Below are 71,564 nucleotides of genomic sequence, written 5' to 3' on the forward strand. Positions count from 1 at the left end.
TTGCTCACCTTTGTGTGCACAATATTTATAAATGCCATATATTTATAACCTCTATTCATAATGGAGCTGTGCACACGCAAGTGACGGGATTTTGGGCGTGAGAACCGCTTGCACACCGTCACTTCGCAATTAGCTAGAGCTAACGGCGATTTGCGGCTTTCGTGTGTCTATGACTTGTGCTTTGCACGTCCTGTAAACTGTCTTTATGTCGAAGTAGGCTACTGCCGGCCCAATTTATCTGCGGCCCACCAGGAATTCTCCTGAATCTTCCAGGAGATTCTTACTATTATTTAACTTAAGTGTTTGCATTTGTAGAGGTTACGTGTTGATTATTTTTTTTTACATTGCAGAATGAAAAAAGAAAAGAAATCAGAAAACATGCTTGTACATGCTTTTAAATTAGTGCAAGTTTATTAATAAATCAATAAACAAAACCTCCAGTCTTTCACATGCACCTCAAAGATCGAGTTTAAGTGTAAAGTGGGGGCGGCACGACGGGGTTTTGCCTAGAGCGGCAGTTGACCTGGTCCCAGTTGATTTTTTTGTGTTATTTGCACACCCCACACAAATTAGCCTACTGGTGTTAGAGCATCTATAACGTTATCTTAAAAAACACCGTAGATTGACAGTAAACTTTTAGTACTTTCTAATGATATTGTTATCTTTATTAATATTTTAGATAGTATCTAAGATAGATATGCTAGGCGGGCGTGGTTTCAGCAACAAGTCGCATGGGCTCCAACTACATCCCGCCTCTTTGCCCATTTTCAGTTATCCGTGAGTGACGTGCGGTGACGCGCTGCTAAGGATGGCAGCGGCCACATTTTCGCTTCAAAACTGCTGTTCAGAACTCTAATGGGTGACGTCACGGACACTACGTCCATATTTTTTTTACAGTCTATGCTCAAAACCATGCGAATAGCATATCATAGTGCCCACACGATATAACTTCACATTCCTAATCCACTTATGTATAAAACATGCAACAGAACACTGTAAATAACCTCAGTGCCATTTAGTAAATGGCATTTACAATAAAATATTTAGTCGATTTATACACTTTGTAAACTTCGAAAAACGCTTACCCCTCCCCAGCGTAACCAATGTGAACTGGCGAGAGGCGCACGGTCACTTGAAAATGGCGTCAGCAGAGTGCCAGATGAAAATGTCAAAATAAAAGTCTCTAAATAGTGAACAGTAGAATCAACATATGAAGAGTTTGGTTCCAAAACGCAATAACTCCATTTTGATTAATTTGAGTAAAAAGGTGTTTTCTTTACCAAGAAAGTGGCAAGATGAAAACCACTATTTTCTTTTTCAAACTTTCACATAGCATCTTTTGGTTATAAAAACATAAAAAATTCAAATCTACATTTTGATTTTAAAAAGTTTATTATAAAAACGTATTATTTTTTCCCCCAAAATGCAATAAATCCATGACACTTTTTTTCAAAATGCAATTAATCCATCAATATAAAAGTTATTTTTCAAATTGAAAATACACAACAAAGTAAGTTGATTCATATACATGACAGAGTCTAAACTTTGCCAATATTTATCTTATATACAGGCATTTTACTAAAAATACATTCAGCCGTCGCTCCCAAAATGAATCTTGTTAATGTTATAAATTATTTGTCATTACCGATTAAAGAGTATCTGGCGCCACCGCACGGTTAAATAAACACATTTGCCGAGTACATTGGTATTAAAAACGGCTTTTAAAAAAGTCTTCAATGTTTACAGTGGGTGGAATGGAGCGCTGTGATCGGTTGAGCGGATATATCGCGTTCTGCAGAGAAGGGAGACTGGCGTTTGTCGCGTTTTGGAAAGAAAGGGAGAAAACATGACAGAATAACACGACGGATATCGCATTTTGCGCAAAATTAATAAATGACTTTTCAATACCGACCAGATACAATACTGATTTTGGTGGAAACTCAATTTTTTGAAAATGGCGTTTATCGCGTTTTGGAACCAAACTCTTAATATATTGCTTAAAGAAAAACGGGAATAAATAAATATAAAATATAATAGAAGGATTTTAGTGAAAAAGCAATGTGTTACATTCAAATTGTATTTACTTTAACTCGTTACACTAGGATGGCATAAATGTTTATTAGCATAAACATTTATGCTAATCGAAATAAACTTGAAAGAAAATATAAATTGTAGTTGAAAAACTTAAACTAAACCAAAATTAGTAATGTCGCGATCAACCGACGCGATCATTATCCTTTCATTAACTGACAAGATTCTATTAAATTAGAATTAAATGAAATTGGAATGGATAAGTGTCTGTGAAAATTATACTTAAAAAAATTATTTAAAAAAATCCCAGGGGTTTAGTTTTAGTCTATAACAAATAGCAGAATTAGAATAAACAACACAAGATGAGGATTCATCATCATCACGCACCAGCGCTTCTCAACGGAGAAAAACAGGATTAAATCATATAAATGAAATAAATAGCCTATGCCTATATGCAAAATATATTTGGCTTAAATAATTAATATTAAATAAACTGCGACAATAAGCCTAGACTAAGCTGAGTTTTGGGTCTTTTTTGAGAAGCAAATTCAAGGAAAGGAAACGGAGACGGCAGAAATTCTTTTTGTTTTCTTTATTTTACAAGCAATGTTTTGTTTTTATTGTGAGTGTATGAAAATAATAAGCCTAGTTAACCCTTCACAGATTCGAATGGTTTTACTCTTATGACCATAAATGTCTGTGTATTTTAAGTTGTTAAAGTTTGTTTTATAAGAAAATTCAAGTGATCGCGCCGGCGCCTCACGCGCACTACTGTTCTACTGTAACTAACGCCTCGTTCTATTTTGGATCTTTGAAATATGCGTAATATTTTAAGCATTTATCACATGTGGTGCATGTAAAAGCAGGACATGTGAATGTGAAGTGAATTTGTGGTCTCGTTTCAAATGGATTGATCATATGCTTGCATCGACTTCACTGTAGTGTAGCCTATATGTTCGCTGCTTCCTTTCTGTGTTCTGACCAGTGTCTGAGTCTTCACCCTCGCCTACTCCGAACTTGAATGCTATATCTGAGGTAAACCACGCCCTCCTCATTACCCTACGGACAAAGAAATGTAAAAATAAAGAAATGTGGAAATTAATAAATGTGGAAATGAACAAATATGGAAATAAATAAATAATTAATTAAATGTGGAAATAAATAAAAATCTAAATGAATAAATGTATAAATAAATAAAACAAAAAATAAATAAATGTGGAAAAAATAAATATATACATAAATAAGGAAAAAATGTATAAATAATTATTTACTTTTGTTTATTTGCTTTTCTATGTATATTTATTTATTTATTTACTTATTTTTGCTTTTTTTTTTTTACATTTCTTTGTATATTTCTTTATGTATTTGTTTATTTTTAATATTGGCAGACTTGTCCTTCCATACGTGACAGCATCATTTCAAGCAATGCTCCTGAACAGTGGTGCCTGCAGCCATACAGCTGTACACGCTGTGCGTACCATGGTGCTAATGCAGTTTTTATTTTATTTTATTTTATTTTTTACATTTTAAATTTATTATTAAAATCTATCTGCATAAACTCATATTGTTGAGAAAGCAAGAGAGAATGAGAATAAATAAAGGTGTGCGTTTGTGTGTATGTGCGAGCATGGGTGGGCGTGGGGGTTTTGGGTGAAAAGAAATCTGATTGGCTAGTTTAGTTTTGTCACTTTTTTCACACATAAAAAATTACATTAAAGATAGTTAATGTTTAAAAACAGACTCAAAATGTGTAAATGCTCTATAAAACAGATAATTTGATTGAAAAAAGGCCTAAAACTCTTGAGTAGGGATGGAGAAATGAAATGTTTCGTTTCAAAGCATCAAGAGTGTCGAACACAGCGCCATCTTGTGGTAGGTAAAATTTACATAAGTCACCTGAGTGCGCCAAGCACAAACAAAAGCCTGACAGCGTAAAATGTGTTTTGTTTTCTGATAATATAATTTACATATTAAAGTGTGGCAATAAATTAAATGTAACAACGAAAAATAATAATACTGTAATGACCCGGCATTCAACACCAGCAGCCGGTTGCATTATTGGTTTTTGTTTGTTTTGAGTAGATGTATGCATTATTTAAGCAAGATGGTTGGGTAAAAATAAAAAGTGTGGCTCACACCATCATGGTGAGAGATGTGTTTGGGAGGGACTTGGCGATCTGGCCTTGCCTGTTTAGGTCTTATACTATGTTCAGAATAAAAAGGAGAAAAGACAGTACTGCCTCCTGCTGTTTTGTTCTGGCTATAAAGACACTCATGGTCATGCGGTGTATGGGACACGAGACTCATTAGGACTGGCATTTACATACATTCTGAACTTTGTTGGTGTTAGACAACATGCGTCAGGACCCATTTATTGTCGTAATCATACTTTAGATCTAATATTGTCACATGGAATCGATATTGATGCTGTTGAAATTCTGCAGCAGAGTGACGACATCTCAGATCATCTAGTTTGGTGCATACTACATTTAGTCAAGGCTGCTAAACTGCCTCCCTGCCATAAATATGGTAGAACCATCACTTCTACCACTAAAGATCGCTTTATAAATAATCTTCCTGATCACTATCACCGCCTTTGCATACCAGACAGCTTAGAAGACCTCGATGTTGCAACAGAAACTATTGCCTCTGTCTTTTCCAGTACATTACACTCAGTTACTCCTTTGCATTTAAAAAAGATTAAGGAAATTAATCCAACGCCATGGTACAATGAGCACACTCAGGCCCTAAAGGCAGCAGCCAGAAAAATGGAGCGCAGCTGAAAGAAAACAAAACTAGAAGTTTTTTGCATTTCGTGGAGAGAGAGAATGATTGAGTACAGAAAGGCCTTAAAAACTGCTAGATCTGCCTATTTTTCAAAACCTTTAGAAGAAAATAAACACAACCCTAGGTATTTATTTGATACAGTGGCTAAATTAACAAGAAATAAAGCTTCAGCTTCTGATGTTTTCAAAGAGCAGAGCAGTAATGACTTTATGAACTTCTTCACTTGCAAGATTGACAATATTAGAGAGAAAATTATAACCATGCAACCGTCTACTACAGTATCGTGTCAGACAGTGCATTGTAGTGTCCCTGAGAAAAAAATTCAGTTCATTTACTGCTTTAGGAGAGGAAGAATCATCAAAATCAACAACATGTATGTTAGATCCTATACTGACTAAACTATTGAAAGAGATGCTTCCAGACGTCATAGATCCTCTTCTTAATATCATCAATTCATCTTTATCACTAGGATACATACCAAAAACTTTTAAGCTGGCTATTATTAAACCTCTTATTAAAAAAACACAACTTGATCCTAGAGAATTAGTAAATTACAGGCCGATCTCAAATCTCACTTTTCTGTCAAAAATACTAGAAAAGGCAGTATCATCACAACTATGTTCCTTTTTAGAAAGAAACAGTATCTGTGAGGATTTCCAGTCAGGATTTAGACCATACCATAGTACTGAGACTGCTCTCATTAGAGTTACTAATGATTAGCTCTTATCATCAGATCGTGGTTGTATATCTCTATTAGTGTTACTGGATCTTAGTGCTGCATTTGACACTATTGATCACAATATTCTTTTAAATAGACGCGGAAATTATGTTGGCATTAGTGGGATTGCATTGCCATGGTTCAAATCGTACTTATCTGACCGTTATCAGTTTGTAGTAGTAAATGAAGACATGTCATATTGATCACAAGTTCAATATGGAGTACCACAAGGCTCAGTACTAGGACTGTTGCTTTTCACTCTGTACATGCTACCCTTGGGAGATATCATTAGGAAGCATGGTGTTAGTTTTCATTGTTACGCTGATGATACTCAGCTTTATATTTCTTTGTGCCCTGACAAAACTTACCAATTCACAAAATTAACAGAATGCATAGCTGATATAAAAAATTGGATGACCAGTAATTTCCTACTACTAAAAACTTCTTCATGTAATAACCTAGAATACTGTCTAACACTTGATGGCTGCTCTGTTAAGTCTTCATCGTCACTTAGGAACTTGGGTGTGCTCTTTGATACCAATCTTTCATTTGAAGGGCATGTTTCTAGCATCTGTAAAACCGCATTCTTCCATCTTAAAAATATATCTAAACTATGACATATGCTCTCAATGAAAAATGCAGAACAGTTAGTTCATGCGTTCATGACCTCAAGGCTAGATTACTGTAACGCTCTACTGGGTGGTTGTTCTGCTCACCTGATAAATAAACTACAGCTCGTACAAAATGCAGCAGCTAGAGTTCTTACTAGAACTAGGAAGTATGACCATATTAGCCCAGTTCTGTCAACACTGCATTGGCTTCCTGTTAAACAGCGTATAGATTTTAAAATCTTGCTAATTACTTACAAAGCACTAAATGGTTTAGCTCACCAGTACCTGAGTGAGCTCTTAAAGCATTATAGTCATTCACGTCTATTGCGATCTCAGAATTCAGGGCAGCTGATAATACCTAGAATATCAAAATCAACCACAGGCAATAGATCCTTCTCCTATTTGGCACCTAAACTCTGGAACAATCTTCCTAGAATTGTTCGGGAAGCACACTCTGTCAGTTTAAATCTAGACTAAAAACGCATCTCTTTAAGCTGGTATACACATAACACATTATCAATTAATATTTTCAAATACATTAAAGGATTATTAGGCTGCATAAATTAGGTCAGCCGGAACCAGGAACACTTCCTATAACACCAGATGTACTCGTTACATCAGATGAAGAATGGCATCTACGCTAATATTAGTCTTTCTGTTTATCCCGAGGTTTACCATAGTCAACCGGATCCGGGCTGTATCCAGATGAGACCGAGGACCTGCGCCTTGACACGACCACAATGCAGCCCTGAGGTATCAGCAGAGTGTAAGTCAACTAGATCATCCATTGTGAAGGCCTCATTGACACGACAACCAGTGGCAAAGTTCCTCCTCAACAAACTGTCCATACCTGTGTGATGAATATGATCCTCAACTGGATGGAACTGGAATAAATACTTTGAATGTTGCGATCCTTTCGGACTTATGATAGCAACCTGAATCATAACAAAGCACTGTTCGCCAGAGGAGGACTGGCCCCCCGACTAAGGTTTCTCCCAAGGTTTTTTTCTCTATTTTAACACCTATTTGCCACCTGTTTGCCACCTGATGTCACCTGTTGGAGTTTCGGTTCGGACGGCATTAATGAGCCCTCAGACAGCCCCTGGGCCGCACCCATGGTCATGGTGCGAAAGAAAACGGGGGGGTGGTGCCCTTGTGTGGACTTTCTGACAACCATCCATAGCACTGGGTTGCGGTTGAACCCAGCCAAGTGTAACCTGTTCACCCACCAGACACAGTTTCTGGGGCACGTGGTTAGCAGGAGCAGGGTGGCTACCGATCCAACAAAAGTGGCCGTGGTGAGGGACTGGCCCCCACCAACCAACATCACTGAGCTGCGGAGCTTCTTGGGCCTGGCCTCCTATTACAGGAGATTCGTCAGAGACTTTGCAACCTTCGCCAGCCCCTTACGTCAGTTGATAAACAAGGGCCAGCGGTTTGAATGGTCTGAGGACTGTGCAGCAGCCTTCCGGCAGCTAAAAGCCACTCTCATTGATGCTCCTGTCCTGGCCTACCCTGACCCCAACCAACCATTCCTTGTGGACACTGATGCCAGTAACGTGGGGTTCTGGGTTGTACTCTTCCAGAAGAGGGAGAATGGAGAGCTTCAGTCGCCCAGAAAGAAAATACTGCATCATCTGGCGGGAGTTGCTAGCGGTGGTCCTGGCAGTCCGTCACTTCAGGCCCTACCTCCTGGGCACCACGTTCACACTGAGGACTGACCACGCTAGCCTCACCTGGATGCTGAACTTCCACTAGCCAGAGGGTCAGGTAGCAAGGTGGCTGGAGATCCTCCAGGAGTACTTTGAGGTTCAGCACTGACTGGGGCGCCAGCATGCTAATGCTGACGCCCTCTCCAGACATCCATGCTTAGCTGATGAATGTCGGTACTGCAGTCCCTAGGAAGAATGAAATATCAGTGGAGATGGGGACAGCAGTGGAGATGGGGAGCCATTTACCACTGAGCAATTGAGGCAACAACAGGTGAACGATCGAGTGCTGGCGAAGGTGAGGGGCTGGCTGGAGGCTCAAGCACGTCCAGACTGGCCAGCCATGTATTCCCAGGGTCCCGAGATCAAGGCGCTTTATTCTCAGTGGCTCAGCCTGGAGCTCCACTACGGCATGATCTACAGGCGGTGACAGGCCCTGAAATCCTGGTTCCCCATGCTTTGCGGCCGGAGGTCCTCCGTTGGGTTAATGGGGCAGCTGGAGCCAGCCACTTTGGAAACTCCAAGACAGTGCGGCGGCTGTGGCAGCAGTTCTACTGGCCTGGATGTCAGCAGGATGCAGAGCTGCACGTTCACTGCTGGATGTTTGCACACCGCAGAAGGGACCCAGCCAAAGCTCTCATGTGCCGTTGTAGCAGTACCTAGTCGGCGCGCCCATGGAGAGGATTGGGGTGGACATTTTGGGTCGGTTCCCCATCATGGAGGCCAGCAACCATTTTGTCCTGGTCACTATTTTACAAAGTGGCCAGACGCGTATGCGTGCCAGATCAGAGTGCTTCCACGTCAGCGCAGCGGCTAGTGGCTTTAATTTTTTATTTTTTTTTTAGGAACAGTAGGTCTTCAGATAAGAAATTGAATAATCAATTGTAAAAAAAAAAAAAAAAAAAAAAAAAAAACTGCATATTCCATGTATGAATTAAATATACTTTGATTCTTATTAAAGCTACAAAACTTATTCAGTCAAGAGCAGTGTGTGATTTTCTCTTTTTCTTTTGTTGTTTGATTCACATAGATACATAGATAGCATCAGATACTGTATATTAGGCTTTAAGATCAAATGTACAGATCCAATATACATGCAATTTATACGACTGACAGACCGCAACGGTTGAAGTTAAAAATCATCATTTGTGTTCTACTGAAGAAACAAAGTTTCTTATTTTACTAACTTATTTTTCATTAATATTATTTTAATCTTTTTTAATCACACTGCACATAATAAGAAAAAATATCAAAAATATATGTTTGATTCACATTGACAGACAGCATCAGGTACTGTATATTAGACTTTAAGATCAAATGTACAGATCCAATATACTTGCAATTTCTTTCCTAGCTGTTTATGTTCACTTAAGACATAACCGACAGTATTTATGTGAACCTTGTGTGTTTTTGACAGTTTAAGTGCAAAAAAAATCTTATAGACAAATAATAAACTTTTGTGATGATGAAGAACTGCAATGTCTCGTTAGCGTAACTGCAAAAGAGAACATCAAAAACAAAACAAACCCCTACATGTTAACATTAGAGTTTGTGCTTTATCAGTGGGGGAAAAATAATAAAATCAACCCCAACATTAAATTATTCATAATCTGTAAAAATATCCATGAGAGAGGAGGATGGCTCCAATATTTTAAGAGTTAAGATGTGTTTAACTGATATTTTAAACCAGCGATAAAATAAAGCATAGATAAGAGGATTTAGACTTGAGTTAACATACATAGTCCATATTAAAAATGTTATTGTGGCAGACGAGATTACCGTAGTCCCTGTTACAGACAATATAGTGAATGGAATATAGCAAAGCAGATAAGCTGTCACAATGATTCCTAAAGTCATTGCAGCCTTTCTCTCAGATTTCCTCCTCACTGAACCTTCCATTACACATTTACCACCCTTCATCAGGGAGTTTAAAAGTTTTATTTGCTGATGTGCAACATAAAATATCCTCAAATATAAAGTTATAATCAGGGTACAAGGTAACACAAATGAAAAGAACAGGTCTGTGAATGTCCATGAAAAACTTACTACTAAATAGCACTTTCCATAGCACATGTCTTTTCTTTGGGAACTTTCAAAATATCTGCCACTTATTAAATAGCCAATGTTGTAGGTAGAGGAGAAAAACCAGCAGAGACAGATGCTTATTAAGGTTTTAGTTGTGGTTATTTTCTGTGGGTACAGTAAAGGGTGACACACAGCCACATAACGATCAACAGCAACTAAAACTAAATTACAAATAGATGTTGAGATAAGCAGTCCCATGATTATCATAAACAGGTCACACAAAGTGTCTCCAAAGTACCAGCATGTCTCAATCAGTTTAATGGCTTCTGTGGGCATCACAATAAGTCCAACAAGCAGGTCAGCCACAGCCAGAGAGAGAATTATCAGGTTGGTTGGAGTGTGAAGCTTCTTGAAGTGAGAGATGGAGATGATCACCAGCAGGTTCACAAACACAGTCCATGCTGACAGCAATGAAAAAAACACATACATGAAATTGTATTCATATATGGAGCGTTTTCCCTTGATACATGATGAGTTGATGGCAGGAAAGCAGTATTGAGTCTCATGATCCTCTGTCTCATAGGCCATGAGTGAGTCTCGTCCTGTTAGGAGTTTGTTCTGCTCTCCTTACTGTCCTTTCATTTATACAGTGTCTGGATCAGACTGACCAACCCATCTACCGCCCACTCTGATGCTGCATAATGACATAATTATTCTGAACTTTGGCAGTACAATTGCTGATCATAAGAGACAAATGGGAGACATGAAATTGTTTTTACGTGATTCTATATCCACACCAATAGGTGTCAGTAGAAATATCATCACTATTTTTTTTTTTCCCAGACAGGATCACAATCAAAATTTTATCACAATTAGCACATTTTTAAGTTGGGTTTTAAAAGTATTCGCAACTTACTGAATAGTACAGCCAAACTAATATTTTATCCATTTAGTCCAAAGTGAGGATGGGCGATATGACCAATTTTACTTCACTTTATTTTATTTCATTATTTTATATATGTGATTAAAAATAAGAATAAAGATAAAAAATCAACAACAGCATGGCTTTACATTTTTCAGGCACATTAGGTCTTCAGGTAAGAAATTGAATAATCAAATGTAAAAAATAAATAAAGAAATAAATAAATAAAATAAAACTGCATATTCCATGTATGAATTAAATATACTTTAATTCTTATTAAAGCTACAAAACTTATTCTTTTGTTGTTTGATTCACATAGATACATAGATAGCATCAGATACTGTATATTAGGCTTTAAGATCAAATGTACAGATCCAATATACATGCAATTTATACGACTGACAGACCGCAACGGTTGAAGTTAAAAATCATAATTTGTGTTCTACTGAAGAAACAAAGTTTCTTATTTTCCTAACTTATTTTTCATTAATATTATTTTAATCCTTTTTAATCACACTGCACATAATAAGAAAAAATATCAAGCATTTTCCTTGACAATATTAAAATTTTAAGCACAATTCAAAGCATTTCCGAACTTTCAAAACTGTACAATCCTATACATCTGGGGTATGATGAAGGTGAGTAAAACAATGAAAGAAATGTTCATGTTTGGTTGAAGTACACCTTTAATTAATGGCTACAAAATAATCAATAAATACACTTGGCATACACACAAAGAAGGACTACAAACCCCCCTGAGAAAATAATGTCATCAGAGTGGGCGGTAGATGGATTGGTTGGTTTCATCCAGACACTGTATAAATGAAAGGACAGTAAGGAGAGCAGAACAAACTCCTAACAGGAGGAGACTCACTCATGGCCTATGAGACAGAGAAACATGAGACTCAATACTGCTTTCTTGCCATCAACTCATCATGTATCAAAGGAAAACGCTCCAGATATGAATACAATATCATTTATCTGTTCATATCATTGCTTTCAGCATGGACTATGTAAGAAATTGTAGTCTGCCTCGACCCAGATTCCACTCCAAAGTATATTTTAGAATGAGCTCATCCCCAAAATGGCTTAATTATCATAGAGAAGAAGAAAGTCAACTGGTATAGTGTTTATGTACCATTTGGTTGATCAAATCCTGAGCAAATGGTTATCAATTGTAGAATGGGAATGGGTGTGGGACACAGAGAACCATCTCAGACAATGAGGTGTCACAACTTCATTAACATACAGACCACAGCTGGTAAAACATGAGAAACTACATTTACATGAAGAGTGCTAAACTGTAACAGGATAAAAGGTTTGAGATTTGGATGTTCTGGGTTCATTCCGACTCCGTTGAACCCAAGGTGCTATGTGTACTTTGTCACAGCTACGCTGCAATAAACTTCTTCATAGGGATCTTCAACGTCCATATCATCTTTTCCTACAACTGTGTTTCTGAACCTGCTAGTGATGATCTCCATCTCTCACTTCAAGAAGCTTCACACTCCAACCAACCTGCTCATTCTCTCTCTGGCTGTGGCCGACCTGCTTTTTGGACTTATTGTGAATCCCATAGAGGGCATCAAACAAATTGAGATGTGTTGGTACTTTGGAGACACTTACTGTGGAATATTTGCAATTACAGTTAGGTTGCTTCTTTCTTCATCTCTCAGTAATTTGGTTTTAATTGCTGTTGATCATTATGTGGCTGTGTGTAACCCTTTACTGTACCCACAGAAAATATGTATTGTCATGAATAGTCTTGCTTGGACATTCACTGATTTGACCTTTTTATTCCTATTTCCTTGTGTAGTGATCATCTCTGTATATTTGAGGATATTTTATGTTGTACAATGGCAAGTGAAAGTTATAAACTCTCTGATGAAGGGTGGTAAATGTGTAATGGAAGGGTCAGCAAGAAGGAAATCTGAGAGTAAAGCTGCTCTGACATTAGGAATCATTGTGACAGTTTATCTGTTCTCTTACAGAAACCACTGCAGTCTCTTCTACTACAATGACTTTCTAATATGGACTATGTATGTTAGTTGTGGTCTGAATCCTCTTATCTATGCTTTATTTTACAGCTGGTTTAAAATATCAGTTAAACACATCCTAACTCTTAAAATATTTCAGCCAGCATCATCTCTGATGGAAATATTTACAGATTGTCATTCATGATTGTAGCAGTGGGATTGTGGTAGTGGGGGTTGATATTTTTTTTTTTTTTGCACTTAGAGGACGACCTCTAATTCCCGTCTCTTAAAGGTGCTAAAGAGGATGTTTTGTTTTATACATTTTTGCAATATTACTTGAAACTGTCTTTACTAACTGATAAAAGACTATTTATTAGGTGCACTGAAAGAAATAATATTAATATACATCATCTGTGCACAAGGTAGGGCCTTAAAAACATCAGCCAATCGTTTACGCGATCATCGCCTTCTGGCTTGTCAATCACTGCCATGACGATCCATGTGAGAGACGCACGGCTGCGCGCTCCAGTAACTTTCCACACTCTACAGGCACCACATGCAATGTTTTTGTCAGGAGACAGGAGTAACAACTGCAGATTATGAGTTACCTGCGATGAGTCCGACATAATGAATCCACTAACACGACACAGCGAATGCCGGTGGTAAACACTCGTGTTCCAATACTCGTGCACGAGTTTTGGGAGGCGTTCCCTCGAAATGAGCTGTGAAGGAGGGGGGTTGTTCTTACACATGTGCTTATTTAAAAAACTCACTAACAGTCTTTGGTTTCTCAGTCGACGAAAAGATCCTCTTTAGCACCGTTAAAATACACAAATACTGCTATTAGGGCATATGTGATATGTTTTCACATGTTCAGGTACAAGAATGAGCCATACGATTCAACAAACTACATTAACTCATTATTAAAGGCATAGTTCACACCCCCCCAAAAAAGTCTGTCATCATTTACTCACCCTCATGTCTGATGTTAGACAGAATGACCATTCACTTTCATTGTCCATAAAAAAAGATGCAATGAACATAAATGGTGACTAAGGTTGCCAATATCTCTTCTGTGAGATAAGAAAGCATCACATCTTTGACTTCAGCTTTTATTTATTTATATAGCATATATGCTTTATAGTAATAGTTAAAACATACTTATATAAAAAGGTTTACCATGCCTAGCAAATGAAGGCATGACGACACACTCTTAGACACACACCCTCACACAACTGTACAAATGAGATAAGTATAGAAGAAAAATTGAGAGCTCAGGCATGGCAGCCATCATAACTGAGGGCTCAGGCATGTCAGCCATTTTGACTGAGGGCTCAGATGTGGCAGCAATCTTGTGAAGAGACTCAGGCATGGCAGGCATGATGTGAAGAGACTCAGACTTGGCAGGCATGACATGAACAGTCTCTGACTGGGCAGGCATGACATGAACAGTCTTTGGCTGGGCAGACATGATGTGAACAGTCTCTGGCTGGGTAAGCATGACGTGAATAGTCCCTGGCTTGGTGGATACTGTGGAATTGCAGGGCCCCTCATCAACAAAACCCACAGTAAATAATGAGCCGCACAACAAAGCATTGTCTATATACTCTGCTAAGGAAAAACATTTTTTTTTCCCCCCAGGTAGCTGTGAACATATGGGTTCATTCAGACCCATATGAAAAATGTCCTTTAGGGCAATATCATTGAATTCTACCTGGCAGCACATTCCACAAAATTCCTCCACATAGTCCTTGATGGCGTAGCAGGCTGACTGCTTGGTTCATTGTGCAAAGTTAAGTATTCTGTAAGAGATCCACTGGAGGCAAGCTTGAAGAACTCAAATGTAGCTTTATTTATTTCCAACATGAATCAAAACATAACATAAACAAAGACTAGGCTTGACTTGGCTTGACTTGGCTTGGCTTTCCTTGGCTTAGCTTGGCTTGGCATGAAGCATATAACACAAAACTTACCAAAAGTGGTTACATGGACAACACTTGACAAAGAACAAGACAAACATGATGGCTTAAATACACACAGACTAGTGACTAACAAGTACCACCTGTGCACACTCAAACCAACTAAACAGGGGAGCACACAGCAGGATCACATGACTAGAACTTGACAAACAAGGGAAGCACATGGCAAACAGGAACATGAAACATGACAATGACTATATACAAAATAAGAGAAATGAAACTATATACATGAAACAAAACCCATCACCATCCACGACAGTAACATGCTGTACTGTCGCCAAATACAGTTCACGAGTTCACACTTGCAAATAAGTCAGATAAATAAATAGTATGCGTATTTGCCGTGCTGTCCGAGGAGAGGGCTCCGAGCTCGGTATTTGGCCCGAACCCAGAGTACTCCCCCCGTATTCTGGTTAAGGAAATAACCAGGCGCGTGTGAGATTGGTTAGGAAGATAACTATGCGAGAGTGAGGAGATGGGGTGGTGGAGGGATGCTGAAGAACTGTCGAGGAACATGGGTGAGTTGACTGTGTATTTATAATGGTCTCCACTTATGCTGATTGGGTAGACTTGTTGATTACTTATTGCTGACAGCTGGTCAGAATGACGTGATGATTGAGAGGATCATTTGAAAGTGCTCCTCCCGAATTTTGTTAATGAAACATTATTTCACGAGTTCACACTTGCAAATAAGTCAGATAAATAAATAGTATGCGTATTTGGCGTGCTGTCCAAGGAGAGGGCTCCGAGCTCGGTATTTGGCCCAAACCCAGAGTACTCCCCCCAAAAATTTGCCACTGACTCGGGACAGCAGCCAGAAAATGAAGTTGATAACCCCCAAAATTTGCAGAATGTGAACATGGTCGCCTATGGCAAGCTCCTGCCAGAGCGGTGGCTGTGGATCGAGACTTGGATGGAACAGAGCTCCTGCAGGAGCAGGGCAGGCGATGCTGCCATCCAATAAGCTGGTTGGATAGAGAATGAGCTCCTGCTGGGGAGGTGGCGATGAAACGCCTGTGATGGAGGAACTGAACTTCAGAATTGCTTTCCAATCATCCAGTGAATTGGTTGTACAGGGAATTGGATTCCTGTGGGAGCGGAAGAGATGATCCTGCTGAGACAATGTACGGTGTAGCGGAGCTCCTGTGGGAGCGAAGTAGATGACACTGCTGCGGCAGTGGAGCAAGTTGCATGGCGTGACGGAGCTCCTGCGGGAGCGAAGTGGATGACACTGCTGCGGCAGTGGAGCAAGTTGCATGGCGTGACGGAGCTCCTGCGGGAGCGAAGTGGATGACGCTGCTGCGGCAGTGGAGCAAGTTTGCATGACGTGACGGAGCTCCTGCGGGAGCGAAGTGGATGACGCTGCTGCGGCAGTGGAGCAAGTTTGCATGGCATGATGGAGCTCCTGCTGGAGCAAAGAAGATGACACTGCTGCGGCACTGGAGCGGGTTTGAACTGATAAAAGGAACTCCTGCAGAGTGGAGTAGATGGCCACTGCGACAGTGGACCAGACTTTCAACTTGCTTTCAACTATCCAATGAGCAAGTAGGACGGTGAGCCGAGCTCCTGTGAGCAGAGTAGATTACACTGCTGCGGCAGTTGAGCAAACTTGCTTTTCGACTTGCTTTCAACTGTCCTTAGGGTGAGTTTGGACAGAGAACTGACCTCCTGTGGGAACAGAGGAGGTCAGTGCACTGCTGCGGTGAAAGAATGAGGTGGGCTACTGGGTAGATGCTGCTACTGGGTAGATGCTGATGCGCAGAGGAGGTAAAATTGCTTCCATTGTTTAGTGGACTGGTGATGTTAATTGGAGAGGATGCGGTGAGCCAGTAGGTTTGGGCTTTAGCTGATGAGGGTTTGTTGAGCTTTTTTGATGTGGAAACGATTGGAGTGGATATAGCTCTTGTAGGCTTCTGACGACCAGCGACCTAGTGCTTGAATCTGGTGTTGGGAAAGGCCTTTCTGAGCAGCTGTAGTTGCTGCACCTATGCGAAATGAATGGCTAGAATAGTTGGCTGCTGGGATGCCAGATTGAATCAATACGGCCTTGAGGTGTTTCTGGAACCAGAAACGTGTGATGGGGTGGTTGGAGTCATCTGTGAAGAGTGGGTCAGATGGGAATTTGGCCTGCGAGCTCCTGAAATGGAGGTAAGCTAAAAGGGATTGGTATGGCTGGATTGGTGATGAGAGGTTGAAAATGTAGATAAAATGGCCTTTCCTTGTTTGATCTGTTTTGCTTTGTTTGATGAAATAAGAGATGGTATCATCATCTAGCACTGATAAATGTGAAATTGTCGGGTGGACCTTTGGATTAAAGTTGGATGTGATAGTGAGCTCTGAGCATCTGAGAAACCCGAAGAAAGCCAATATGAACATTGCATCCAGTGTGTGGGCAGTATTGATAGAGTGGTAGCCTCGGCGGAGAGTGGTGATACATTTGGTGAGTATGTCTAGTGTTATTGGTTGTCTGGCGTCTGGGCAGGTGGGTTGGGTTTTTTGGATGCCTTTAATCAACATAGATGTCTGTGAATTGGCTATTTCTGATGAGGGTGAACCAAAAATGAGTTTGTGAAAAAACTGAATTCCGCTTAGATAACCCTTGATGGAGCTGGCTTGGAGGTTCTTAATCCTGTTGAGATAGGATATGAATGAAGTGATGGTGAGCAGTGAAAAATCCGGAAATAGCAGGCTGTATGTGGAGTGGAAAGACATAAAACATTTCCAAGCAGTTAGGTAGGATTGGAGGGTTCTGGGGGAAACGGCTTGGATAATGGAATTAAGAGAGGCGTCCAGCAGGGGTTTCAATGGGTGGTTTAAGGGAACATCAATTCTGAATAGTGAGGTACTGGGGTTGGAAATGGGTCCGCCTCTGGTGCCAGCAATCTGAATTTCTGGAAAGCAAAACGGGAGAGAGCATCAGCTATTTGATTTTTTGCTCCAGGAACATGTTTTGCAGTTATGAAGAATTGATCACAAGCTGAAATCCAAATGAGGCGTCTTAGGAGAGGCATTAGTGCGGGGGAGTGAGAACGGCCTTTGTTAATGCAATGCACGGTTGCTTCGTTGTCACAGTGTACTAAGATGCTGTTAGTGGACCATTCTTTCCCCCACAGGAAGGCTGCTACAACTAGTGGATACAATTCGAACAGCGTTGAGGATGTTAATGACTGCGGTGAGTCTAATAGCAGGGGGGGCCACGTAGATGCGAACCAACGGCCTTGGTAGAATCCCCCGAAACTGACAGAGGGAGCTGCGTCAGTAAACAGTTGAATATCCGTGGGGAGAGAAATGAGAGTGTTATAGAAAAAGGAAAGACCGTTCCATTGCTTGAGGAAATTTATCCATAAACTGAGCTCGTTGCAACATGAATTAGTTAGGGAGATTTGGTCCTCTAGCGCGTGAACTGAAGATGCGAGGGTGAGGAGATGTGAGATGAAAGGGCGGCCTTGCGGGATGATGCGCATCGCGAAGTTTAAGTGGCCGAGCAAAGATAGTAGCTCGCGTTTAGAAAGATTTGGATTGTCTAGGAGGGTGGATGCGACCAGAATAATCCTGTCGATTTTTTCCTTGGGTAGTGAGGCCTGGAAATGAACTGTGTCCAAATTAATGCCCAGAAATTCGATGGATGTGGCTGGACCCCTGGTTTTATCCTGGGCGATTGGAATCCCGAGCTCGGAAAAAACCTTTTGGACTGTGAGAAGATGCGCGGCTGGGATGGAGTCGGGAGGCGAGATGATTAAGAAATCATCTAAAAGGTGAATGACATAAGGAATTGCATAGTTGTTAGAGAGAATCCAGCAAATAGCTTCTGAAAGCATGTTGAAAATCTTAGGGCTGCTTTTGCATCCAAAAGTTAGACGGACGGAAAAATAAAATTTTCCGTGCCAGCGTATGCCGAATAAATGCCAGTAATCTGGGTGGATGGGCATCACTTTGAAGGCAGAAGTGATGTCGACTTTGGCCAGCCAAGCGCCGCGACCTGCGTCTTTGATCAGTGTTATAGCTTGGTCGATGTTGTGGTAATGAAGAGAAAATTCTTCAAGTGGGATAAGGCTGTTTATGCTTGGAAACGGGGAGTTGTGTGGTGCTGAGAGATCGATTATTAATCGTTTTTTGCCTGAAAATTTCCTGGTAGCCACTCCAATTGGGCTTATTCGATAACATTCAAAAGGAGGAAAGTTAAACGGGCCGATCATAAAACCTGACTCGATTTCTTTTTTGATTAGAAGGTCGACTGTATCAGGCTCGGCGAGAGCAGACTGGAGATTGTTACAAATGATGATTTGGGATGGGAGGCTTTCAACGCCGGGTTTGAAACCGTGTACGAGACCAGACAGCAAATAGTCTGTAAAGTTAGTGTCGGGGTGGTGAGACAATTCAGTAGACAGACGAGAAATATTCACAGGAGTCGACAAATAATTTTTAGAATCTTTATTTAAAGACCTTTTTACAGGGCATATCATGCGGGCGTGAGCGCCGCCACAGAAGTTACAGATGTGCATGTAACGACAGCGCTGCCTTGCGCATCTTCCTGAATTGAAATTATTGCAGACTTGACTGTTTGTAGAAGTGGTACGACTTTTGAAATCTGTGGTTGAGTCGGAGTTGGTGTTTACTGGCCGCGGGACATAACTGGTTGACTTAACTTGAGATGAATCTGAGCAAGGGGGAATTGACGGGTTGATTAGGGGACAAGCTGTGGTGGAGTGAGCGACAGATCTGCAGACCGCGCAGGAGATGTTACGGCATCCTAAGAAAACTCTGTTGTGTAACTCAGTGTCTAAGGCACCCCAGTAAGGGCACTGGTTCCACTGAGCCACGCGGACGGCACATTTGGCTGAAAAAAGTTTATGGTAAGTGTAAAAGTGTGTTCCTCCGTATGATAATGCTAGCTCTGCGATTATCGCGAGGTAGTCATTTAGTTATCGTCTCCTGTGGGGAAGTGCTGCGCAAATGATTTCGCTATAATGGTTGAAAGCAATACAGAATTCAGAAAAAGAAAGAATGCGGGGAGAATTGTGCACAGGATTTTTAAGGGTAACAGAAAAATCGCCACAGTCGATTTGGCGATTTGAGACAGAGGGAGGAAGAAATGATAGCAATGATGATAAATCTATGTCCGCACCTGTGAGGATCTGTGCTCTGATGTTACTGGCGACGGGGGGTGGTTCCAATGCTGTAGCGTTTGGTGGAATGGGCATCGCCGTTGCTGAAAACAGTGTGTAAGGAGATCGAGCATGGGAGAAAGTGTTAGAACGAAGACAAGCCGGGGCCGAGGCCGCTTGCAGAGGCAACCTCACACTAGGGTCGGCCCCTGGAGCGAGGAGAGTGGAAAATGAAGGAAACTGGGGAGGAATATAGGGCGTCTGGGCCTGCACTGCTAGCGGAGGCAGCCTCGCGCTAGAAACCGATGGTGGGGCTGCAGGCCACTGACACGGGGTAGGGTTGAAAAAAGAGATTGGAAAAGGCTGGGGTTGCGCCTGTGCTGCTGGCGGAGGCATACTCACATTACCAGGGTGGTTTGTGTCTATGGAGGCTGGTATTGTTACGTGAGGCGCTGCTGTCTGTAGCTCTGCGGAGCGAAGATGAGAGTGTGGACTGGCAGCAGCGGAATCCGGGGCGCGGCCCAGGCTTGCAGAGGGCCGGCTGCCGCGGCCTGAAACTTGGAGGCCCTTTCTCGCGAGGGTAGGAGATGGTGTTTTTTGAGATCGTTGGTTCGGGCCCCTGCGATTTTTATTCGGCTTGTTAGCCGTTTTGGAAAGTGGAGTGGATTTTGGAGATGGGACTGCCGACTGAAGAGAAACGTACAGGTTATACAGCTCTGCTTTGTTCATCCTTCTGGAAAAGTGGACATCGGCGGTTATTAGAGCTTGTCTCAATCCCAACACTGTCCACTTTCCTATTGCAGGGATTGTGGGGTGTGCTGAAGTGTAGGATGAAGCTGAAGATGATGGTGGATGTCTCGAAGGTGGAGGTGATGGCAAGCCACGGCGTCTTGGGGTACGAGAAGCGGCGCGGCTGGGCCGACGACCGCCCGATGGTACTGGAGGCTCGGTTGTGGTGTCCTGTGGTGGAACACAGGTGTCCTGTGGTGGAACACAGGTGTCCTGTGGTGGAACACAGGTGTCCTGTGGTTGGGCACATGTGCTCCTTGCATCGGTGCAATGCGGCGAAGGATCCTGGGCAACGAGGGATTTGTCGTCAGACGGGAAGATATCGATCTCGGACATTGTAACAATTTGGGTGTAACCAAATGCTGAAGAACTGTCGAGGAACATGGGTGAGTCGACTGTGTATTTATAATGGTCTCCACTTATGCTGATTGGGTAGACTTGTTGATTACTGATTGCTGACAGCTGGTCAGAATGACGTGATGATTGAAAGGATCATTTGAAAGTGCTCCTCCCGAATTTTGTTAATGAAACATCATTTCACACATCAATGCTTTCCTGCTGGTTATACTAAAGCATGTAAAATTCATTATAAAGAATCATTTTCCTAAACACACTATTCTGTCTGAAAAGTCTAAATAGCTGTTGCTATCCTGCAGAGTTACTTTCCTGCAGAGTTTAGCTCCAACCTTGATCAAACTCAACTGGCTATAACTTTCTATAAACCCTGAAGACAAAAACCCTGAAGGGTCATAGCTAGTTTAAATCATATCTGAGATGCATTTACACCTAAATATTGTGATTTACAGATACTTTATGTATAACAACCTACATAGGATGGCCGAATAGAGGTGAATCCCTCGAAAAAAGATGAAGGGGAGTGACTGGTAACTGTATAATGATTGAAATAGCAAAATTGCTTGAAACAATTACTAAATAAACTGCAAAATGTTACTTTTTATAATACATTTATTTTCTGGATGGATTGCCTCTGATAGCGCTGCATGAGCCAGTATAATAATACCTTCTTTTTTGTCTTTAACTTCTCACATGCCTGACTCACTTAAGTGAGTCAGATATTGGAGTGGAAAATAATAACCCCTTGTTGTTGCACTGTTTAGATGCAAAAGGGAATTTAAAAACCAGGATACAAACATTTAAATTCCCTTTTGCATCTAAACAGTATGGTTTAACACTAAGCCTGTCTGTAGTCAAACAGCCGATTACAAGAACAGAACATTCTACAATAACTGTAAATGCTCTGTCCACATTAGAAAAATGGTTGCTTCAGGGGAAAATGAATCATCATCTATTCAATTTTACACAACTGAAGATATTAGCAAAAATTTATTTTTATTGCTCAAATTACCCTGATAACATGAAGTGTTTAATGGCATGTCCACTTCAGATCTGTTTCAGAATTACTGCAATGAAAAGGCATCTTTTTTTTTATTTTTTATTTTGTTTTGTTTTCATTAATTTATGTTTTTGAGGCCTAGACATGAATAAAAGTTAAACAATTAAATCCCAAAACAAATAAACACTAATCATAGACATGTTGACTTACTCAGTTATACCCACAATTAATGGGTTATACAAGTAACTAAAATTAAAATAATGGCCGGACTTGCCTCTATAACTAATTTAACATAAGCACATCAGATTCTTGCATGTAATTATTGTAAAAATGTAATTATTTACCTTCATTTAAAATGTCTTAAAATATCTTATAGTACATAAAGACATCTGGTATCCAATATGTTCACCTTCAGTTTACAAACTAAGATTTAAAAAAAGCCTGTGCTTTATCAAATGAAAAGAAAATGAAAGAAAAAAAATCTATAACAATCATGAATAATCTGTAAATATGTCTAAGAGAGAGGATGATGGCTTCAATATATTAAGAGTTAAGATGTATTTAACTGATATTTTAAACCAGCGGTAAAATAAAGCATAGACAACAGGATTCAGGCTTGAGTTAGCATATATAGTCCATAATAGAAATGTCATTGTAGCAGAAGAGATTATTGTACTACTTGTTAAAGACAAGATATAGTATGGAATATAGCATGTCAGATAAGCTGTCACAATGATTCCTAATGTCAGAGCAGCTTTGCTCTCAGATTTCCTCCTCACTGAACTCTCCATTACACATTTACCACCCTTCATCAGAGAGTTTATAACTTTCACTTGCTGATGTGCAACATAAAATATCCTCAAATATAAAGTTATGATCACAGTCAAAGGAAACAAGAATGAAAAGAACAGGTCAATGACTATCCATGAAAAACCTATTATCAAATAGCACTTTCCATAGCATGTGTCTGTTCTTTGTGAGCTTTCAGAATATCTGCCACCAATCAGATAGACAGTAGTATTGTAGGCAAAGGAGAAAAACCAGCAGAGACAGATGCTTATTAAGGTTTTAGTTGTGGTTATTTTCTGTGGGTACAGCAAAGGGGTACACACAGCCACATAACGATCAATAGCAATTAAAACTAAATTACAAATAGATGTTGAGAGGAGCAGACCCATGATTATCATAAACAGGTCACACAAAGTGTCTCCAAAGTACCAGCATGTCTCAATCAGCTTTATGGCATCCACAGGCATCACAATAAGTCCAACAAGCAGGTCGGCCACAGCCAGAGAGAGAATAATCAGGTTGGTTGGAGTGTGAAGCTTCTTGAAGTGAGAGATGGAGATGATCACCAGCAGGTTCACAAACACAGTCCATGCTGAGAGCAATGAAAAAAACACATACATGAAATTGTATTCATATATGGAGCGTTTTCCCTTGATACATGATGAGTTGATGGCAGGAAAGCAGTATTGAGTCTCATAGGCCATGAGTGAGTCTCCTCCTGTTAGGAGTTTGTTCTGCTCTCCTTACTGGCCTTTCATTTATACAGTGTCTGGATCAGACTGATCAACCCATCTACCGCCCACTCTGATGATGCAATGATAATTACTTTCTTTTAATAATTCCAAACTTGTTAGTGCAATTACTGTGCACCAGAGCCAAAAAATGAACAAACGTGACAGAAAACTTTGCTTTTATATGATGATATATCCACATCTAAGAACACTGACATACTGACCAATGAAACAAAACTTAAAAATGAGCAGCACTAAAGGGATAGTTCAACCAGAATTGAACACTGTCATCATATTTGCATACATAGAATAACATTTTTTAAAATATCTTCTGTTGTGTTGCCATTCAGGTTTGAAACAACATAATGTTACCCAGGATGCTCATTTTTGTGGTGAACTGTTCATTGTAAAAATGGCTAGGAAAAGATAAGATAGTACTGATAAAAGCTCTAGCAATATTTGATGCCACTTCAATATTTTCTATTTAATGTAAAGACATATAGGAAATACGATTTATGGCCACTGTGTAGAGAATATGTGAGACTGCTAGAAATCTAGTGAAAGGACAACAACCACTTATGGGATACTCAACCCAAAAATGAAAATTCTCTCATCATTTACTCACCTTCATGCCATCCCAGATGTACAAGACTTTCTTTCTGTCACAGTCTCCAGCTAGAGTGCCCGTGATTACCACTAGAGGGAACTCCACCCCAGACCATTGCCACTCTATCATGGACTACTACCCATAACCCTTTGCCTGGACTCATCAGCACACATTACATTTATCTTTTGCTCATTAACCTTGTAAGCCTGGTTTAATCAGTCATTAGGCTTGTCGAGATGCATCGGCCAATTGGTCTGCGCAGTGCCAATGCATCTCGAACAAGCCCATTCTCTGCAAAGTCTTGTGCAATGCAGCACTGCATTTCTGAGTGCTCTTTTGGTTTTTTGGCCTGTCTCTTGTGGATTTCCCTGTTTGCCTGTGTTCCTGTTCCCTGTTCATGTTTGGACCTGTGTTAACCCTGTGTTTTGACCTTTTGACCATCTTTTGGATTACGAGTGTGGATTACCCTTTCAATAAATATTGCGTTTGGATCCTCAACCTTCATGTCTCAGCAGTTGCATGACACTTTCTTCTGTGAAACACGAGATTTTTAGAAAAATAGTCCATCTCTGTGTGTCTATATAACACAAGTGAATAGGCTCTCAACGTTAATGCATCAAAAACAAAAGCTACAAAAAGTCATAAGACCCCAGTGGATAAATGAATGTCTTCTGAAGCTATTCGATAGGTGTGTATAAGAAAAAAGTGATGTGACATTTAACTAAAGTCATTTGTGGTGATTTGGTTAAATCATCGAAGCAGACACTGGTAGATCAAGTGAGAATTAAATCCATTAAGTTTGTTCACACTGTTTTACATATTTTTTAATTATTGCAGGTTTGCAAAAATTCTGTTTGTGTTCCACTGAGCATTTTTATTCATTTTGAGGAATACTGAATCTGTTTTTGTGCATCTGTCTGGTGTCTGTATTTTAGCAGCATACACCTTTTACTACATATGTAATTTAAATATATCAATTCACAAATAGGTGATAGGTTGCCACCTGTGCAATAAGTCAGTTCATGAAATTTCCTCACTAAATATTCCACGGTCAACTGTTAATGGTGTAATGACTGAGACAAATCAGACACAGTTATTTGTTAGTTAACCAGTAGTTTTAAGCTCACTCTGGGGTCTGGCTTCCATCCCCCGAGAAGTTCTCAGTTACAAGTTTTATTGCACCAATAAATGCCGCATGGAGAGCAGAGAAGAGACACACAAAATGTGCATCTCTCCTGCATTATCCACACATAACACAGCATTAATGTACAGACAGACTGTTTTATAAATTAACATTAACAATCCCAGGAGATGAAATATCATCCATTTTTACCATTGCTGTATTACAATCATTGTATTCACGTATGTATGTAGTTTTATGATACATTTAAATTAACTTCAATTATGCCATGTTTAGTGTCTATGGGTTCTCAGCAGGAAGATTTGAATGCTTGCATGTGCGGTATGTCCATACCTGCGCAACACATAAGTATTACAAGAATCTTTAATAGTTCTTCTTCAAAGCTCAGCCAGTTTAATCTTGCTCAGTCATAAAAGCCCCAACATGGGGGAGTGTTGTCACCCGGAAACACAACACCTTCATTGGCTACACCAATTTTAAGAGGTTAAAAGCTAGAGAACAATGCCACTCCCTCTCTTTTCCTTGCCTCGTGGACAACTGAACAGAACCCTCTTGGCCGAAGGCCGCTTCAGGCCAAGGCCTGGTAGGCCTAGGTCTAGGCCTGCTGGCCTCGGCCTATAAACCAGCCATGTGCTCAACATCCAACATAGAAAAGACTGGCAACAACTTCAGACAAAATCCTCAAGATTTCTCCTCGACCTGCCGATCCGACGCTCCTCAGCCTAAAGGCATCTTTCAAGTATCGTACATTTTAATGCTAAACAGCGATTTAGTATTGATTTGTAAGACTTACCTTTGCTATTGCTAAAAGAAACTGATGAGTCCTTTCCAGATTGTCTTTGACTTTTCCTATAGCTCTAGTAACAGTACCTCCTCCGGTTCAACGGAGTGTGTGTGTATGAATGTGTGAATGTGTGTGTGACTTTTGTTGTATGTTACGTGTTTGTTAGTTTAGTTATGTGTTTGTGAGTTAGATAATAAAGATTGTGCACAATATATATTTGGTTCTGACTCCATCTGCTAATTAATTGCCTCTGAAGTGATTTAGATCCCGAACCTATGCTCTAAGTAGCACGGTGCAATACGAATGTTATTTTTCCATAACCTGGAAATGAACATTTCTTAGAATTATTAAACAATCAACACTAAGTGTTCACTGGACAACAGGTTAATTGATTGTAATATTAAGATTAATGTAGCTATATCCAGTAAATCTGATTAACAGATTTACATATTCATAATTAATCATAATTAATAAATCATATTGAGTTATGAATAATTATTAATATTTCCCCTTTGAGTTAATTCGCTACAGTGGTATTATAACTATGTGGAAGAAATTGGGAACAACAGCAATTCAAACACGAAGGCCACGTAAAATCACAGAGTGGGGTCAGCGCTGCATGCTGATGAGCACAGTGCGCAGAAGTCGACAACATTCTGCAGAGTCAAAAGCTACAGACCTCCAAACTTCGTGTGGCCTTCAGATTAGCTCAAGAACAGTACGCAGAGAGCTTCATGGAATGGGTTTCCATGGCCGAGCAGCTGCATCCAATTCTTACATCACCAAGTGCAATGCAAAGCGTCGGATGCAGTGGAGTAAAGCACGCCACCACTGGACTCTAGAGCAGTGGAGACGTGTTCTCTGGAGTGACGAATCATGCTTCTCTGTCTGGTAATCTGATGGACAAGTCTGGGTTTGGCAGTTACCAGGAGAACGGTACTTGCCTGACTGCATTGTGCCAAGTGTATAGTTTGGTGGAGGCTGGATTATGGTGTAGGGTTGTTTTTCAGGGGTTGGGCTTGGCCCCGTAGTTCCAGTGAAAGGAACTCTTAATGCTTCAGCATACCAAGACATTTTGGACAATTTCATGCTCTCAACTTTGTGGGAACAGTTTGGGAATGACCCCCTCCTTTTCCAACCTGACTACGAACCAGTGCACAAAGCAAGGTCCATAAAGACATGGATGAGCGAGTTTGGTGTGGAGGAAGTTGACTGGCCTAAAATATCTGACCTCAATCCGACAGAACATCTTTGGGATGAATTAGAGATGAGACTGTGAGCCAGGCCTTCTTATCTGTATTTAAGTCATCTCTGAAAACATATCTTTTTTTCTCAGGCCTATACATTATATTTAGATTTCTTAGTCTCAGTGATTTAAATCTTAGTCTTTGATTTTATTTGGTTTTATGATTTTGTTGCTGATTTATATACTTTTTTTTCCTTTTCTTTTTTTCTTGTATGACTGCTTTTGTATGATCTTTTTATTGTTTTCTGTGAAGCACCTTGGTCAGCAGAAATGTTGTTTAAAGGTGCTATATAAATAAAAGTGACCTTGACCTTGGCCTTCTTGTCCAACATCAGTGCCTGACCTCACAAATGCACTTCTAGAAGAATGGTCAAAAATTCCCATAAACACACTCCTAAACCTTGCGTAAAACCTTCCCAGGAGAGTTGAAGCTGTTATAGCTGCAAAGGGTGGGCCAACTCCATAATAACCTTATGGATTAAGAATGGGATGTCATTAAAGCATGTAAAAGCAGACATCCCAAAACTTTTGGCAATATAGTGTATTTTCAATCGTTTTTTATTGCACGTTCTAAGAAAAAATTATTTCCACTTACAATATTTAAAATTCAACCTCATTTCAAACCTTGAAAATATAACTTAAAATCAAGCATTTTTTTATTTTATTTAAAAACTATGAGCCCTTCATATCTGTGTCATCATGAGGGTGAGTGAAATAATGAAAGAAATTGTAATTTTTGGATGGAGTACATTTAATTAATGGTTAAAAAAACAAGTACAGTCTTGGGCACTGTTACATATGCCCTGGGTCCGTGCACTATTTTCATTATATGGACTCCATTTCCCACAATTCCCCACCTAGGAACCAATCATGCACTCACACGTGTTTCCCATCAGTGACCCTTTATAAGCTGTACTCACACACACACACATTGCTAAGTATTGTTTTTGCCTCATCTAGCCATTGGTTTGCGTTCCGTTTGTTCCCTGTCCTGTCCTGTCCTGTCCTGTCCTGTCCTGTCCTGTCCTGTCCTGCCCTGCCCTGCTTTGTCTTGCCTAGCCAGTGTTTTGACCCTGGACTGTTTCCTTGTTTGTTGATCGTTTGCTGCCTGCCTTGACCATTGTCTATGTTTGGATTACTCTTTTGCCTTGCCTTCTTGTTACTGTTTGCTGGTGTTTGACCTACTGCCTGTATGCTCTATTTACGCTCTTCTGTAAATAAAGCCTGCACATGGATATCCAACTCCATTGTCCTGCTCCCTACATTACAGGCACACACTTACCAGTGCACAAGGAAGGACTACAAACCCTTACACCTTAGTTTCAATCCACTGATATGTTTATGCATCAAAAAAATAATTATGCCATTATGCATCATCATCACAGTGGGAGGGACATGTGTTTTTCAGTCTGATCCAGACACTGTATAAATGAAAGGGCAGTAAGGAGAGCACAACAAACTCCTAACAGGAGGAGACTCACTCATGGCCTATGAGACAGAGGATCATGAGACTCAATACTGCTTTCCTGCCATCAACTCATCATGTATCAAGGGAAAACACTCCAGACATGAATACAATATCATTTACCTGTTTGTGTCATTGCTGTCAGCATGGACTGTGTTTGTGAACCTGCTGGTGATCATCTCCATCTCTCACTTCAAGAAGCTTCACACTCCAACCAACCTGATCATTCTCTCTCTGGCTGTGGCCGACCTGTTTACTGGCCTTATTGTGATACCCATAGAGGGCATCAAGCAAACTGAGATGTGTTGGTACTTTGGAGACACTTATTGTGGACTGTTTGTAATTATCGTTAGGTTGCTTCTTTCTACATCTCTTAGTAATTTAGTTTTAATTGCTGTTGATCGTTATGTGGCTGTATGTCACCCTTTACTGTACCCACAGAAAATAACCATGACTAAAACTTCAATAAGCATCTGTCTCTGCTGGTTTTGCTGTTCAGGTTACAATATTGTGTATGTAATTAGTATCGGATATTTTCAAATCTCACACAAAACGTGTTATGGTCAGTGTATTGTCATGAATAGTCTTGCTTGGACATTCATTGATTTGACCATTTTCTTCCTATTTCCTTGTGTAGTGATCATCTCTGTATATTTGAGGATATTTTATGTTGTACAATGGCAAGTGAAAGCTATAAACTCTCTGATGAAGGGTGGTAAATGTGTAATGGAAGGTTCAGTGAGGAGGAAATCTGAGAGTAAAGCTGCTCTGACATTAGGAATCATTGTGACAGTTTATATGCTTTGCTGGATTCCATTTTATATCTGTTCTCTTACAGAAACCACTGCAGTCTCTTCCACTACAATGACATTTCTAATATGGACTTTGTATGTTAGCTGTGGTCTGAATCCTCTTATCTATGCTTTATTTTACCACTGGTTTAAAATATCAGTTAAACACATCTTAACTCTTAAAATATTTCAGCCAGCATCATCTCTGATAGAAATGTTTACAGATTGTCATTCATGATTGTGGTGGGGGTTGATTTATTTCATTTTTTTGCACTTAAAGCACAACATCTGACTCCCATCCATGAAAATGCACAAATACCGCTATTGCTACACATGTGATATGTTTTCATGTGTTCAGGTACAAGAATGAGACATAAATGGTGAACGTAAATGGTGACTGAGGCTGCCAATATCTGTTCTGTGTTCTAAGAAAATAGTTCAGTGTAGTAAAAATGGACTGCTTTAGTGTTTTATGTATTTTAATGCTGATTAAGAGAGTTTGTTGTCTTTGCACCAGACTCACCTTTAGCCATTTATCTCTGATATTACTGATAAGCATCACAGTGTCTCTGTAAATGTGTAAAAGGTCCCACTGTACCCTTTGTATTGTGATCATGTCCACTGATGCGCCTTCAAGTGGTTGTGACTTTATCTGAATGTATGTGAGTGACTGTGGCACAAACTGGGCACTTTCAAACAGTACACAAGGAGTCAGTAGATACTGGCTGCAGTAATTCTGTAATAAAGAAACTCAATATTGCAGAACAGGGCTTAAATGTGCACTAAGTAAACTTTCATGTTTCACTGGACATCAGTGTTCTTGTACTTTATACTGACAGCTGTAAATGTTAATGAGATGTAAAAGCTTAATTTTCTGATTTCATGTGTCTCAATTTTGTCTTATGCATAGCAATGTAGTCGGTCAGCTATTGTTGAGCATCTCTCAGCTCAGTTTTTGTGGTGCATTCTGTGGTGGCACTAGTCGAACCACCATCAGTGGCTTTTTGGTGTTGAATCAGCATTGGAGCAGAGATTCTAGTCAGCTGTTCAGAATCAGTGCACAAGAAGAAAAATGAAAGTGACGAAAGCAAACAAATTACAAAGTCAAGAGGGCTAACGCAGAAGACTCTTCAAATTTTACGTCATCTTATTTGAGCATTTCAATACACAAATATTTAAAGTACACATGAAATCAAAATTTACCTTATTTACTTTGTTAGTGCATATTACTAGTCTTGTGGTAAACAATTAATCCATGCAAGTTAAAACACAGAAAAAAATTGTTTGTCGCGGTAATCATTAATCAAAATCTGAAAAGTTACTTCCGGTCTGGAATGGCATTCCTTCTCTGATGACGTCAGTTTGACGGCTTGGGTTAAAAACACGTAAACCACTCCCCTCCAACCGTTAGTCTGCTATGAGCGAGAGATGGAGAGGAGTAGTGGCAAAAGTAAAACTCTGCCCTCTATTCAATATTCTGTTTCATTTGGAAAAACGTCACAACACTGGAGAAAAGTCGTTTGCAACTTACGGTTCACACGGACTTTAATAACAACATGGTCATCTGGAAAAGAGCATGTGAGCGAAACCTCCGCTCTATGCCAGTGCGCTCCGCTCAATAGCTCATGACCCAAGTGAATGCTCCACTCTTGCTCACTAGTAACAACGTTAGCTCAAATCCTACTCTGACATGAAATTTCTCTGTATTATACGTCTTTCTGATTGTAATGAATTTCCTGAATAAATGTCTTAATTACAGTAGGCCTATAGATTTCACAATTAGTTTCTTTTTGTTGTTGTTGTTTAGGTGGAGGCTTTAAATAAGCCCTTTTGGGTTTTCTGCCTCTCCCTGAACAGTATATGGATTGTACTTTTTGTGTTTTATTGTATATATTTTATATGTGTGCAAAAAAATCTAAACCAATATAAGGATATATTGTTATCTATATATTAAAGCAACATATTGTATGAAGTGGTATAAATAAACGTGACGTGACTTGACTGGAGTGTCGAATTGCAGAGCTCATGCAAACATAATTCACATCTACATCCACATGATCAGATGATTTCTTTGCTGCTTTTTTCTCACTGCTGTCATTTTTGTTGCAAAGAAAACACGCAGCACATATTTATATTCATCTAAATGTCACTCTCAAGAGCATTAGCAATGTTGAGATACTCACTGTCACGTTTGGTTTTGATTCACGGTTTTGTTTTTATGTCTTATTTTGTAGTTTTCTTAGTCAAGGTTCGTGGTTGTGTCATGTGATTCCCTTTCCCTCATGTGATTATGTCACGTGCTTCCCTAGCCTCATGTGTAATGTTCTGATTGGTACCCTTGTGTCATGTGTCACATTCTCATTGGTTGATTATGTAAATTGCTTTCAGGTGTGTCTTATGTCATTAGTGTTTCAATTATTTTAATTCAATGAAAAAGGTTACATTTTGTAATTTTTTTTTTTTTTTTTTTTTTTTAAATAAAAGGTCAAAACGTACATTAACAAAACAAGTAATTGGACACAATTAGAGGTGCACAAGGAAGGACTATAAAGCCTCTTACATCTTATCTTAAATCCACTGTTCTGTTCATGCATCATGAAAATAATTGTGCCATTATGCATCATCAGAGTGGGCGGTAGATGGGTTGGCCAGTCTGATCCAGACACTGTATAAATGAAAGGACAGTAAGGAGAGCAGAACAAACTTCTAACAGGAGGAGATTCACTCCTACGATGGCCTACGAGACAGAGGATCATGAGACTCAATACTGCTTTCCTGCCATCAACTCATCATGTATCAAGGGAAAACGCTCCAGATATGATTATTATATAATTTATCTGTTCATATCATTGCTGTCAGCATGGACTGTGTTTTTGAACCTGCTGGTGATCATCTCCATCTCTCACTTCAAGAAGCTTCACACTCCAACCAACCTGATCATTCTCTCTCTGGCTGTGGCCGACCTGTTTACTGGCCTTATTGTGATACCCATAGAGGGCATCAAGCAAATTGAGATGTGTTGGTACTTTGGAGACACTTATTGTGGACTGTTTGCAATTACTGTTAGGTTGCTTCTTTCTTCATCTCTTAGTAATTTAGTTTTAATTGCTGTTGATCGTTATGTGGCTGTGTGTCACCCTTTACTGTACCCACAGAAAATAACCATGACTAAAACTTCAATAAGCATCTGTCTCTGCTGGTTTTGCTGTTCAGGTTACAATGTTGGGTATATAATTAGTAATGGATATTTTAATATCTCACACAAAACGTGTTATGGTCAGTGTATTGTCATGAATAGTCTTGCTTGGATAATTACCGATTTATTCTTTTTATTCCTATTTCCTTGTGTAGTGATCATCTCTGTATATTTGAGGATATTTTATGTTGTACAATGGCAAGTGAAAGCTATAAACTCTCTGATGAAGGGTGGAAAATTTGTAAAGGAAGGTTCAGTGAGGAGGAAATCTGAGAGTAAAGCTGCTCTGACATTAGGAATCATTGTGACAGTTTATATGCTTTGCTGGATTCCATTTTATATCTGTTCTCTTACAGAAACCACTGCAGTCTCTTCCACTACAATGACATTTCTAATATGGACTTTGTATGTTAGCTGTGGTCTGAATCCTCTTGTATATGCTTTATTTTACCGCTGGTTTAAAATATCAGTTAAACACATCTTAACTCTTAAAATATTTCAGCCAGCATCCTCTCTGATAGAAATGTTTACAGATTGTCATTCATGATTGTGGTGGTGGGGGTTGATTTATTTAATTTTTTTGCACTAAAAGCACAACATCTGACTCCCATCCATGAAAATGCAAATACCGCTATTGCTACACATGTGATATGTTTTCATGTGTTCAGGTACAAGAATGAGACATAAATGGTGAATGTAAATGGTGACTGAGGCTGCCAAGATCTCTTCTGTGTTCTAAGAAAATAGTTCAGTGTAGTAAAAATGGACTGCTTTAGTGTTTTATGTATTGTAATGCTGATTAACATATATAACATCATTGCATTATCAACATGCTAGCATCAAACTCTTAAAAAACAACTGTTTCGCATGCAGATCTGCTTCTTATGTAGGCTGGTATACATAAATTGTCTGTAAATCACAACATTTATGTAAAAATGCATCACATATATGTTCATTTAAATAATTAAGAGAGGTTGTTGTCTTTGCACCAGACTCACCTTTAGCCATTTATCTCTGATATTACTGATAAGCATCACAGTATCTCTGTAAATGTGTAAAAGGTCCCACTGTACTCTTTGTATTGTGATCATGTCCACTGATGCGCCTTCAAGTGGTTGTGACTTTATCTGAATGTATGTGAGTGACTGTGGCACAAACAGGCCACTTACAAACTAGGGCTGCAACTAATGATTATTTTGATAATCGATTAGTTGGCCGATTATTTCTTAGTTTAAAATTCTACGGAGCCCCTAAAGGGACCTTTGCAAAAATAAAAAAATGATGTGCACGAGAAACTTTATGTCGTGCGCACGTGTTACAATTTGCGATTTGTGCAGGGACGGACTGGGACTAAAAAACGGCCCTGGACTTTGACTAGGCCTGGCCCAAAGCAATCGGCGCGCGGAAGCTCAACCTGAATAAACAAATGATGGAATGGATTTAAAAAAAAAAATTTTTTGAATTTTTATTCCAAGATAGCATGGAATAGATTATGCTATAACAGCATATTATACAATCTATTCCATGCTGTCTTAAAATGAATTTATTACTTAATCTTAATTAATTTATGCAGTAATTAATCTTACTGCACAAATAATAATATCACATCTAAATGAAAATACACCATTACAAATGTAGCTTCTGTATTCAAAATCTTCAATATTTCTTAATATTAGCTACTGCATGTGGTCAGTTATTTTGCGACATTTAGTGGCTTCAATATCTAAATTCCGCAATTTTTTTTCTCTCGCCTTCTCAGCCCCACCCTTTTCTTTCCGTTTTTTACCCGCGGCCGCATTATGCATATTGTTTGTTTGTTTCTATGCTTCTTCTATCTAATGTCTTTGCTGTTGGTTTCTTCCTACTCTTCCACTTCTTCTTCTCCTTACTTGGTGGCCACGGCCAGTGCAGCTGACAGCAATCACCTACAGTACTGGAGTGTGAAACAGAAAAGTGGGGGGAAAAAACAGGTGATGACTGCGTGCGTGGCGGGTGGTGGGCCGGCCCGCTGGCCATCCTGGAGTACCGGCCGTTCTGTGATTCTCTAGATCACACAGATGGCCAGTCCGCCCCTGGGTTTGTGTATACTATAACCTATTTCATTTGTGCGTCACTGCCAATGAAGAAAGCCAGAGTATGGATGCACATGAACTAATAAAGATCATGAAAATTAAAGCGAAAATGAGAGTGGATGCACATGAACTAATACAGCTGTATTTGCTCAAAATCTGGCTTTCTTAGACCAGATCGTCTAGGATAATTCCAGCTAATTATTTGTTTTAATTAAACGTGTCTTCCTTTATATCTAAAGTCCTTTATGTCAGTGGCTCTGCTCGCAATAAGCGCTGTTAGAACTGAATGAAGAAAATAAGCATTTCTCTGCCACCTGTAAGGATGCAATAAATCCCACAAAGTGGTTTAATAAAGGGCCGTTTGATCTTGTGAAATATGAAATTTTAGTACGCCTACATTTTACAGTTCCAGTATTTTTACATGGGAAAATATAAATGTGGCCTACTGCCCTAACGAAATACAAAGTTTCATCATTTTTACTGTACCAATGTTTTTTCATGAACCATTAAATGTGGCATTTTGACAATGCACACTGGGCCCATTTCCCAGCGTGATTCTTGGATGCCACAGAGTTAAATACGTTAAAATGGACATAAGTCCTTGAAACGCGAAACTCTGTAATTTTTTTATTTTTGCAAAGGTCCCTTTAGGGGCTCTGTAAAATTCAGAATTTTTTGTATTTTTTTTATTTTTATTATTATTATTGACAAAAAACACACTATTGCACATCCTGCCCAATGTACTTCAAACAAATATGCCAATTTAATGCTATGAAAACATACAGTGCTTAATTTTTTTAGATTACAAGTCATAATAAAGAGAGAACAAATATTTTAAGAATCAATAAAAAACTTGTCTAAAACTAAAAATTTTATTGTCATTTATTAGGCAAATAACAAACTGAAACAACCAGTCATTATTCAGACATACTATCCAAAAAAAAAAAAAACTTAACAGTCTCTGTTGTCATTGACTGTAACTAGGCATCTGAAAGAAAAAAAAAAAAAAAAAAGAAAAAAAAAAACTATAAAGTGCTTTTTTTCACTGCCTTTCTTGTAAAACAGTAAAATCGAAAATTTATGGATAACAACAATAATTATATTTTAGCATTAGAAATACTGCTGTGACTAAAGAGCTTACTGGTGGATTAACCATTACAGAAACAAGAAAAATGATTTTACACTCTAAAAAAATGCTGGGTTAAAAACAACCCAAGTTGGGTTGAAAATGGACAAACCCAGCAATTGGGTTGTTTTAACCCAGCGGTAGGGTTAAATGTTTGCTCAACCTGCTGGGTAGTTTTATTTAACTCAACTATTGTTTAAAAATTACAGTATTGCTTAATTAAAATTAACCCAAAGTATGTTGGTGTTACGGTATATAGGAGACAGACACAGAGATGTAACAGGTAATGGCTGTTTATTTGACCACAGTAGAGCAGATGAACACACACAGGTGAGTGAACTGGTTGTAGATAGGTTTGAGCAGGTAGAATGAGGTATAGTTACTGTCCTTTCTTTTGCAGGTAGATACACGCTGGAGCTTGGAGATCGCTGGAGAACTTGGGAGCTGACTGGAACACACCCACACAGCAGACGAGGCACACAGAGGGAAGGGGACACGCTGGAGACAGGTGAGTATACGAAGTGGAGTCCTTGAGGTAAGCATAACAATGAGTATATGCGAACGAGACCGGACATGGAGTGCTGTGTGCGTGTGTGCTTTATAGTGCTGCTGATGAGTGGAGTGATGAGGTGCAGGTGGCGGTGATCAGTACTCTGGGGATGGCGTGCGCTGTGATTGGTGGAGGTTGGAACCTGACGTGTCTGTGACAGTACCCCCCCTCCACGGCCCGCTCCAGAGGGCCGAGGACCCCGACGCCGTGGTGGTCGTCCTCTTCCCCGCGGTGCCGGTTTCTCAGGGTGACTGTCGTGGAATGTTTGGAGTAAGCTGGGGTCTAAGATGTCGTTCCTTGGGACCCAGGAGCGCTCCTCAGGGCCGTATCCTTCCCAATCCACTAGATATTCCAGCTGACCACCACGACGCCGGGAGTCCAAGATCTCACGAACCTCATACGCAGCTCCGTCCTCCAGGATGAGTGGAAGGGGGGGTTCGGCGGGAGCCACGTCAGGTCCTGTGGGAAGAACAGAAGGGTGGTGAGCTTTCAGAAGTGACACGTGGAAAGTGGGGTGTATACGATACCCTTGTGGAAGACGGAGTTGATAGGTGACTGGGTTGACCTGCTTGATGATGGGGAATTGGCCAATGAACCTGGGACTCAGCTTTCTGCAGGGCAGACGCAGTCTGATGTCTCGGATAGATAGCCAAACCATCTGACCAGGTTGGAAGACAGGGGTGTTGGAACGTCGGAGGTCGGCTACCATCCTGCGTCTGCGCAGGGCTCGTTGCAGTTGATGGTGTGCTGAGTCCCAGACCCTCTCGCTCTCTCGGAACCAGTAATCCACTGCCGGAACGTTGGAGGGTTCCCCATCCCAGGGGAACAGTGGGGGTTGGTAGCCGAGTACGCACTGGAACGGTGTGAGTCCTGTAGTTGACTGCCGGAGAGAGTTTTGGGCGTACTCGGCCCAACCCAGGAACTGGTTCCAAGAGTCCTGGTGGTCATGACAGAAGGTACGGAGGAAGCGGCCAATCTCCTGCACCTTCCTTTCCGTCTGCCCGTTCGATTGCGGGTGGTATCCGGAAGTCAGGCTGACGGCCACACCTAGGAGGGAGTAGAACGATTTCCATACTCTGGATATGAACTGGGGTCCTCGGTCGGAGACTATATCCTCTGGTATTCCGAAGTATCTGAAGACTTGGTTGAAGAGTATTTCGGCGGTCTCCATGGCAGTGGGTAATCCTGGAAGTGGGATCAGACGGCATGATTTAGAGAAGCGATCCACAACAACTAGGATGGTAGTATTTCCTTCTGAGACAGGGAGATCAGTAATGAAATCCACTCCTAGGTGTGACCATGGGCGATCTGGAACGGGCAGCGGAAGGAATTTCCCAGCTGGCAGATGACGAGGAGACTTGGAGATGGCACACTCCCTACAGCCCTGCACGTACCTTCTGACATCCGAAGCCATCCCTGGCCACCAGAAGCGTTCTTTTAGCAACGAGAGGGTTTCATTGACCCCCGGGTGACCAGTGCCAAGTGACGTGTGAGCCGAGTGAATGGTGGGAGTGCGTCGTGTCCGTGGAATGTACAGCAAGCCAGGTGGACAGCCCGGCGGAGGATTCGTGGAGGCATTGGAGGAGGGGATGGTCTCTTCTGACCAGGTAATTGGACTCACGATGAGAGAGCTCGGGATGATGGGTTCAGGTTCCTCGGTCTGTTCGTCAGGAGCATGGAGACGGGAGAGAGAGAGTCAGCCTTTACGTTTTTGGTACCTGGGCGGTAGGAGATGGTGTAATTGAAGCGGGAGAAAAACATGGCCCAGCAAGCTTGTCTAGGGTTCAGTCTCTTTGCTGACCGAAGATATTCAAGGTTTTTATGGTCTGTCAGTATCAGGAACGCGTGCTTGGCTCCCTCCAGCCAATGCCTCCACTCTTCCAAGGCAAGCTTTACAGCAAGAAGTTCCCTGTCACCGATGGAGTAGTTGACTTCCGCCGGGCTGAGCTTGCGGGAGAAGAAGGCGCATGGATGGAGTCTACTTGGCGTCCCCTGCTGCTGCGACAACACCGCTCCCACTCCAGTTGTTGAGGCGTCCACTTCGACGAATTGTTTCTCTGGGTCTGGATGTACGAGTAAGGGAGCGGTGATGAAGGCTTCTTTGAGTTGGTTAAAGGCGTTGGTGGCTGCCGGGGTCCAGGACAGAGACTTGGGCTTATTGCGGAGCAGGCTGGTAAGTGGATGGGCGATGGAACTGTAACCTTTGATGAACCGTCTGTAAAAGTTGGAGAATCCGAGGAAGCGCTGGAGTTCTTTTATGGTGGTGGGTTCTGGCCAGTTGGTAATGGACTCCACCTTCCTCTCGTCCATCCGGATGCCACTGTGGTCTATGTTGTAACCCAGGAAAGAGACGGAAGGTTGGTGGAATGAGCACTTCTCTGCCTTGAGGAACAGGTTGTACTGACGAAGACGGGTGAGGACCTCCACAACGTGCTGGCGATGTTCGGCCTGGCTCCGGGAGTATATGAGTATGTCGTTGATGTAGACTAGGACAAAGTGGTGGAGAAACTCCCGGAGCACCTCATGAATGAAATCCTGGAATACAGAGGGGGCGTTGACCAGTCCATACGGCATAACCAGGTATTCGTAGTGGCCAGTAGGGGTGATGAAGGCGGTCTTCCACTCGTCCCCCTCACGTATCCGGATGAGGTTGTACGCGCTGCGGAGGTCCAGCTTCGTAAACACAGTGGCACCACGGAGATGTTCCAGGGCCGCTGGGACGAGAGGAAGGGGATACCTGAAACTTGACTGTTATTTTGTTGAGGGAGCGAAAATCAATGCATGGCCGCAAGCCTCCGTCCTTTTTAGCCTCGAAGAAGAAACTGGAAGCAGCAGGGGAAGTAGACTGCCTGATGTAACCTTGGGCGAGGGCTTCCTTGATGTAATCCTCCATGGCCTTCTCCTCCGGGATGGAAAGGGGGTATATCTTCCCCTTTGGCACTGGTTCACCCGGAAGCCGGTCGATGGCACAGTCCCATGGCCGGTGTGGAGGCAGCTTGGAAGCCCGTTGCGGGCAGAAGACATCGCTGAAGGGGGCGTAACACTTGGGGATGTCGACAGAGCGTTGTTCGACTGGACTTTCAATGGACGTGGCGCAGAGAGTGAGGTCAGGCGGAGGAGTTTGTGGAAGAGGAAGTTCAGCCAGACAGTGAGAGAAGCATGTGTCGCCCCACTTCAGGATTTCGCCCGTTTTCCAGGAGATGGTAGGGTTGTGCTGCTCCAACCAGGGGCGCCCTAGAACCACGTCAGCAGTGGAGTCCTCCAGAACCAGCATATGAGCCTCTTCTCGGTGTAGTAAACCAACTTGAAGTGTTACTGGTCCAGCCACGGTGCGGACACGCTTACGGCTCAGGGGTCTGCCGGTTATTGAGCTGATCTTGTAAATGGTCGGAGACGGAGTGGTCTTGAGACGTAGTTGGCGACAGATGGCGCCGGAGACGAAGTTGCCGGCTGACCCCGAGTCGATGAGCGCGATCACTGAAAGGGAGACAGTAGCGGCAGTAAGATTGACGACAGTAGTGAGTGGTTTCATCTTATGAGTAGCAGGAATAATAGCACTCACCAGGGGTCGTGGCGGTCGTGTGGGGCATGCTGCAATCACATGCCCAGGTTCTCCACAGTAGAGACAGAGATGAAGGGTCAGCCGGCGGCGGCGTTCTTCAGAAGATAGATGAGAGTTTTCCCCTTCCATTGGTTCTTGGGCTGGTTCTGGGGTGTTGACGGGTTCGGATCGGCAGAGGAGCACGTTGGAGAGGGACTGGTCCTGGTGCTCTTGGATGCACGCTTGCATGCGAGTGGCGCAGCGAATGGAGAGCTGGATGAACTTTTCAAGGCCGATGGAGTCCTCGCATGCAGCGAGATGCAGCCGCACCCGAGGTTCTAATCCTTGACGATAAGTTGTTATCAGGGCTTGTTCATTCCATCCGCTGAGTGCTGCAAGCGTTCTGAATTGCAAAGCATAATCGTAAATAGACATTGATCCTTGTTTCATATTATAAAGTTTCTCACCAGCTGAAGAATCCGTGATCCCGAACACTTCCCGGAAGTGGGAAATAAACGCCGAGTAGGATTGGGTTACAGTGCCCCGCTGGGACCAGATGGAGTCGGCCCATGTTAATGCTTTGCCGCTGAGCTGAGAAATGATGAACGCTATCTTGGATGTGTCACTCGGGTACAGGTGCGGCTGCATCTCCAGGACCAGTGTGCATTGCAGCAGGAATCCGCTGCAATCCCCCGCTGATCCTGAGAAGGGCGCTGGTTTGGCCATGGGACTGGCGTACGGTGGCAACGAAGGAGGACTGTTGACATTGTCGGTGGTGTTCGCTGGTGCAGGTGAAGGGACAGTGACTGGAGATGGCGGTGGTGGATGGATGGTTAATGTGCGCCGAAGCGCATCCACAAGTTCCTGGAAGGGATCCGGCTGGCTCATACTGGGTCTGCGGTGTTGGTCCGGTCTTCTGTTACGGTATATAGGAGACAGACACAGATGTAACAGGTAATGGCTGTTTATTTGACCACAGTAGAGCAGATGAACACACACAGATGAGTGAACTGGTTGTAGATAGGTTTGAGCAGGTAGAATGAGGTATAGTTACTGTCCTTTCTTTTGCAGGTAGATACACGCTGGAGCTTGGAGATCGCTGGAGAACTTGGGAGCTGACTGGAACACACCCACACAGCAGACGAGGCACACAGAGGGAAGGGGACACGCTGGAGACAGGTGAGTATACGAAGAGGAGTCCTTGAGGTAAGCATAACAATGAGTATATGCGAACGAGACCGGACATGGAGTGCTGTGTGCGTGTGTGCTTTATAGTGCTGCTGATGAGTGGAGTGATGAGGTGCAGGTGGCGGTGATCAGTACTCTGGGGATGGCGTGCGCTGTGATTGGTGGAGGTTGGAACCTGACGTGTCTGTGACAGTTGGAAATGAACATTTATTAATGTTCAATGATTAATTATTAAACAATAAACATTTATTAAATTGCTTATTAATAAATTTATATTAATAAACTATTAAACTATTAAATTTATATTAATAAAATATTAAAGCTTATTAATAAACATTCACCTTTTGTCTATTATTGTTGCCTCTAATTGCATCTGGTTTTTAATTTCCCAACTATTTTGGGTTCATTTTAAGCTAGCCATATAGCAATTTTTAAACAATAGTTGGTTTAAATAAAACTACCCAGCAGGTTGGGCAAACATTTAACCCAACCGCTGGGTTAAAACAACCCAATCACTGGGTTTGTCCATTTTCAACCCAACTTGGGTTGTTTTTAACCCAGCATTTTTTAGAGTGTAGTAATCACCAATACTGATAGTTTAGGACAGCTGTGGCACAAACCTTACATTGGGTGGCAAAGATCTAATAAATTTGTTAAGCACTGTATATAGTGAATATAGTGTAAATCTTTACATTAAAAATTAAGATAGTAATAAAGATAATAAAGAAAAACATGAACTCAGTGTTAACCAATAGGCAAGATAAATGTTTTGCAGGACTGCACACATTCACTTCTGACACCAACACCTCTTACTGTCATTTCTTTATCCTGTAAATCGGCTATAAGAAACAACTTACATTTATATTCAGTTACATGTTGTTATCCCTTTACAGTTACTACTCTCATAAAATATGTGAATGACATGTTGACCTTTTAAATCTAAATTTAACTTTAAACAACACGGCCCGGTTTCACAGACAGGGCTTAGCCTAAGCCAGGATTAGGCCTTAGTTCAATTAGGGCATTTAAGAAGCTTTTATAAACTTTCACTTGAAAAAAACATTACTGGTGTGCATCTTAAGACAAAACACTGGCACTGACATATTTGAAGATCTGTCAGTCCAAGTTACATTCAGTTAAATCAGCTCAAACATTAATTTTAGTCTAGGACTAGCTAAAGCATTGTCTGTGAAACCGGGGGCACATTTCAGCAAAATTAATATTTTTGCACTGAATACCCCTCTCTACAGCATTCCGTCTGTCTGACACAGATGCGTGCGCCGGCGCTCATTCAGTAAACTTTGAAGTTTAACGCAGACTGTCAGGATAAACATTTATGCAAAATGGACAGATAAGGATATAGCCGTAGAATGAACGTTTTGCGCTGAAGATGCACATGCATTTGTCAAAGCACCTGACAGGGCAAGCCATTATGCTAATGCATTAGCCTGAAGCTTAAAATAAAGAAGTCTCATGTTTTGGGCAGTTTGGATCATGTACCTTTCCTGCAGCAGATCACTCAGTTTCTGTCACTATTTTTAGATGCATTTTTATCCATAGAAATTTGTTATTTAATACTGTAATTTGACATGACTGGCAGAAGTTATCTGTGCACGGTGTGCAGACCGATATGAGAATCGTTGTCGATGATTTTCATTATCGATTATTATCATTTTTATCGAAAAGTTATTGCAGCCCTAAAGTACACAAGGAGTCAGTAGATACTGGCTGCAGTAATTCTGTAATAAAGAAACTCAATATTGCAGTACAGGGCTTAAATGTGCACTAAGTAAACTTTCATGTTTCGCTGGACATCAATGTTCTTGTACTTTATACTGACAGCTGTAATTGTTAATAAGATGTAAAAGCTTAATTTTCTGATTTCATGTGTCTCAATTTTGTCTTATGCATAGCAATGTAGTTTGGAAAAATTATGGACCAGTATGAGCACTACACTACACTAATGTTCTGCTGTAAAATGTCTTGATCCAACTTGGAACTCATTTGACCCCTTTGATTTGAAATATCCCTAAATTATAAGGCCGTGACATACCAAGGTGACGGTCAGCTATTGTTGAGCATCTCTCAGCTCAGTTTTTGTGGTGCGTTCTGCAACGTTGGCACTAGTCGGACCACCATCAGTGGCTTTTTGGTGTTGAATCAGCATTGGAGCAGTCAGTGAGTGAGATCATTCTAGTCAGCTGTTCAGTTTAGAGAATCAGTGCACAAGAGGAAAAATGAAAGTGACGAAAGCAAACAAATTACAAAGTCAAGAGGGCACACACAGAAGACTCTTAAAATTTTACATCATCTTATTTGAGCATTTCAATACACAAATATTTTCATAACAACATGGTCGTCTGGAACAGAGCATGTGAGCGAAACCTCCGCTCTATGCCAGTGCGCTCCGCTCAATAGCTCATGGCCCAAGCGAATGCTCCACCTTGCTCACCGGTAACAACGTTTACTCAAATCCTACTCCGACATGAAATTTCTCTGTACTATACGTCTTTCTGATTGTAATGAATTTCCTGAATAAATGTCTTAATTACAGTAGGCCTATAGATTTCACAATTAGTTTCTTTTTGTTGTTGTTGTTTAGGTGGAGGCTTTAAATAAGCCCTTTGGGGTTTTCTGCCTCTCCCTGCACAGTATATGGATTGTACATTTTTTCGGTTTTATTGTATATGTTTTATGTGTGCAAATAAAACTAAACTAAAACTAAACCAAGATAACAATATATTGTTATCTATATATTAAAGCAACATATTGTATGAAGTGGTATAAATAAACGTGACGTGACTTGACTGGAGTGTCGAAATGCAGAGCTCATGCAAACATAATCCACATATACATCCACATGATCAGATGCTTTCTTCGCTGCTTTTTTCTCACTGCTGTCATTTTTGTTGCGAAGAAAACACGCAGCACATATTTATATTCATCTAAATGTCACTCTCAAGAGCATTAGCAATGTTGAGATGTTCACTGTCACGTTTGGTTTTGATTCACGTTTATGTTTTCTTCGTCAAGGTTCCTAGTTTTGTCATGTGATCCCCTTTTCCTCATGTGATTATGTCATGTGCTTCCCTAGTCTCATGTATAATGTTCTGATTTGTACCCTTGTTGCATGTGTCACATTCTCATTGGTTGATTGTGTAAATTGCTTTCAGGTGTGTCTTATGTCATTAGGTTTTCAATTGTTTTACTTCAATGAAAAAGGTTACATTTTGTGATATTCTTTTTAAATATAAGGTCAAAATGCTACATTAACAAAACAAGTAATTGGACACAATTAGAGGTGCACAAGGAAGGACTACAAACCCTCTTACATTTTAGCTTCAATCCACTGTTGCAATCCACTGTTCAATCCACTGTTTTTTCATGCATCATGAAAAAATAATTGTGCCATTATGCAGCATCAGAGTGGGCGGTAGATGGGTTGGCCAGTCTGATCCAGATGCTGTATAAATGAAAGAACAGTAAGGAGAGCAGAACAAACTCCTAACAGGAGGAGACTCACTCATGGCCTATGAGACAGAGGATCATGAGACTCAATACTGCTTTCCTGCCATCAACTCATCATGTATCAAGGGAAAACGCTCCAGATATGAATATTATATAATTTACATGTTCATATCATTGCTTTCAGCATGGACTGTGTTTGTGAACCTGCTGGTGATCATCTCCATCTCTCACTTCAAGAAGCTTCACACTCCAACAAACCTGCTCATTCTCTCTCTGGCTGTGGCCGACCTGTTTACTGGCCTTATTTTGATACCCATAGAGGGCATCAAGCAAATTGAGATGTGTTGGTACTTTGGAGACACTTATTGTGGGCTGTTTGCAATTACTGTTAGGTTGCTTCTTTCTTCATCTCTTAGTAATTTAGTTTTAATTGCTGTTGATCGCTATGTGGCTGTATGTCACCCTTTACTGTACCCACAGAAAATAACCATGACTAAAACTTCAATAAGCATCTGTCTCTGCTGGTTTTGCTCTTCAATTTACAATGTTGGGTATGTAATTAGTAATGGATATTTTAATATCTCACACAAAACGTGTTATGGTCAGTGTATTGTCATGAATAGTCTTGCTTGGATATTTACCGATTTATTCTTTTTATTCCTATTTCCTTGTGTAGTGATCATCTCTGTATATTTGAGGATATTTTATGTTGTACAATGGCAAGTGAAAGCTATAAACTCCCTGATGAAGGGTGGAAAATGTGTAAAGGAAGGTTCAGTGAGGAGGAAATCTGAGAGTAAAGCTGCTCTGACATTAGGAATCATTGTGACAGTTTATATGCTTTGCTATATTCCATTCTATATCTGTTCTCTAACAGAAACCACTGCAGTCTCTTCCACTACAATGACATTTCTAGCATGGACTTTGTATGTTAGCTGTGGTCTGAATCCTCTTATCTATGCTTTATTTTACCGCTGGTTTAAAATATCAGTTAAACACATCCTAACTCTTAAAATATTTCAGCCAGCATCATCTCTGATGGAAATATTTACAGATTGCCATTCATGATTGTGGAGATGGGGGTTGATTTGTTTTCTTTTTTTTTTTTCTTCTTCAATTTCCATGCCTGAAAATGCACAAATACCGCTATTGCAATATATATTATATGTTTTCACGTGTTCAGGTACAACAATGAGACATACAATTCAACAAACAACATTAACTTATTATTAAAGACATAGTTCACTCAAAGAAAAAAAAAAAAAAGGTCTGTCATCATTTAATCACCCTCATGTCTGATGTTAGGCAGAATGACCATTCACTTACACTATCCAGAAAAAAAGATGCAATGAACATAAATGGTGATTGAGGCTGCCAATATCTCTTCTGTGCTCTAAGAAAGCATCACATGTATTCTTCATGGAGAAGCGATCCCAAAACCTACTGTTAGGATAAAGTAAATCCAACATGTATAGTAAAAATGGACTGCTTTAACCCTTATGTGTGTTTAATGTATTTTAATACTTAAATACCCTTTTTCAAGTAACTAGTAAAGTAATGCATTATTTATACATTTACAACAAAATATCCATGAGTAAGAAAGAGTTGCTTTCTCAATTAAGTTACAAAAGTTATTTTTTTCCTATTCATTGATTGATAATATGAGTGTTGAACTTTCTTCTCCTGCATCCTATTCCTCTGAAATTTGGAATGGCATCACAGCTGAAGGGTTGTTTGAACTGCGCCCTCTACTGCACAGGCAAGAATTTGCATTTCCTTTCTTTGGCCAGAGGCATATTCACTTCACTTGTGTGGTGTGAAAGGGCCTTTACATTTGCCAAAAATGAAACATTTTGTTTGTTATTAAAAAGCAAACAACCAAGCCCAGCCCAGGTGAGAAAAAATAATACATAATTAAAGCTGCAGTCCGTGATTTTTCCTCTTTGTCGCCATCTCTTGTTTGAAACCTGTAATTGCAGTCATATGCAGAACAGTTATCTGTACGTGCGTTGTGCCTCGGCACAGCTCGTCAGCGCGGATGAATCTAATGATTGCTGTCAGTCACCGCACCGGTGTGGATACTGTACTTCAGAATCACAGATTCTACGTCTTGAAAGTATGACCAATATAAGGATTTTCACTGGAAAATATCATCTGAACAAGTAAGTAACATGTCTGCCACTTTTGTTCTGACCAACTGAGGAAAAAATCATTAGGCCTACGATAAATCATGCTGCCAATGATTATTAAATCTAATGATCGCTCGGATCATGCCAAACCGTGCAAATCATTATTACTGTTATATTGTTCTCAAATTGTTAATGTTAACAACATCAGCATTGCTATGACTGTGTATATTAGCATTACCTGTATCAATTTCTGTAGTTATTAGTGTTTTAGGGAGTAATACAATATTGTAACATATTACTTTTAAAAGTAACTTTCCCCAATACTGAATAAAATATTACATTAGCTAGCATCAACTCTTTAAAAAAATCAATTGTGAGTTGAGTCTCTTGTGCTCTTCATGTGCAGTGCTTACAGTGGGTATGGAAAGTATTCTGACCCCCTTAAATTTTTCACTCTTTGTTATATTGCAGCCATTTGCACCTGGATTTGAGGATCCTCTGCCATTCCTCCTTGCAGATCCTCTCCAGTTTTGTCAGGTTGGATGGTAAACGTTGGTGGACAGCCATTTTTAGGTCTCTCCAGAGATGCTCAATTGGGTTTAAGTCAGGGCTCTGGCTGGGCCATTCAAGAACAGTCACAGAATTGAGGTGAAGCCACTCCTTCATTATTTTAGCTGTGTGCTTAGGGTCATTGTCTTGTTGGAAGGTGAACCTTCGGCCCAGTCTGAGGTCCTGAGCACTCTGGAGAAGGTTTTCATCCAGGAAATCCCTGTACTTGGCCGCATTCATCTTTCCCTCGATTGCAACCAGTCGTCCTGTGCCTGCAGCTGAAAAACACCCCCACAGCATGATGCTGCCACCACCATGCTTCACTGTTGGGACTGTGTTGGACAGGTGATGAGCAGTGCCTGGTTTTCTCCACACATACCGCTTAGAATTAAGGCAAAAAGTTCTATCTTGGTCTCATCAGACCAGAGAATCTTATTTCTCACCATCTTGGAGTCCTTCAGGTGTTTTTTAGCAAACTCCATGCAGGCTTTCATGTGTCTTGCACTGAGGAGAGGCTGCCGTTGGGCCACTCTGCAATAAAGTCCCGACTGGTGGAGGGCTGCAGTGATGGTTGACTTTCTACAACTTTCTCCCATCTCCTGAATGCATCTCTGGAGCTTAGCCACAGTAATCTTTGGGTTCTTCTTTACCTCTCTCACCAAGGCTCTTCTCCCCCGATAGCTCAGTTTGGCTGGATGTCCAGCTCTAGGAAGGGTTCTGGTCATCCCAAATGTCTTCCATTTAAGGATTATGGAGGCCACTGTGCTCTTAGGAACCTTAAGTGCAGCAATTTTTTTTTGTAACCTTGGCCAGATCTGTGCCTTGCCACAATTCTGTCTCTGAGCTCTTCAGGCAGTTCCTTTGACCTTATGATTCTCATTTGCTCTGACATGCACTGTGAGCTGTAAGGTCTTATATAGACAGGTGTGTGGCTTTCCTAATCAAGTCCAATCAGTATAATCAAACACAGCTGGACTCAAATGAAGGTGGTCATCTCAAGGATGATCAGAAGAAATGGACAACACCTGAGTTAAATGTGTCACAGCAAAGGGTCTGAATACTTAGGACCATGTGATATTTCAGTTTTTCTTTTTTAATAAATCTGCAAAAATGTCAACAATTCAGTGTTTTTCTGTCAATATGGGGTGCTGTGTGTACATTAATGAGGAAAAAAAATGAACTTAAATGGATTTTAGCAAATGGCTGCAATATAACAAAGAGTGAAAGGGGGTCTGAATACTTTCCGTACCCACTGTATGTAGGTTGGTATACATAAAGTGTCTATAAATCACTATAAAAGTGTATAAATGGATCACATCTATATTCATTTTAAATAATTAGGAGAGGTTGTTGTCCTTGCACCAGATTCACCTTTACCCATTTATCACTGGGCTTGTTTACATCTGGTCATGCATTTTTACAGATCGGACAGCTATAATCAAAACGATTCCATTTACACTGGCCACATAAATGCATCTCAGCACAACAGATATAAATCCGATCGTCAAGTTCAAAGCTATATGCAGATTTAATGGAGTTGACGTTATAATATGAGCTTCATTTTATTGATAAGCATTTTATTGATGGCAATTTGTTTTGCCACAAACTCAACTGACTGGCTTCTTTCCTGTATGATTTCATGAGTCTCTTCAAACCTTACTGTACATGATTTATGAGTTTCTACAACATTTGACCTCATAACTGAACTCCTTTCCACAAATCAGTAATATTGCAACCCTTTGATTTGAAACAGCCCTACATTATAAGAATGTGACACACCAAGCCAACAGTCAGCCGTCACTTGAGCATTGGTGTTGAATCAGCATTGTAGCAGTCAGTGAGAGAGACCAATCTAGTTGGCTGTTCAGTATAGTGAATCAGTGTACAAGAAGAAAAAATGAAAGTGACGAAAGCAAACAAATGACAATGTCAAGAAGGCACACACAGAAGACTCTTTAAATTTTACATCATCTTATCTGAGCATCCACATACACAGATGAACTGAAATATTAATATTTTCAATGAAGAAAGTGAAGACCAAGGTATCAACATGACTCATATTCAAAATGATAAGCATACGCTGCTTTGTTTACAATTCGTAGATCCCCTTTATTTGTTCCTGCTTCCCTTACTGAATGCTGAATACAGACTACTGCCACTTGCTGATATAGAAAATAATTTCCTCTCACACAGACACAGAGCATACATGCTAACTGGCCATTGGCTGTGATCTGTGCAGTGTGTTCAAGTGCAGCTTTTTGGCCAAGATGCAGAAGACGCAAGACAAAACAGCAGTAAGATTTGTTGCCATTAGTTCTTTAAGGTCAGCTTGGTGTGTCACAGCCTATATTCCTTACACAGGGTATCCACAGGCTGTAGTGGACAAACATGCACACACATAAACACTGCTTTAGAGCTAAAACAGGCAGTTAGGCAGGCCTAATGCACCTTTTTTGTTGCTGCAATATTAAATAATTCATCATTAAATAATGCTTTAGCATATTACCAGAGATTTGTGTGGTACTGATTAAGAATAATCTCATTGGTGATTTATATACATGCTGATACTGATTGCAAAGTTTCAAAAGTTTTGCAACTTTTAATCTCATCAAAACAAACTCACTGACCTCTGAGCACAATGCAACATCAGTGTATTGCGTGTGTTTGTTTGCCAATGTTTGCTTCACACCCTTAATGGACAGATCACTGGAGGATTGTCACTGCAGCAGAACTCTGAATACAGAACAGGTGTTAACAGGACCCTCAGGATTACTTCTGAAATACATAATAAACACACGTGGATGTCCCTAGATGATTAGTTTCTGTCTGAAGTTAGTAATTGAATTGGTCAAATGAACAAAGATGCAAAGTCACTGTCTGAATACCAGGTCAGCGGTTCATCAACACACAAGAGACACTAATAAAATATGGCATTTATTTTAAAGAAAGATAGCTTTCCAGCAAAATAAATCGCAAAAAGTTTTGACTTCATACATTCACTAAAAATCACTACCATATCACAGAAAGTGTCTCCAAAGTACCAACACATTTCAATCATCCTAGTGGCCTTTATGGGTAATTCAAAAGTCCAATAAGCAGGTCAGCCACAGTCAGATAGAGAATAATCAGGTTTGTTGGAGTGTGAAGCTTCTTGAAGTGAGAGATGGAGATAATCACCAGCAGGTTCAGAAACACAGTACATGCTGACAGCAATGAAAAAAAAAAAAAACTCTGGCCTTTGATGTTCACTTTCCTGCAGAGTTTAGTTCCAACCTTGATCAAACTCAACTGCCTATAACTTTCTAGTGACTCTGAAGACCCTGGTTATAATGTTCAGGTGTGTTTGTTTAGAGTTGGAGCAAAACTCTTCAGGAAAGTGGACCTGGAGGGCCAGAGTTGAGAAGTCCTGGTTTAAATCATATCTGAGATGTATTTACACATAAATACTGTGATTTACAGATACTTTATATACAAACCCCATTTCCAGAAAAGTTGGGACATTTTGTAAAATACAAGAAAATCAGGAACATGTGATTTGTTAATTTTCTTTAACCTTTATTTAGCTGACAAAAGTACAAAGGAAATATTTCCAATGTTTTCACTGACCAACTTAAATGTATTTTGTAAATATAAACAAATTTTGAATTTGATGGCTGCGACACACTCCAAAATAGTTGGGAAGTAAACATAATAAAAGTGAAAAGTTCATAGAACATCCAAGTTAAACTGTTTTGAAACAGTCGACAATTATCAGGTGAATTGGTAATTGGTCAGATGATCATGATTGGGTTTAAAAGGAGCCTCACAGTCTTTGCCAGCAAAGACATATTGTGAAAAATATTGTGTAAAAAATATTGTGAAAAATCTTTCAGGTAATCCAGAGAAATCTCAGCATGCATAGGTCAAGGTAGGAGACCTCAATTGAATGAGTTTTTGAGTACTATGGAAAACCAGTGTCACTGAACACAGTCTGCCACTGCATCAAGAAATGCAACTTGAATCTCTGTTACACAAGGATAAATCTATACCAGATGAGTCCACGATTAAGTTTTTTTTCTGGGGGGAAAAAAGGATGTTGAGTGCATAGTCACAAAGATGAAAGTGACCATCCAGACTTTCATCAGCGACAAATGCAAAAGCATATGTCTTTCATGGCATGGATGACTCGCAAATGTGTGAAGGTACCATTGATGTGGAGGCATATATTGGGATTGTAAAGAGACATATACTGCCATCAGGATGACATCTTTCATGGGAAGTCCATGGTTTTTAGATCAAGACAATGTCATTTCTCATTCTGCATGTGATACAACAACAACATGATTTCGTAGACACAATTGGATGTGAATGACTGGCCATCAGATCTGACTCCTGTTGAAAATATATGGCCCATCGTGAAAAAAGGAATCAGACAACGATGACCACAGAGTGCTGAGGAGCTTAAGTTCCCTTTCGTGGGAACTATCGACGCTACGTCGGATGACGTGATGGGAACCCTCTGTATTTTCTGTTCTTGAAGCACCTCTGTATCCAACCAATGAAAAGACGCGACGTCAGAGGCGGGTGACGTCACGGATCAGGAAGCTATAAAGCACACCTGAACACAAAGCACGCCAGCTTCTGTTGTCTTCAGCAAGCGCTCTCTGTATCTTGTTTGTCTTATTTATTGTTGTCTGTCTGATACATTCACACAGTGATCTCTTCGTCCGAGGACAAGAGTTTCAAAGCACAATATAAAAAGACATATATATATATTATGGCGGAAAAGCAGCAGTTCAGAAAGTGTGTTCCTCCCTGCCCACGCTTCATTGTGGAAGGGGATACACACGATATGTGTGTTAAATGCCTGGGGGTTGAGCACGCACAGGCGGCTCTCGAGGGAGCCGTCTGTGTGCACTGTGAGCGGCTCACCCTCAGAGTGCTGCGTTCGTGTCGAGCGCTCTTCGAGGAGGGCGCCGAGGCAAGTGTTCCCCGCGGGTCCGGTCCCGCTGCTGCCGAGGCACAGCGCAGGCTGCACTCGTGGGGTTCACAGATGGATCTAGCGGAGGGGGAAGAGACGGGCTCTGCCTTATCGCTTCCCTTACCCGCTAGACCCAGTGTCTCTCCTTTGGTGGCGGAAGCACGCGTAGCGGTTTCTTCCCCCCGAAGAGAGGCACCGATGCTCAATATATCTTCCTCCGAGGAGGTTGATGTAGAGAGTGTCGATGATGTACCGCCATCAACTTTACCAGCTTATGAGGAGCTATTAGAGGTAGTGACCAGGGCTGTTGAAAAGTTAAACATCGAATGGCCTGTGGAGAAAGCCGAGTCCAGAGTTAAAAGCAAACTGGATCGCTTTCTTCCCCCTCGGTCACTGCCTCAGCGCCGGGGTCTCCCGTTCTTTCCCGACCTCCATGCCGAGGTGTCGAGGTCGTGGAAGAGACCCGTGCAGTATCGGCTGTACAGCCCGCAGACATCGCTGTACAGCAATATTGTTGGCCTAAAAAATCATGGCTATGGGGCGATGCCTCGGGTAGAGGAGACGCTTGCGAGCTATCTCTCGCCCGAGACCGCGTCGTCCCTTAAGACCCCGGCGCTGCCCACCAAGCCTCTGAAAACTACATCCAGCTTGGTGGGCAAGGGTTACTCGGCAGCAGGTCAGGCGGCGGCATGCCTTCACACCATATCCATCCTCCAGGCATATCAAGCCGACCTGCTGGGGGAAATTGATCAGAGCGGGGAAGCGTCCTTCGAGGCGATTCACGAGCTGCGCAAAGCCACAGATTTAGCTCTCCGGGCCACCAAGGAAACGGCCAAATCCATCGGCTGTTCTATGGCAGCCCTGGTGGCCACGGAGAGGCACCTATGGTTGAATCTGTCCGACATTAAAGAACGTGACAAAAACACGCTCATGGACGCGCCGCTGTCTCCTGGTGGCCTGTTCGGCGACGCAATGTCAACAGTCGTAGACAGGTTCCAGGAGTCACGCAAACAAACGGCGGCGTTTTCTAAGATCATTCCCCGCCGCGCTCATCCCCCCCGAGGCTGCTGGGCGGGAGCAGCCTCGGCCGACAGCCAGCTCCTCAGCAACATCCGCGCACAGAGCGCAACAAAAAGCCAGTGTCGCCTCCCGTACTCCCCCACGCAGTGCCTAGGGACTGGGACGGGCGGCACAGGCGAAGCCTTCCGGAGGTAGGGCGGATCTGAGGACCGTCATTATCTCCCAGAAGGCTTCAAAGAAGAAGTCCTGACACTAGTGTCGCAGGATTTCTCGAGGGCAGTCCCCTCCGGGAGGATTCGGATATCGGGTCCTCCTCGGTGCCCTCAGGGGACCGTTCTGCCAACCCTGCCACCAAGTGTGAGTCAGGGCGCAGCGGTCTCCACCGATCCTCCGAGGGGGGTCGGTCAGCACGTGATTCGCCTGTCTGCCGGTGCGCCGTGTCAGATGGACGAGCCAAGTGCTCAAAAAACACCAGAGACCAGTCTCGAGAGACTGGTTCCCTTAGTAGAATATTTGGAAGAGTGGAAGAATCTCCCGAATGTTTCGAAGTGGGTGCTGCTCATGATAGAACAGGGCTACAGAATTCAGTTCGGTTCACGACCGCCCAGGTTCAACGGGGTGCTTCCTACGGTGGTAACCCCAGAGCAGTCTCTGGTGATGGAGCAAGAAGTAACAACGCTTTTGCAAAAAGGGGCTATAGAAAGGGTTTCCCCTCCCAGCAAAATGTCGGGCTTTTACAGCCGCTACTTCATTGTTCCGAAGAAGGATGGAGGGTTGCGTCCGATCATAGATTTACGTGTGCTTAATCGATCCGTAAAGAAGCTGAAGTTCAAAATGCTTACACTCAGACAGATCATCCCTCAGATCAGGTCCGAGGACTGGTTTGTAGCGATAGATATGAAAGACGCATACTTTCATGTATCCATCCATCCTTCACACAGGAAGTTCCTCAGGTTTGCTTTCGGGGGTGAAGCTTACCAATACAGGGTTCTTCCGTTCGGCCTATCCCTCTCACCCCGCACGTTCACGAAGTGCGTGGATGCAGCGCTGGCTCCGCTGAGACTCCAGGGCATCCACGTGCTGAACTATATCGACGATTGGTTGATATTAGCTCAAACAGAACAATTGGCAGTTCAACATCGAGATGTTGTTCTGTCGCACATGAAGAGGCTTGGGCTGAGGCTCAACGCCAAAAAAAGTGTGCTGGTCCCGAGTCAGGTTGCAAACTACTTAGGTGTAATCTGGGATTCCACCACGATTCAGGCGCAGTTGTCCCCTGCTCGTGTGAGTTCCATTCTCGGGGCCGTGGAAGGGGTGAAGTTAGGCCAGTCACTCACTGTAAAACAGTTTCAGAGACTGGTGGGTCTGATGGCAGCTGCGTCCAACGTTATTACTTTTGGCCTTCTGCACATGAGACCCCTACAGTGGTGGCTCAGGACCAAGGGGTTTTCCCCGAGGGGAAATCCTTTTCGCATGATCAAAGTCACGCGGCGATGCCTTCATGCTCTGGTCATGTGGAAGAAGCCTTGGTTCCTAACCCAGGGACCCGTGCTGGGGACTTCTGGTCGTCGTGTAATGCTTACGACAGATGCTTCCCTCCCGGGCTGGGGAGCGGTCATGAGTGGCCGCTCAGCTCAGGGTCTGTGGGAGGACCATCAGCGCTCCTGGCACATAAATCGGCTGGAGATGATGGCGGTGTTCCTTGCACTAAAACACTTCCTCCCCGACCTGAGAGACCATCATGTGCTGGTCCGTACGGACAACACTACGGTGGTCTCGTATATCAACCATCAGGGGGGTTTGTGGTCTCGCCCATTATCAAAGTTGGCCAGTCGCATCCTCCTCTGGCCCAAGGGAAAGCTCCTCTCGCTGAGAGCAGCTTACATCCCCGGGCGGTTGAATGTGGGAGCGGACGCCCTGTCGAGGCAGGGCGCGAGACCGGGGGAATGGAAACTCCACACCGAGGTGGTGGAGTTGATATGGAAAACTTTCGGTCGAGCTCAAGTCGATCTCTTTGCCACAGAGGAGTCAGCTCAGTGCCCTCTGTGGTACTCACTTCAGCACCCAGCACCTCTTGGGCTGGATGCCATGCTATAGACGTGGCCGAGGCTACGTCTGTATGCATTTCCCCCAGTCTCAATGCTCCCGGGAGTTCTGGAAAAGGTTCGCCAGGAGAAGGTCGACCTAATATTGGTGGCCCCTTACTGGCCGACCAGAATATGGTTTTCAGACATAATGTCTCTTCTGCACGGCTCTCCCTTAGAGCTTCCCCTCAGGCAGGATCTCCTGTCTCAAGTGGGCGGCACGATTCTCCATCCCCGCCCAGAAATGTGGAAACTGTGGGCCTGGCCCCTGAGGGGGCAATCATGCGGCCCCTGAGGCCGCTATTTCGGCTCATCATATTCCTGTGGGGGCTCCTCGCTGGGTCGAGACCCCCTAGTAGTACGCTTCCTCCGTGGTGCACTCAGGTTGAGGCCTGTGGTGCGCACAAAGACCCCGACCTGGGACCTCACTATTGTGCTCCAAGGGCTGGCTGAGGCTCCCTTCGAGCCAATAGAGGAGGTGTCAGACAAGTTCTTGACACTTAAAACTATCTTTCTCTTGGCCGTCTCTTCTTTGAAGAGAATTGGTGATTTACAAGCGCTGTCAGTCGCTCCATCTTGTCTTGAGTTTGCGCCTGGTATGGTGAAAGCCTTTCTGCATACCAGGCCGGGCTATGTTCCAAAGGTTCCGACGAGGGTCCCAGGCCCCATTGTACTTGAGGCTTTCTGCCCGTCTCCTTTCGCAAACTTGGATCAGGAAAGAAAGAATCTGCTTTGCCCTGTAAGAGCATTAGATGCGTATGTCCACAGAGCTGCCCTGTGGAGAAAAACAGAACAATTGTTTGTGTGTTACGGGTCCCCTAAGAAGGGGGGCCCAGCATCTAAACAGCGGATGAGCAAGTGGGTGGTCGAGGCCATCTCACTTGCGTATGAGACGGTGGGGCGCCCGTGTCCTTTGATGGTGCAGGCTCACTCCACGAGAGGTATGGCCGCGTCCAGAGCTCTTCTATCTGGTGTCTCTATGGACGACATTTGTGGTGCGGCTGGATGGTCATCGCAGCACACCTTTATCAGATTTTACAATCTTCACCTTAATATCAGTCCGGGGGCCAGGGTGCTACAAGATAGCAGCCAGGCACTTGGAGAGACGGCGTAGTTGGGATTGCGTTCCCATCACGTCATCCGACGTAGCGTCGATAGTTCCCACGAAAGGGAACGTCTCGGGTTACGAGTGTAACCCTTGTTCCCTGAGTAAGGGAATGAGACGCTACGTCACGTGGCCGTATCTCCTGCATACCTGGTGCGCTTGCTTCAGACAACCTACAGAAGCTGGCGTGCTTTGTGTTCAGGTGTGCTTTATAGCTTCCTGATCCGTGACGTCACCCGCCTCTGACGTCGCGTCTTTTCATTGGTTGGATACAGAGGTGCTTCTCGAACACAAAATACAGAGGGTTCCCATCACGTCATCCGACGTAGCGTGTCGTTCAAGGGTTACACTCGTAACCCGAGACGTTTTGTATCAAGCAAGATTGGGCAAAAATCTTGCTTGCAAAACTTCACAAATTAGTATCCTCAATTTGATTTAAAAGTGTGATTAAAAGGAAAGGTGATGTGTCTTAAACTTGCCTCTGTCCCAACATTTTTGGAGTGTTGCAGCCATCAAAATCAAAATTTTTATATTTACAAAATACAATTAATTTGGATAGTGAAAACATTGGAAATAATTTCTTTGTACTTTTGTTAAATAAAGGTTAAAGAGAATTAACAAATAACAGATTCTTGATTTTACTGCATCTCACAAAATGTCCCAAATTTTCTGGAAATGGGGTTTGTATAACAACCTACATACGTAGGAAATTGTCTTCCAACAGTCATGGAACCTTACAAGCAAGTAATAGCCTGCCAGTCTGCGTGTCACACAAACATACAAATAGCAATAGACAAATAGAATCATCAACATTTTTTGCCAACTCAGGCTTTGATCCTGAGTTTGTGGAGCGTGTGCACATGAATCCGTGACATCGGTGGTGAACAGCCAATCACATGCTTTGCAACAGAGAGAAACTATGATTCACTTCTCGCGAAAGAGCCAGTGCGATTCAAAACTCTTTTGTTAAGAGATTGAAGAAAATTAAGTATTTAAACTCATTTACACTAATGAATATACTTGTCCATGAAAGAGGACAAATAAAAGAAATTATCTTGTTCTATCAGTGCAAGTGCAAATTGTGATGTTAGTTTATATAGTTGATAATATATTGCGATAGATACTCAAACATGTAAGGTCACATGTAGTCATATTAAAGTTTATTTACAGCTTATTTATATTACATATGATCTGTATACAGTATATTAATATTCATTGAAACTAAATGCTTAATAATAACTGCTAAACTAAAATTGCTTGTGTATTGAATTAATAATAATATATATCATATAATAATTATATAAATCATGAAATAATTATAAAAAAGTAATTATCATTGAAGCCAGACAATTTCATTGTTAACTTTTATATATATAGTGACCTTTAATTTGGAGGAAGAGAAACTGCGGGAGTGAATTTATTGCCTTGGATGTGTCAGTTCATTTAGCTCACATCCGATTGGCCAAATTTCGGTTTGAGATATCTGAACCAGAACATAACCTGCCCTGGAGCAGGTTTGTCGTGGAGCGGCTATGGTGATGAACACCACTAAAAGCCAAGTCACTTTCATGGTACCTAAGAGCCAGGATTGGCGCAAACTAATCTGAAACTTACATGGCTAGCCAGCTAATCCGGCTTCATGGTACAGGCCCCTGGTATCCAGCATGTTCACATTCAGTTTACAAACTGAGATTGCATCTACTACATGAGTTTGTGCTTCATCCAAAAAATAAATAAATAAATAAATCTACACAAATCATAAACAATCTGTAAATATATCTGAGAGAGAGGATTCAGGCTTCAGGATTTTAGGAGTTAAGATGTGTTTAACTGATATTTTAAACCAGCGGTAAAATAAAGCATAGACAACAGGATTCATGCCTGAGTTTAGTTTAGGGTGGTTGCTATGGTGTTGCTATGCGGTTGCTAGGGTACTCTAGCTGGTTGCTAAGGTGTTGCTCTGCAGTTTCTAGGGTAGTCGGGGTGGTTGCTAAGGTGTTGCTATGTGGTTGCTAGGGTACTTGGGTGGTTGCTAAGGTGCTGCTATGCGGATGCCAAGGTACTCGGGGTGGTTGCTATGGTGTTGCTAGGGTACTCTAGGTGGTTGCTAAGGTACTCGGGGTGGTTGCTATGGTGTTGATATGCGGTTGCTAAGGTGTTCTGGGTGGTTGCTATGGTGTTGCTATGTGGTTGCTAGGATACTTGGGGTGGTTTCTAGGGTGTTGCTATGTGGTTGCTAGGGTACTTGGGGTGGTTGCTAAGCTGTTGCTATGCGGTTGCTAAGGTACTCTGGGTTCTTGCTAAGGTGTTGCTATGTGGTTGCTAGGGCACTCAAGGTGGTTGCTATGGTGTTGCTATGCGGTTGCTAGGGTACTCAGAGTGGTTGCTAAGGTGTTGTTATAGGGTTGCTAAGGTATTTTGGGTGGTTGCTAGGGTATTGCTATGAGGTTGCTAGGGTGCTTTGTGTGGTTGATGTGCTGTTGCCATGGTGTTCAAGGAGGTTGCTTGGGTGATCTGGGTGGTTGCTATGATAGATAGATAGATAGATTTAGTTTGATAGATAGATAGATAGATAGATAGATAGATAGATAGATAGACAGATAGATAGATTTAGTTTGATAGATTGATAGATCGATAGATTTAGTTTGATAGATTTAGTTTGATAGATCGATAGATAGATAGATTTAGTTTGATAGATAGATTTAGTTAGATTTAGTTTGATAGATAGATAGTTAGATAGATAGATAGATAGATAGATAGATAGATAGATAGATAGATAGATAGATAGATAGATAGATAGATAGATAGATAGCACATAGCAACAAAGTTAACGACAGTCTGAAGGTCTGACCCGAGTTTGGAGTTTATAGAGTTAAAGCTCTTAGAGGAGTTAGAGTTGGTCTCAGAAAAATAATAAGTTTAAATAGCATTACAATAAGTTGGCTTTTTCAAGCCAACTTAATTACTTACCTTCATTTAAAACACCTTTTAAATGACATTTTTCCTGTTAATGAGCTTATGGCACATCTGGTATCCAGTACGTTCACATTCAGTTTATAAATGCATAAATGTACTATACATCACTCTATGCTTTGTCAAATAGAGAGAGAGAGAGAGAGAGAGAAAAAAAAAACAAACATCAAAGGCGGATATCGCGGGATTCACATTCATGCGCTGTGTTGCTGATAATCTGGATGTAATTTAAGTTCTGTTGCTTTTATATGAAAATAAACATAATGAACAAGACACCCAAAGTACGTGTTATTTATTTCCATTCAAAAGATGTGTGTATCACTCATTTTAACTTTAATCATAGACATGTTTTTATATATATTTTTTTATAAATGACAACAATCACATAACCCATAGAGAGATCGCAGTGTCAGAGAGTTTGGGAATATTTGCACATTATTTTTTACACATAAAAACATGGTTTTAGATGTTTTTTCAAACATTTTAAAAGAGATCAATACATCACGGTTGTTTAAACCAATAAGCTTTAAGCTGTGTCATTAGCCAGTCGTTTCCCATCATGCTTTTGGTCAGTGCAGTCGGTGGAGAGTAACTGTGTTCGACTGCAGAATCTGATGAGGCCGCCTCGCCGTCGCGAGACTTTTTTGACACACGTCGGCATGACATCAGAGCAAGGCGGCCCACCCTCGGACACATTTCTAACCGACATGCATCTTGCGGTGATCGGTTCTGTGTAGAATTTACTCATCTCAAACAAGCCTAATGAAGACAGCCTTCTCTTCTCATGGATGTGTGCTCTGTTATAATGCGTTGCCTTTTGACGACGGTCATATCATTTCATGTTTATGCTTAAAAAAAGTGCATAGAGCTGCTCATTTTATTTGTTGTTTGTTGATTTTCAAATATAAAACTTGTTGAAATGTTTTCAGTGTGCGTATCAGTTAATATTGATAATCGTGATAATTTTGGTCACTATAATCATAATATGAAATTTTCATACTGTCCCATCTCTAGTACTAGTGTATTTATGTCATAAACTATTGTAATTATTTCTACTCACATTCTTTTTTTTCTTTTTTTTTTCTTATTAATGATCTAATGGCAGATTTGGTATTCAGACCAGACCACAGCTAAGTCCATGTTAGAAATGTCATTGTGGTCGAAGATATTATTGTAATCCCTGTTAAAGACAATATATAGTATGGAATAAAGCAGAGCAGATAAACTGTCACAATGATTCCTAATGTCAGAGCAGCTTTGCTCTCAGATTTCCTCAGAAGAATAAGTGATTCTCCACATAAAACTCATTATAAAGAAGCACTCTCCAAAACACACTATTCTGTCTGAAAAGTCTAAATAGCTGCTGCTGCTAATTACAACACTAATTACAGCTAATTACTTCACTATTGTAAGCTAAAGAACAAAACCAACAGAGACAGATGCTCATCATAGTTTTAGTGGTGGTGATTTTCTGTGGGTACAGTAAAGAGTGACACAGCCACATAACGATCAACAGAAAATAAAACTAAATTACTAAGAGATGACGCACTGATCACTCTTTTCTCATGATCATCATAAACAGTCCACAGAAAGTGTCTCCAAATTACCAACACATTTCAATCAGTCTAGTGGCCTTTATCAGGTCCATAGCCAGCCTATTGAAAGGGGGGGGGGGTTCTTTTTTTCAAAAAGTGGACATTATTGCAGTTTTTCTCCTCCACTTGTATGTAATTATGAGGTTCAAATACTTCATTTTGGTGACCTTTTATGCACTAATTTGTGCTGGATTAGCTTGTCTGCTGGTATCTTGACGAGCATGCTTTTTGATACACCTAAAATATTTACTGCATTGTTGTCAAATTGGTTCCTCATGTACCACCTTTGTACAAAAGTCGATATTGCACAGCCAATATCACTGAATATCCCATTATGTTTTATTATTATAATTATGCTACGTTTATATGGCTATTATATTGTAGACTATTGAGTGGATAAAATATAGAAATACTTTTAATTACAAAAAAAATATTCAGAGGCGATGCTTCTTCACCGTTGCTTTGAAAAGTGACATTGTAAACATTTGGGGCTTAGCCAAAATCTATATTTGTCCAAAGACAATTTAATTTTCTATTAATAGCTTTACTGACATGAAAGGAGCTTTTGTTGTCGTATTCTTGTTTAGAAAATGTACATTATTTGCTACTGTAATTTGTAAAACTTTGTTGGATGTACCAGCTCTAGGGGGGCCCGGGGGCATGCCCCCCGGAAGAAAATTTTGTACATTTTAAGGTTAAATCCATCAATCTGGTGCATTCTGGAAACTCAAAATTAAGAGCTTCAACCCATGTACAGTGTGCAAATTGAACAAAGAAACAGCATTGACTTGTACCTGGACATTAAAAAGGGTTCAAACATCTTTTTTTTTTTTTTTTTTTTAACAATACTTTTGTACTCATTTCTCTTTAAAAGATAAATCCTTGAGCTTTTATTTTGATCACCAGATCACCAGCTGATCTGCGTGTTTCTCTTTAAAACACGCAGCACAGACAGACTGTATATATACTTAATCGCTGTCTTTTGCTGTTTTATGAAGGCACAAAGCCATATCACGGTTTCGATTTTAGCTTGTTGGCAAACGTAGTATGTTTTAAATTTTCAGTTCATTATGAAACGGGGGCGGCAGTAGAGGGTCATTAATGGATGAATGTATAGCTGATAAATGTGCTAAAGTTGTCATATCGGTTGTTATATAACAAAAACCCTTCCACCGCACCGAAAGAGAGTCTCGAGGCCTGCCGCTGCTCTGAGTGAGTGACAGGAGGCATGTCTGTGTTCAACTGCGGTGTGCGTGAACGCGCTGTCAGAGAGGAGAGAGAGAAACGTATTAACGTATTTTAATGGAGAGATATGTTTAGAAAAATTATATTTTGAGAGCACCTCAACACATTGATTAAAACAATTATGACAATAATCACATAAAAAAATAAAAAAAAATAAAAAAAAAAAGACTTAAATTCTGGACCTTTGGCAGTGAGGGGATGTTTATGGCATGTTTATAGATATCACAATAAGTTATAAGCAGGTCAGCCACAGCCACAGTCACAGAGATAATGATCAGGTTGGTTGGAGTGTGTTCAGGTGTGTTTGTTTAGAGTTGGAGCAAAACTCTTCAGGAAAGTGGACCTGGAGGGCCAGAGTTGAGAAGTCCTGGTTTAAATCATATCTGAGATGCATTTACACATAAATCTTGTGATTTACAGATACTTTATGTATAACAACCTACATAGGCAATTGTCTTCTAACTGTCATGGAACCTTAAAAGAAACTGATTTGGAACACTCTCTATAGGCCGCCACTCCACACAAACATACAAAGAGCAGAGAAACGTGAATTCACAATTGATTTCAATAAAATCTGACTTTAGCATGTTAACATACTGTACAAGTAAATAGTAAGATACATTAATAAGAATAAAAATACACATGATACAAATGAAAGACATTTTGTATTGATATTTTTCAGTACTGAATTAAATAAGTTTATTATCAACATTATTAACACCTCATGAATCTGTCGCAATGAACTTTGGGATTCCTTTCTCTATGAAGGATGTATGTGATGAAGCTTTAGAATTTGTCAATGGAGAGACAATGATGCCTTGGTTTTGCACAAGTATTTGTCGCCACCTTCTGGCTGAATCGGGATATGAAAAATTAAATTCCCTTTTGCATCTAAACAGTATGGTTTAACACTAGGCTGTGGTCATTCAGCTGATTACAAGAACAGAATAACTGTAAATGCTCTGTAACTGTAAATGCACATTAGTAAAACTGTTGCTTCAGGGGAAAATTAATCATCATCTTTTCAATTTTACACAACTGAAGATTTTAGCAAGGTATTTTTATTGCTCACATTACTCTGACAACATGAAGTGTTTAATGTCATGTCCACTTCAAAGTATTTGTTTCATCCTATTACTGCAATTAAAAATTTCTGTTTTTTTCTATTTATGTTTTTGAGACCTAGAAATGAATGAATAAGAATGAATAAGAATTTAAACAAATTAAATCCAAAATCAAATAAAAAAATTTTTCAATTGCTTGGATACAATACACATGAAACTTAGATCATTTGTTCATTCAACAAAAATCACGTGTTCAATATGACACAACATCAAAGTACTAATATTTCAAAAGGCAATTCACACATTACATTTCAAATGAGTCTATTAATTTCCTTACAATGATCTAACTATCAATTCATACAACTGCTCAAAATGATAAGTAACTGTTGCATTACTCTTAATGCATAGTTGTATGGAAACAGACAAACAATCTTCCATGTTTACTGCAAATTATGAAAGTTTCAGGATAACAAGATTCATTATCATCAATTAGCATGGAGCATGAACCAATTAGACTACAATATCCATGGATGTAGCCTATGATATTTTATCATAATGCTTCATCAGACACTATGTCTATGGCCCTAAATACTTTACCACCTTTTCAGACTATTTACAGTATTGACAGTAGTGCACTGTATAGATGCAGGCCCTTGTAATTGCTTGTCCAATTTTGCCAACTCGTTACTGATGATTGAGTGCACATTGTGGAATGAGTATATACAACATTGCTTTTTCAGAAAAAAGGGGCATTTTCATCATCAAAACACCTTGAATTTTACTTTAAAAATGGAAAATATCACAAAAACGAGGCCATTTCATAACCTATACCTCTCTCCCCCAAAAATTATATTTTGCATAAGGAAAATGAGGCCTTCAATGAAGGTACTGTGACAGTATGTGTAATGACAATTAACCACATCTGTACTAAAAATTCTCATTGATAGTTGATTACAGTACTCTCTTTTCTTTTCTATTTCATAGCTAATTATTTTTGCTTTGATTCAAATAAACCTATGTTGTGATTTTACTGTAGTGTTTTGCATCGATATATTACAAACTTTATTCAGTGATTCCACTGTGTCTGTAGTATTCTCTCTACTACTGCAGTACTTTTGCAGAGATGTATTTACTGTACATGTAGTACCATAATGAAACCTGTATCACCTATTTTGTTCTACAATATTTAATTATTGTAAGAACAATGACACAGTGAAACTATCGGTATTTCACAGTAAATTTGTGTTTTGAACCAATGATTGTGCAAGTGCAAGATTTCTTTAAAGATGTGAATGCACAATGCAATGTTTTGACCATTAGACAGCCTGTGTTACAAGTGATAACCGTATTAAGTTTTGTGTCTAGAGTTTTGAAAAATGACATCAAGGTGCTGAAAATAGTAGCAAAGTGATTGTGAAAAACTGTAATGAGCTTATGGCACATTTGGTATCCAGTATGTTCACATTCAGTTTATAAATGTATAAAAGTACTATACATTAGTCTATGCTTTGTCAAACAGACCAAAAAAAAAAATCCTCCTCTACAAAAATCATGAATAATATGTAAATATGTCTAAGAGAGAGGATGCTGGCTTCACTATTTTAAGAGTTAAGATGTGTTTAACTGATATTTTAAACCAAGGGTAAAATAAAGCATAGATAATAGGATTCAGGCCTGAGTTAGCATATATAGTCCATAGTAGAAATGTCATTGTAGCAGAAGAGATTATTGTACTACTTGTTAAAGACAAGATATAGTATGGAATATAACATGTCAGATAAGCTGTCACAATGATTCCTAATGTCAGAGCAGCTTTGCTCTCAGATTTCCTCCTCAATGAACCTTCCTTTACAAATTTACCACCCTTCATCAGAGAGTTTATAACTTTCACTTGCTGATGTACAACATAAAATATCCTCAAATACAAAGTTATGATCACAGTCAAAGGAAACAAGAATGAAAAGAACAGGTCAACAACTCTCCATGAAAAACCTATTATTAAATAGCACTTTCCATAACATGTGTCTGTTCTTTGTGAACTTTCAAAATTTCTGCCATTAATCATATAGGCAAGATTGTAGGCAAAGGAGAAAAACCAGCAGAGACAGATGCTTATTAATGTTCTAGTTGTGGTTATTTTATGTGGGTACAGTAAAGGGTGACACACAGCCACATAACGATCAACGGCAATTAAAACTAAATTACAAAAAGATGTTGAGAGGAGCAGAGCCATGATTATCATAAACAGGTCACACAAACTGTCTCCAAAGTACCAGCATGTCTCAATCAACTTAATTGCATCCGCAGGCATCACAATAAGTCCAACAAGCAGGTCGGCCACAGCCAGAGAGAGAATAATCAGGTTGGTTGGAGTGTGAAGCTTCTTGAAGTGAGAGATGGAGATGATCACCAGCAGGTTCACAAACACAGTCCATGCTGACAGCAATGAAAAAAACACATACATGATATTGTGTTCATGTCTGGAGCGTTTTCCCTTGATACATGATGAGTTGATGGCAGGAAAGCAGTATTGAGTCTCATGTTTCTCTGTCTCATAGGCCATGAGTGAGTCTCCTCCTGTTAGGAGTTTGTTCTGCTCTCCTTACTGTCCTTTCATTTATATAGTGTCTGGATCAGATTGACCAACCCAACTACCGCCCACTCTAATATTGTCTGATAACAATTATTTTCTTCCAAGAGTAAAATGACTTTGCATATGGTAGAAAATAAAAAAAATGAATAACAAAAACTGTGATGCAGATTGTTGAGGTGAGCCCCCAGAGATGGTCCTGTCCATATCAATAGATATACCAATAGACTGCATCTGATAGCCCCTGACTCTGTGCCCAGTTTGTGCCGGTCACTAACATACAGTACATTCATATGAAGTCACAGCTGATGAAGGTGCATCAGTTGACATGATCACAAAACAAAGACTACAGTGGGGCTTTGTGATGCTTGTCACTAATATTAATGACATATGAAAACATAATAACCTCTCCCAATGGTTTAAATCATCTACACTCATCTACCATCTACATCTATACTGTTTATATGTACAGTATATCTTCCATTCATAGGCATAGATAAGAGAATTCAGAGCAGAGTTAACATATATAGTCCATATTAGAAATGTTATTGGCAGAAGTAATAACTGTTGTCCCTAAAGACAACATATAGTGTGGAATAGAGAAAACCTTCATCCTTCACCAAACCGTTTTTAACTTTCACTTGCTGATGCGCTGCATAAAATATCTTTGAATATATGATCCAGGTATAAGGATTATTAAATAGAGGACATTTTAAATGATTATCAGCTCATCGAATACATCTCTTCTAAAACAATGACACTGCTAACATGGACTTTGTATGTTAACTTTCTTCTAAAAAAAAAAAAAAAAACAACCACAAATGCCCGTCTTGCACTAGAACTGCGATGCGCGTCCAGGAGTTCATACATTACGTAGTTACGTTGGAAAGATCACGCGTGACGTAGGCGGAAGTACCGATCCAAAGCGAACGTGCAGACTAATGCAAGATGAGCATTTGTGGTTAAAAAGTATATAAATTTAAATTTTTTTGAAAATGACGGATGGTTTAGTTAGATAAGACCCTTATTCCTCGGCTGGGATCATGTAGAGCCCTTTGAAGCTGCATTGAAACTACAATTTGGACCTTCAACCCATTGGTCCCCGTTTAAGTCCACTATAGGGTTTTTCCCTGCACTTAACCCTGGGTCATTCTAAACACTGCTTTTAGCCCCGGGTAAAGGAGATATATGCAGATATATCCAAATATGCAGATAAGGACTTTAACCCGGGGTTTAGGAATGTGTAGTGTGAAACAGTAGCGAATACCCAAGATTATCTGTCAACCCTATTTCAAGTGTGTAAAGCCCTTATATGGATAAAAATCCTGGAATGTTTTCTTTGAAAACCTTAATTACTTTTTGACTGAAAAAAGAAAGATATGAACATCTTCAAAGACACGGGAGTGGGTAAATTATCAGGAAATTTTAATTCTGGAGTGAAATAATCCTTTAAGAAAATTTATTTGTTGTTTATTTGCACTATTACAGGCCAAACTGGCTTTAGCCATTTGAAATTACAGGCAACCACTGCATTTCAATCACAAGCCAAACAAAGATGTATGCATCTACTGCTCTCATTATGCACGAGTTGACATATACATATGATTAGATAGAGAAAAGTAATGCGTATTTGGCGTGCTGTCCAGGGGGAGGCCTCCGAGCTCGGAATTTTGGCCCGAACCCAGAGTACTCCCCCCAAAAAGCAAAAGGACAGCCACCAGACTAAAGACCCCAAAAGATGCAGAGAATTGGCAGACTGGCATTTCAAGAAGCCTGGTCGCTTGACCAGGAGACCCCGTGTTGCCACTGAAAGGAGCGTATCACTGTACCAGGCGGACGGACCCTACTAGCCTGACAAACGGTGAGTAGCTGAAATTTGGAATGACCGATCGGGAGAGCTCTCGCAACATCCAATAGGAGACCAAGGCTCCAGGAGACCAATGCTCGTGTATCAGATGTATAAAGCTCTACCGGCATATTAATGAGGAGGAGTATGATTTAACCCTCTGGAGTCTGAGGCTGTTTTGGGGCTTGGAGAAGTTTTGACATGCCCTGACATTTGTGCTTTTTTCAGTTGTTCATAAACATATAAATGACAAAAGTGTCATTACACTGTATTCAGCACAAACTAGGCTACAATAATATGTGAGGAACATGTATGTACATGTTTGTATTTTTGAAGGAATAATGTTTATGCGTGGTTATTGAAAAAACAAAAAACTTAAATCACTGAAATAAGGCCAAAAAAAGTATATTAAATCAGTGTTCACAAGACTTTTGGGTATTGGAGGTTGTAGACTAGAGTTTTTGCTTCAGAATTATGTAAAAATTATGCTGCCTACTCCTTCATATAAAACAATATATTGATTTAGTTTTTGTAAGACACTTTTTGTCAAGAAACACAGTATGCGTGGAGGCGTGAATCTGCATGAATAATGGGCCATTTACACATGAGAAGACAAAAGAATCACATAATAATGACCTGAAATGACTTGCATATTAATGAGGCCTTTCAGTCAGGTAGGCTGTGAAAAAATCCCTCTGTAATCATGTCTCAGCTAATCATAAACAGAAATACTGTGAAATATTATTACAATTTAAAATAATGGTATTCTATTATATTCTTTAAAATAAAATGTATTTCTGTGATGCAAAGTGTCTGAACAATTATGTTACCTCTATGGCATTTCATATAGGCTTTTAGCTTAAAAGCATGCACATTTGGAGAAATATTGATGGATTCTTACATATTTATGTCAATTTTCTATACTGAGAAGTAATATTTATTGTCATCACTATGAGTGCTGGATACTGTTTTTTCAATTCATACTTGCAGCCGGAGGGCGCTCTCTGTACACCTTTAGTCCACAAATTATTCTAAGGAAGAAGAGGACATTTCAGGAATGGTGTTTTTAATTCATACTTGCAGCCAGAGGGCGCTCTCTGTACATCTTTAGGCCACAAATTCATATAAGGAAGAAAAGGAACTAACGGCATGTCTTCTAGAGATCGCTAACCACTGCTTTAACATCCAAATAAACACTTTTCAAGACAATAAATACACGATTGAGACGATGAATGCATGTATTGCCTCTGAATTTGCGTCTGAATAGCGCTGGCTCCGTGGGCGTGGCCACATTAGCGGATAATGAGCTGAATCACAGACTTCTGACATGGCTCTCTTTTCATACAGATTACATAAACACAGAATGTTTGTTTTCGATTTGACTTGCACGACTTAAAACCTGACATTTCAACGTTTCTTTAGACGTAAGTGTCATTTTTTTTGTCATTAGTATTCATAAGTTACAGTTCATTTTCTGAGAACTATCAGATTGGACTTCGTTCAGAGGGAGAGGAGAGATCACGCATCATGTTAGTTTTCTTTATTTTACAAAAAGCACAACATTGTGTTTTTACTCTGAGTGTACACAAATAAAAGAAGATATTCTATAGTTTCAATTGATATATTACTCATGTCTCTATGACAAGAAATGACGGAGTATTTTAAGTCTGTTTTGCTGCAATGTGAAAAAAATCCTGCAAAACGCGCCGACGCGTTTTCAGACCTCAGGGAGTTAAACCGTCTAACCGGGGCTGTCCGTGTTGCCTCTGACGGGATTGTGCATCGCCGGGTGGACGGGCCCTACCAGCCAATTGACAGGGAGCGCGTGATTTGGAGCACCCGATCGGGAGGGCTCTGGTTACGTCCGACGGGAGACCAATGCTCCAGGAGACCAATGCTCAGGGCCTCGGACGGGTAAGCCTCGCCGGATGAGGAAAGAATGAGCACTGACCAGGAGGCTCTCGCGGCGTTCAATGGGAGACCAAGGCTCCAGGAGACCAATGCTCATAACATTGGACGGGTAAGCCTCGCTAGCAGACGGGCAGAAGGTAAGCATTGAAGATCAACCGGGAGGCTCTCGCTGCATCTGAAGGGAGACCACATTCGGTGGGACGGGCATCGCTGTTGCTCTGAAGAGATAGTATGGTGATTTGGTTTGCAGGAGTGGATTGCAAGAAGCAGGGGCTGGAGCTGCATTTGTCAGCAGCGATGGCCTCATGCTAGAATCAGCCTCTGGGGCTTGAAAAGGAAGATTTAACTGTTATTTTGTGTTTAATGTAACAATGTTTACTTAACCCTCTGGAGTCTGAGGCTGATTTGGGGCCTGGAGAAGTTTTGACATGCTCTGACATTTGTGCTTTTTTCAGTTGTTCATAAACATATAAATGACAAAAGTGTCATTACACTGTATTCAGCACAAACTAGGCTACAATAATATGTGAGGAACATGTATGTACATGTTTGTGTTTTTGAAGGAATAATGTTTATGTGTGGTTACTGAAAAAACAAAAAACTTAAGTCACTGAAATAAGGCCAAAATAAGTATATTAAATCTGTGTTCACAAGACTTTAGGGTATTGAAGGTTGTAAATTAGAGTTTTTGCTTCAAAATTATGTAAAAATTATGCTGCCTACTCCTTCATATAAAACAATATATTGATTTAGTTTTTGTAAGACACTTTTTGCCAAGAAACAGTATGCGTGGAGGCGTGAATCACCACTGAAAAATGGGCCATTCTCACCTGAGAAGACAAAAGAATTGGATAGTAATGAGCTGAAATGACTTGCATATTAATGAGGCATTTCAGTCAGGTAGGCTGTGAAAAAAACCTTCTGTGATGTCTCAAGCTCATCATGATATATGAAACATACAGAAAAATATTATTACAATATAAAGTAATGGTTTTATATTATACTTTAAAATATAATGTATTTCTGTGATGCAAAGAGTCTGAATATAGGCTTTTAGTTTAAAAGCATGCACATTTGGAGAAATATTGGATTCTCATATGCTTATGTCAATTTTCTATACAGAGAAGTTATATTTATTTAATATTCATTGTCATTACTATGAGCGCTGGTGTTTTCAATTCATCCTTGAAGTCGGAGGGCGCTCTCTGTGCATTTTTAGTCCACAAATTCATCTAAAAGAAGAAGAGGCTATTCCATGAATGGAGTTTCCAATTCATACTGCAGCCGGAGGGCGCTAAAGAAACAAAAACTAATCTAAAATTCATCTATAGAAGAAAAGAAAACAGGAACTAACTGCATGTCTTCTAGAGCTCCCTAACCATGACTTTTACATCCAGATAAACACTTTTCAAGACAATAAATACACGATTGAGACGATGAATGCATGTATTGCCTCTGAATTTGCGTCTGAATAGCGATCGCTCCGTGGGCGTGGCCGCATTAGCAGATAATGAGCTGAATCACAGACTTCTGACATGGCTCTCTTTTCATACAGATTACATAAACACAGAAGGTTTGTTTTCGATTTGACTTAAATGATTTAAAACCTGACATCTTAATGTTTTTTTAGACATAAGTTTAACTTTTCTGTGATTAGTATTCATTAGTATTACAGTTCATTTTCTGAGAACTATCAGATTGGACTTCGTTCAGAGGGAGAGGAGAAATCACACATCATGTTAGTTTTCTTTATTTTACAAAAAGCACAACATTTTGTTTTTACTCTGAGTGT

The 71,564-nt window shown here is 40.7% G+C and overlaps 3 protein-coding genes and 3 pseudogenes across 3 annotated transcripts; 3 read left to right on the forward strand and 3 right to left on the reverse strand.

Moving 5' to 3' along the window:
• Positions 1-9,266: 9,266 nt before the first annotated feature.
• Positions 9,267-10,523, reverse strand: LOC125262963 (annotated as a pseudogene).
• Positions 10,524-22,028: 11,505 nt separating this feature from the next.
• LOC125262964 lies at positions 22,029-23,553 on the reverse strand (annotated as a pseudogene).
• A 5,180-nt stretch (positions 23,554-28,733) lies between these two features.
• On the forward strand, positions 28,734-30,827 carry LOC125262965 (annotated as a pseudogene).
• Positions 30,828-32,038: 1,211 nt separating this feature from the next.
• LOC125262966 (trace amine-associated receptor 13c-like) lies at positions 32,039-33,463 on the forward strand. The gene has a single exon (XM_048181804.1). The coding sequence runs from the start codon at positions 32,293-32,295 to the stop codon at positions 33,301-33,303; it is 1,011 nt and encodes a 336-aa protein (XP_048037761.1). The 5' UTR covers positions 32,039-32,292; the 3' UTR covers positions 33,304-33,463.
• Positions 33,464-43,566: 10,103 nt separating this feature from the next.
• LOC125262967 (trace amine-associated receptor 13c-like) lies at positions 43,567-46,586 on the forward strand. The gene has a single exon (XM_048181805.1). It carries the CDS (start codon positions 44,759-44,761, stop codon positions 45,767-45,769), a length of 1,011 nt encoding a protein of 336 aa, XP_048037762.1. The 5' UTR covers positions 43,567-44,758; the 3' UTR covers positions 45,770-46,586.
• Positions 46,587-62,460: 15,874 nt separating this feature from the next.
• On the reverse strand, positions 62,461-66,128 carry LOC125262968 (trace amine-associated receptor 13c-like). Its single transcript, XM_048181806.1, has one exon. The coding sequence runs from the start codon at positions 65,986-65,988 to the stop codon at positions 64,975-64,977; it is 1,014 nt and encodes a 337-aa protein (XP_048037763.1). The 5' UTR covers positions 65,989-66,128; the 3' UTR covers positions 62,461-64,974.
• Positions 66,129-71,564: the final 5,436 nt, after the last annotated feature.

Source organism: Megalobrama amblycephala, linkage group LG2, assembly GCF_018812025.1.
Source record: "Megalobrama amblycephala isolate DHTTF-2021 linkage group LG2, ASM1881202v1, whole genome shotgun sequence".
Lineage (NCBI taxonomy): Eukaryota > Metazoa > Chordata > Actinopteri > Cypriniformes > Xenocyprididae > Megalobrama > Megalobrama amblycephala.

Bases quoted from the DNA above. Each gene is read 5' to 3' on its own strand.
- LOC125262966 (XM_048181804.1), top strand. From the start codon at position 32,293: ATGGCCTACGAGACAGAGGATCATGAGACTCAATACTGCTTTCCTGCC.
- LOC125262967 (XM_048181805.1), top strand. From the start codon at position 44,759: ATGGCCTATGAGACAGAGGATCATGAGACTCAATACTGCTTTCCTGCC.
- LOC125262968 (XM_048181806.1), bottom strand. From the start codon at position 65,988: ATGGCCTATGAGACAGAGAAACATGAGACTCAATACTGCTTTCCTGCC.